The sequence below is a fragment of the Podarcis pityusensis genome (assembly GCF_964106645.2).
Source record: "Podarcis pityusensis genome assembly, chromosome: 3".
Classification (NCBI taxonomy): Eukaryota; Metazoa; Chordata; class Lepidosauria; order Squamata; family Lacertidae; genus Podarcis; species Podarcis pityusensis.
The window spans coordinates 90,291,467-90,363,555 of record NC_138026.1 but is presented as its reverse complement, the minus strand read 5'-3'; the positions used below and the strand labels follow the sequence as shown (position 1 = coordinate 90,363,555).

The 72,089-nt window shown below is 44.5% G+C and overlaps 1 protein-coding gene across 1 annotated transcript; it reads right to left on the bottom strand.

Annotated features, from left to right (window-relative positions):
• Nucleotides 1-30,094: 30,094 nt before the first annotated feature.
• On the bottom strand, nucleotides 30,095-47,463 carry LBH (LBH regulator of WNT signaling pathway). Its single transcript, XM_081000353.1, has 3 exons — nucleotides 47,196-47,463; nucleotides 43,226-43,325; nucleotides 30,095-31,207 (listed from the first exon to the last, which is right to left on the bottom strand). Exons 1-3 carry the CDS (start codon nucleotides 47,219-47,221, stop codon nucleotides 31,019-31,021), a joined length of 315 nt encoding a protein of 104 aa, XP_080856479.1. The 5' UTR covers nucleotides 47,222-47,463; the 3' UTR covers nucleotides 30,095-31,018.
• Nucleotides 47,464-72,089: the final 24,626 nt, after the last annotated feature.

Genomic DNA, 72,089 nt, shown 5'->3' with positions numbered 1-72,089 from the left:
TAAGGTTGCGGAAATGTGATTTTAGTGAGAAGATATGGATAACCTTTGCCCCTCAGTACCACCAAGTTTCAACCAAGAGGAACAAAACTTAAACTGCTAAACAACAGCTTCCCATCCTGTTAAGGGACACAGAGGGCTAGCAGGGACAAAGAGAAAATCAGGCAGCCCTAGCAGTTTCTGAGCTGCAGGACCCAGAAGGTGTCAGGCATGGAATCAAACTGTTTCCCACCATTGGATTGCTGGGCAAACCTACAGAAAGGGCTGCTATTTCCACATGGGATTCCCCACTGCTCTTACTGGCCCTGCTCCTGTGATGTTAACAACAACCTTACATGTAGAAAGTAATTATTGACAAAGAGATAGGAAAGGCTTCATCTGCTAAATAACTTAGGTCCATGGCCACTGGTCCCATCACCTCCTAGCAAATAGGAGAAGAAATGGAGGCAGTGAGAGATTTTACTTTCTTGGGCTCCATGATCACTGCAGATGGTGACGTCAGTCACGAAATTAAAAGACACCTGCTTCTTGGGAGAAAAGCAATGACAAACCTAGACAGCATCTTAAAAAGCAGAGACATCACCTTGCCGACAAAGGTCCGTATAGTTAAATCTATGGTTTTTCCAGTAGTGATATGTGGAAGTGAGAGCTGGGCCATAAAGAAGGCTGATTGCCAAAGAATGGATGCTTTTGAATTATGGTGCTGGAGGAGACTCTTGAGAGTCCCATGGACTGCAAGAAGATCAAACCTATCCATTCTGAAGGAAATCAGCCCTGAGTGCTCAATGGAAGGACAGCTCCTGAAGCTGAGGCTCCAATACTTTGGCCACCTCATGAGAAGAGAAGACTCCCTGGAGAAGACCCTGAGGTTCGGAAAGATTGAAGGCATAAGGAGAAGGTGATGACAGAGGACGAGATGGTTGGACAGTGTTCTCGAAGCTACCAACATGAGTTTGACCAAACTGTGGGAGGCAGTGGAAGACAGAAGTGCCTGGCATGCTCTGGTCCATGGAGTCACGAAGAGTCAGACATGACTAAATGACTAAACAACAATATCCGAAAGAGCTTCTCCTTCCCTACAGTGCTTCTCAGGTGTTAAGACTGACAAAGGGGGTCCTGTTGGTAGTTGCATCACCCTCAGAATCTGGGGAGTGGCAGCCTAGGAGAGGGCATTGTTTATGGAATTCCCTTCCCACAAAGTGCAACAGGCACCTTCATTGTTTATTTTCCATCATATGTTGGAGACGCATTTCTTTATCCTGACTTTTGATACCCAGTGTCCATGTGTGTTCGTTTACCCCTCTTATTCTAGTGAACATAATTTGTTTTAAACTGTTCCTAATGTTGTGTTTTTAAATCGCTGTGAGTCTCCCTGGGACTTTATTGAGGATGTCAGGTAAGAAACCACCACAATCCTCTGCCATCACTGTCTTCTGACTATTGGTAAAGGCACAAGAACAGAATGTAGCACAGTGACCGTATCATCTGAGCTGCAAATCAGGAAGTCCCTGGAGCAAATCTTGCTGTGGATTCACTAGGTGGCCTCAAGAAAGCTTTTGTCTCCCAGCCTCTACCCCACCCCCTCCCATCTGCAATATGGGGGCTAATAATAATTGGTTATTTTACAGGGTTGTTGTAAAGATTGCAGCAAGATTGCAACTGCTCAGTAAGAGCTGTTCAGCAGTGGAAGAGCCCCCCTCAGATAGTGGTGGACCCTCCTTCCTTGTAGGTTTTTAAGCAGAGGTTGGGTGGCCATCCGTCATGGATGCTTTAGCTGAAATGCCTACATTGCAGTGGGTTGTGCTAGAAAGATGACCATTGGGGTCCCTTCCAGCGCCATGATTCTGTGTTTTTCTGCTTCAACAATATTTAATTATTATCCCATCATTTTATGTAATTGTATTTTGTATAAATTATAAAAATATAAATAAAACCTGTTCTATTTACAAACAAAACATTTTAATACCTACCTTTCTATTGGTAGGATTGGGGGGGCATGGGCATAGCCAGGATTTTTGTTAGGGGTGGGCTTTTGTCAGGGGGGACAGAACCTCAGATTTGTATTGATTTTTACTTATTTGGGGGGGGCAGTTGCCTCCCTCCCCCCTTGGCCCTGGGGGCCACAGGAAGGAAACAATGTCAGAAGAGGCCACAGTCAGAAAAAGGTTGAGACTAGCTGACTCTTTGGGTTTCTTCCAGCTCTACAGTCCTAGGATTCTAAGATGTTGCATGTGACACTCTTTGAACACTTGGAAGCACTATACAAATGCTAGAATCCTGTGAGGTAGGTTGGCCTGAGAAATAGTGACTTGCCCAAAGGTTTCACAGTGAGTTTCAATGACTAGCCCCAAAATTTGAACCCTGGTATCCCAGGTCCTATGCCAGCACTCTAACCATTACACTACACTACACTGCGCTGGCTGTGTTGGAGCAGGTGCTTTTCAGTCAACTTCCTGGAAACCACAAACACTGCAGCTAGGCAGATGTACCTTTGCACCGGTGGTATATAGTGTTTATCTCTTTCTCTCACTCAGGGCAATTATGCTGGTAGCAGGAGAAGCAGAGCCAGCAATCATGACCTGCCCTACCCTGCCCTAGTCTCCGATGGAAAATATGAATGATATCTTTTAAAAAGCCTTGGGAGAAAGCCAAACCCAAAGTGTCTGCACCAAGTGCCCTGGGAACTTAATCCAACAAGTTCACTGAGGTTAGGCTGCCTGCAACACAGGCACTAATTGCCTGTCTTTTCCACTGCCATAGTCAGCTTGTAACCCCTTGAGAGCCTCATTTTTTTTCCATAGTCAAGAACAGAGCACAGTAACCTCAGTAGCCAAGACAGGGTCCAGCAGCCACCTTATAGGCATTGCAAAACCTTTATATGCAATGCCACACTGTTTGACAGCAGTTCCCCTGTCCTCGTATCCTTGATTAATTTTAACTAACTCATTGTCTTCATTGATAAGAATGCTTCTATATGAAAAATGTTTGCCAGATGTTTGAAAACATGCCTGGCATTTGGGTTGGGTGGGCTGGATCCTGACTAACTTGGTTGTACATAGTTTAACAACAACAACAACAACAACAACAACAATAATAATACATTATTATTTATAGCTTGCCCATCTTGCTAGGTTTCCCCAGCCACTCTGGGTGGCTCCCAACAGAATATTAAATAGAATAAAACTTCAAACATTAAAAACTTCCCTAAACAGGGCTGCCTTCAGGTGTCTTCTAAAAGTCAGGTAGTTGTTTATTTCCTTGACATCTGATGGGAGGGCTTTCCACAGGGCGGGTGCCACCACCGAGAAGGCCCGCTGTGCTGGACCTCAGTGTCTGAGCTGAACGATGGGGGTGAAGACGCTCCTTCAGGTATACTGAAATTAGTAGAATGTGTTAAATCATGGCTCAGTTGCCCCACTGATGTTAACAGGACTTAGCCTGGATCCAGCCCACTGAGTGGCTCATTCCCAGCTATGCTGCAGATTTGACACAGTGCAGAAAATGGGAAAGAAAAGGTCCCTTTTCACTTGTAGTTGAATGAGACCGGCCACGGACCCATCTCCAAGGAAATGTGTCATCCAGAGAAAGAGGACAAAAGAAATGGTATCACATAAAACTTGAACATGCTGGTTTATACGTACAGCTATAAATGTAGAACTAATTACAATTTATGCTGGAAATGTGAAGAGATTGAAGGGACATTTAAACACATGTGTTGGGGTTGCAAGAAAGCCAAAGGGTATTGGGAGATGATATACTCAGAACTAAGGGTCTCATTTCCCAAGAAACCAGAGATGTTCTTATTGAGTATAGCAGAGGGGGAAGTACACAAGAAAGTACTTAGTCTTTCCCTCTATGCAATAACAGTGGTTAGAATAATTTATGCCCAAAGGTAAAAGGACAAAAATAGTCGCTGGCAGAATAGACTGGCAGAATAAGCTAATAGAATACGCAGAGCTAGCAATGTTGACTGCAAAGATAAGAAATTAAGACGAGTCAGATATAAAAGAAGAGTATTTTGGTGAATATTTAATGAAATATAACAATTAGATAAGCTTCCAAGTGGGGTTAGATTTATGAGCAGCAGTTAAAATAAGTAGAAGAGGGGTGGTAATTAAGGAGATGCAGCTTAAGACCAGACAGAGGGATGTGTGTGGCAGTCAAACAGTGTAAAATAAACCATTACAATTGTATAAGTGATGTATTAAGAGATATAAAATGCATTTTTAAAATGTAAAACTAATTAACCTAAATAGAAATATGCTGCATCTCAGCATAGTGGGCAAGAATGTGTCCAGGTGACAGCTTAGTCTGCTGTCTAGGTGATCCCAGTTGGTGGGCAACTTCAAGGCCCCTGCTGCTCTCTCTTCTGATGGCTCTTTAGCTTCAACCACACTTGGCCTTCATCTGCACTATGCATTTAAAGCAGTACCGTGCCATTTTAAACAGTCATTGTTTCCCCCCAAAGAATCCTGGGAGCTGTAGGTTGTTAAGGGTGCTGAGACTTGTTATCCGCCTCACAGAGCTACAGTTTCCAGAGTTGCCTGGTAGGAGGGATTGTTTGTTAAACCACTGTGAGAATTGCAGCTCTGTGAGTATTTGGTTTTGGTTTTGGCTTGTTTTTTAAATTAAATTCTGCTTTATTGTAAGCTGCCTTGGAAGATTTTCCTCTCAAAAGTGGCATATAAGTATTAAATAAATAAACATGCAACTTGTATGGGGAAGGGCCAGAGCTCTGTGGGTAGAGCAAATGCTTTGCATGCAGAAGGTGCCAAGTTGAGGCCCTGGAATAATAATAATAATAATAATAATAATAATAATAATAATAATAATATTTATATCATATGCCGCCCATCTGATTGGGTTGTCCCAGCCACTCTGGGCAGCTTCCAACAAATTATAAAACTACAGCAAAACATCAAACATTAAAAACTACAGCAAAACATCAAACTTTAAAAACTTCCCTATACTGGCATTGTAGGATTGGGAGAGAATTGTCTGGAACCCTGGAGAGCCATTGTCATTCAATATAGACAGTACTGAGTTGGATGGACCAAAGGTCTGACTCTGTAGCATCCTATGTTCCTGACTTATATGCTCTTTTGCACCTTCAGCCGAGCACGCAGGCTTTGGAGCTGGGCTGGTGATGTAACCCTGCCCTTTTCGCAGATGATCATCTGAATATCCCTTTTTCTTGTGAGTGGTTTAATAGAGCCTTGCAACCAAGCACTAGCCTGACAGCTATGGGTGACAAGGAATTGCATGAGTGAGCTGGCAGAGAAGTTGCTGGAAACCACAGGAGGGGAGAGCGCTCTTGTGCTCAAATCCTGCTTGCAGGTTTCCCACAGGCATCTGGCCAGCTACTATGGTAGCAGGATGCTGGACTAGATGGGCCATTGGCCTGATCCAGCAGGCTCTTCTTATGTTCTTCCCTGAGCACAATATGAACCAAGTGCTACCATGTGTGTGTGTGTGTGTGTGATCATATAATGGACAGCAGCACTCCTCCGTGGAAGTCTTCAGGTATTCAGATGGCTGAAGCAAGTTGTCCAGCCCTCAGGATGTATGCTGGACCATTTGTTCAGCTAGGATGCATGCCATCAGAAGGCAATTAGAAAAGATTGTGGCAATGGAGGAAAATCCACTAGCATGAATTTATTCATGTATGTGTGCAGCCTCGGTGCGCATGAATTGTTTATAATGAAAGGCAAATGAGTCAGATGGTCCATTTGCCATGTGGAGGAAGCTGCCAAGAGCACCTTGTGCAGAACTCAAAAGAAAGGAAGAGGGACACTGTGAGCCAATTGGCACTGACTGGCTGGTGCTTTGGGACTGTGTTCATGAGAATTGCTAAGTGGAAGCTAGTTAGTGCTGGGACATTTTTGCCCAGATATGAGATGGCTGGCAGAAGAACTCATGACATGCCAATATTACAATGGAACTCAGGATAAAGGCAGCTTATGTGCTGAACTAGGTGTGCTGAACTTCTGCATTTGATGCCACATCTCAAAGCCCATGAAAGTCTGTCCTATACGTCTAACTCTGATTTACCTAGGAAGCAGCCTTATAACAAATCTGGCTATTTGTCCACTGAGCCCCAGTGGTGGTCTGTTGTGAAAGTCTGTGGCTCCTCAGAGGCTCTGGCTATAAGAAGAAGAAGAGTTTGGATTTGATATCCTGCTTTATTAGTACCCGAAGGAGTCTCAAAGCGGCTCACAATCTCCTTTCCCTTCCTCCCCCACAACAAACACTCTGTGAGGTGAGTGGGACTGAGAGACTTCAAAGAAGTGTGGCTGGCCCAAGCAGCTGCATGTGGAGGAGCGGAGACCCGAACCTGGTTCCCCAGATTACGAGACTACCGCTCTTAACCACTACACCACACTGGCTCTTTCCCACCACCTGCTCCCTGAGGCTTTTAGCTGGACTTGGAGGGAATTAAACCTGGGACCTTGTGTGTGCAAAACATGTGTTCTACCACAGAGCTATTGCTCCTTCCCCCAAAATGAAGATGCGAGAAGCTGCCTTGTACCAGGCCAGGCTACTTGTCCATCTGCCCCAGCATTGCTGCCTGACTGGCAGCAGCTCTCCAGGGTCTTATGCAGAGAAGGGGCCTTCCTATTACTGGCTCCCTGACTTTTCTTACCAGGAAATAACAGACTGAACTTGGATTCTTCCGCATGCCAAAGTGCTTTCCGTGCACCGGAACTGGACATTGCAAACTCTTCAATAGGAGAGTTTTAAAAATAGGGGAACATGGTGTGAACAATTTCACTCTCCAACACACACACATACACACACGGGGGACGTGCGTAAGGAGTCCTGTATTTTGGCACTATTTGCACTCCTCTCTTGAAGCACATAACAGAAGAACAGCCTTCTGGATCAGGCCAATGGCCAACCTAGTCCAACATCCTGTTCTCACAGTGGCTGGTGGGAAGCCTGCAAGGAGCACAACAGCACTCTGCTCATCTGTGATTCCCAGCAACTGGTATATAATGTGTCTGACAGCAACATAATGTCTCTGACAGTGGAGGTGCAACGTAGCCATGGTGGCTCATTGCCATTGATCATGAACTTTTTCAATCCTCATTTAAAGCCATGAAGTGATTTGAAAAGGGCACGAAAGTGCTCATAACATCAGATGTTGGGAAGGCGGGGGGGGGGGTAGGGAAGGGAGAAATACTCCCTGGTGTTATTATATACGTGTCATGTGCATCCTATTTGAGACAGTGCAGGCAAATAACACAGAGACAAAGAAGCAATTGGAACATAACATCCAAACGTGCCACCGAATGCACATGCCACTCCCTCTGCAGTGCAGAGTTTTAAGCGAGGCTTTCAGTCAGATGCACTTCTCAGTCTGAGGGAGGACAAGCTGCTTGCCTCAGAAACAGGGACTCATTCCCTCCCCAAGCAACTGCAAAGAGCACAGATATGAACGTGAGGAAGAGTGAAGGGTGTCAGTGGACTGGCAAACCCACCTGCTACACACACACACACACACACACACACATCAAAAGCATTCTCAGTATTTTTTTAAACAGCTAAACAAAATTGGTTCCCTGTCAGAAATAGAAAAATTATGCTAGAAATAGGCATCCCATTGAATTCACCATGACTTGCTTCTGGTAAACATGCACAAGACTGGACTGCATAGCTACATATTTTGGGTAGTAAACCAGTCTTTTTTTGGAATGCAAACTGCAATATTTACCAAAATCCAGATAATACCTTTCCCCCTTTCTTCTCAATGATCGTCTTTGTAAGTAATGAAGTCGCTAGGGAACAATAAACAAGCTGTGCTTTGGATGATGCTTTATTTACTATATACTAGAGCTAGAGTGGAGGAGAACAGCTCATACTTTACTCTGACCTGCACACATGGAGAGAGAGAGGCCGGTTAAAATTCCAGGCACAAAAACCTCACTCGCAGGCGGCATTAGTCATGAGGGTTGCTCACTCCACACTTGCGTGAAGGATTCTTCCTTGTGCGTCCATCAGCACAGAATCCTACAGCTCTCCTTTCGTGGCCACATGCTAATTTCTCTTGCCTCTTCAAAGGAAACACTCCCCCCCCTCGCATTCCAACCCACATTCCGCATGACCTCAACTCATTCTTCGTACTTCCCACCTATGACACTGATACCATCTTCGTGCTCTGCAGCCAAGACAGAGCCACCCAACGTGACTTCCAGCAACATGGGTAACATTGGAGCAAAGCTGCCTCTAGCTATTACAACCCAGCCCCCTCACCCCCTGGCATAAAAAAAACAAACCCCTGACACAAAACTCAGAAGTATGTGATGCTCAGCTCAGGGCCTGCGTGGAATTCCGTCTGGACTGAAAGTAAAATACAATCAGTGGAAGGAATGTTAATTTACTACAAGGCAGAACTCAGAAATGTCACACACTTACAAAAGATTCCTACTCCCCCACCCCCACCCCTTTATTTGGCGTGGCAACTAGTATCAGCCTGTGATGCTAAAGCATTAATTATTATTTATTGTTTCAGGAGCAACTGCAAGCTTTCTTTTTTTCCTCTTTTCTTTTCCTGGTCTTAGTATTCATTTGGAAAGAATGTAAATGTTCCAAGTATGTCACACGCAGAACCTCAGCCAAATCTTATGCATGTTCTTGGTTGGCTCCAGAGGTTGGTGCTGATAGGCACCTGCCAAGATCCACACCCCAGCAGGGGGCACAGAGCCCCTTGGCCTCCTCCTCTTGCTTACTATAGCTGCCTCGCCAAACTACCCTCCCCAAGCAACTGAGCAGTCAGAGGAGTTCCAACCCGGGCGCACCTTGATCTCTCCTGGGTTGTGGCCCAGCTTAGGCACACACAAGAGGGGAGTGAGCAACAGGAGAGTGGTGACAATCGCTAGTAGGTGGACCCACCTCCCATGCCTCTCCCCGATCAAAGAACAACCCCATCCACACACAAAAACACCTGCAGTCAACACAGCAAGCTATGAGCCACAAAACCAGTAAAGCGTGGTGTGGGCAAGTCTGATGATGTCTGATGATTTTTGTGGTTGAATTTGCTGGTTTGATGGCTGGAGGGGATGGTCAGATCTGGAGGAGGAATGGGAGGAGCTCAGGTGGTTGGGGCTGGGGGACCCTGGGAAGGGTCCTAGCAGGATGGGGGAGGTGAAATTCTTGGGATTCTTGGTGGCCCAAGAAGTGTCTGAGCCCTGTCTAGAGGGTGGACAGCTGGATTCAGGGCAGGGTCCAAGCAGGCTGACTGAGGAGTGTTCCACCTCTGGGACATCAGATACCCCTGACCAGATGCCTCCTGTTGGGGAGCTACCTTAGGTGCCGCCTCCTATCAGTGAGGAACTCTCCTGTTCTGGGGAAGTGACTGAGAGGAAATTGAGGACACAGAGATGTCAGCACTGGCACAGAAAAATCTCATAGGCCCCACCCACTCGAAGGAGTGCCCGTTGGCTTGCCCAGTCCCGCACTAGAGCTGTGCCCACCTTGCCTTTCAAAAGGAACGTGCAAGGGGCATATCACTTGTTCAACCAATGTCTTAGCTTGACCTTAACCATTCCTCTGTGCCTCTTTTGTGCATGCTGCATATTTTAGCCTGTATCTTGCCTATGCACTGATCAGAATTATACATTAAAGCCTTTGGCAGAATGAGAACTGAGTTCTTCAACCAGCAATGAGGGTCAGCACACCTGCTTTCTCATGGTTTAGGACAGGCTGCTGGACTGTTAGCAATTTCTGAATCTTCTTGTTTTAATGCTTTTGCTTTTCTTTGCTTAGTTTGTGCTGTTATTATGTGGATTTTTTTGCATTTTTTTGTCCTTTGTGTATCACCCTGGAAACCTTCAGGTTAGAGGGCAGGATGAAAAAGATCTTCAGTAACCAGAGGCCCTCCAGAAGCTTTAAATCACATCTCCCAGCAGCCATGCTTGGGCTGGGGCTGATGGGATATATAGTCTAAAACATCTGGAGAGTGCCAGCTGGGCAAAGTCTGGTCTAATGAATAAATAAAAAGTGACTTGTTATGGACCAACCTGGTTTACAGTAAAAAAAAAAAAAAAATCAATGTCGTTTAAGCAGAAAATAAAATGTTGCATCTTGGTAAGAAAGATGCAGAGGAACTTTGTTTTCCCATGCCTTGCTTGGATCTAATTTCCCCTTCCTTCCTTCCATTTGTTCATCTCTCCTGCTCCTGCTAAATTGCCCCGTGGGAACTTCAGTTTCCAGACCAGACTATGGAAACTTCCAAAGCACAAACAACGTGGGGCAAAGTCTCCTGGGCTTCTTCGCATGCACCAGCCGCATTTTCCAGTCAGCCCATGCTGAGTTTCTAGCTGCCACAGGCTGGCTGTACAGCATATCCGCGCTGGTTGTTGCAGGAACTTATGTAAAGATGGGGGGGGGGGTTGCCCCTCCAGCAGACATCATACACACACACCACAACTACCAAAATCAACACAATCACTTCTGCAAATGTCCCCACAAAACACTTCATCACATTTTTTCCTATCTATTCAAAGAGCCTCTGCTGTACATTACCAAATGCAACAATTCACTGATAAATGTATCTATGTACTGGCACACTGGGAAATCTTCAGAAATTCATATAAAATCACTCCAGTGTCAGATTTACGCCATTCCAATGTTGTTCTGTTCAAGAAGGAAATGGCTACTGAGAGGAGAGCTTGGGGCATGAGTGAGGGCAGCCATCCCTCTGCCTGAGTGATAATCTCTGGCATCCTGATACCTGGGTGCCAGACAGGTAGCTATTCCAGAAACAATAACAGACCCAGATGAAGACAAAAGGGTGTGACCTTGCCAAGCTATGGTTTTCCCAGTAGGGATGTATGGAAGTGAGAGCTGGACCATAAAGAAGGCTGATGGCTAAAGAATTGATGCTTTTGAATTATGGTGCTGGAGGAGACTCTTGAGAGTCCCATGGACTGCAAAAACCTATCCATTCTTAAGGAAATCAGTCCTGAGTGCTCACTGGAAGGACAGATCCTGAAGCTGAGGCTCCAATACTTTGGCCACCTCATGAGAAGAGAAGACTCCCTGGAAAAGGCCCTGATGTTGGGAAAGATGGAGGGCACAAGGAGAAGGGGACGACAGAGGATGAGATGGTTGGACAGTGTTCTCAAAGCTACGAACATGAGTTTGACCAAGCTGTGGGAGGCAGGGGAAGACAGGAGTGCCTGGCATGCTCTGGTCCATGGGGTCACGAAGAGTCAGACACGACTAAATGACTAAAGAACAACAAACTTGGCTGGGAAACAGGGAAATGTAAATATTTCTTTTGTATCACTTGATGGGTATATGGTGGAGGTCAAGGGAAGGGTGGGGGCAAGCCCTGATGCTCAGGTTACTGCACCTTCCCAATGTATGATGTACTTATGATGTTAAGTGTGATGTAGTTTTAGGGGTGCTACTAGTAACTTTTGGAAACTGATAAAAGTAAGAACCTTCCTTTGTTCAGGGCGTCTTCCTACTTCTCCCATGTGGTGGGTGGAAGTCTTGTTGCAAGACCAGGCCTACTGGCTGCTGTTTTGCTCCTCTATTCCTGGCTGGGGTCTTTGTTTGGTAATCCAAGTGAGCCCAAGGATTTTCCTATAACATGGTGGCAAATGTCAAACATTGGGACAGGCTGGCTTTGGGCATGTCGTCGCAAGCATTCAAAAAGCTGCTCCTGCCGTGGTGTGCCAAGTGCCAAACTGGCACTAAATCTGGTGCTGCTTGTTAGCAGCGTTTGTGGCAGCAATTTTATCTAGCATATCTATCATATATATATATATATATATATATATATATATATATATTGCTTTAAACTTCGATATACAATCACCAGGCAGTTTCACAAAACTTAAAACAAGAGTGGGAGGGAGGCGAGGACCACAACTTTGTTGCAACATGTTCCATAGGCTAGGCATACATTTTGCCTCATCAGCCAAATACAGTGGTACCTCAGGTTAAGAACTTAATTTGTTCCAGAAGTCCGTTGTTAACCTGAACCTGTTCTTAACCTGAGGTACCACTTTAGCTAATGGGGCCTCCCGCTGCCACACGGTTTCTGTTCTCATCCTGAAGCAAAGTTCTTAACCCAAGGTACTATTTCTGGGTTAGCGGAGTCTGTAACCTGAAGCGTCTGTAACCTGAAGCATCTCTAACCCAAGGTACCGCTGTAACAGGGGAGGATATTTTTACCTGGGAGAACATCATGAGGGTATGGTGTTCTTTAAAAACCCCCACAACTGCTCTAATATGTGCCCCAACACAGTGCAGGGCCTGTGGGGGTGAAGAATAATGGTGCCTGCCCATCACTGTGACTCTGAGAGCCCCATCGCTACTCCTACGAGAACAAGAAAAGGCAAAAATTTAGGCTGAGAGTAGCTTTCCAAAAAATATAACAAATCATTCCCTGACACCCCACCCCCACCCCCACCCCACCCACACATATACATTTTTGGCTGAGCCCTAGTTAAAGGCACAGGTGCAGAGCCAGCTGAAAGAAAGTCACACTCCCAGCACAGACAGCAGCACATTGTTTACTGACCACTGTCCTTTGTCTGCTTTGCAAAAAATAGCCTGGGATAATTATTGGGGGGGGGGGTTGGTGGTGTGGGCCCCCTCCCCCAGTATGTAATCAGGAAGAAGGACAGCAGTGGTAGTTCCAACAAAAGAAGAATGAAGAGCCCAGATGTAAATGAATATAATCTCCTGGAGGTAGCAGGGAGCGAGTGGAACCTGTGAAGCTGGTAATTAAGTTAGTCACCCTGTCGCAAATTACAGCTGTAGGCCTGCCATGACTCCAAAGAAACTTCCATCCACCTTTCCCCGCCCTCCCCCCCTCCAGCACCTGCCTATTTATGAAAGGCCTATGAGAAAACAACAACCCATTAAAAGAATTATGCAACTGGAGCCGCCCGTAACCCTTTCTCTCCCAGAGTTTTCCATCTCTTTCCGCCTAGCAGCTCTGTCAGGTAATTGGGCTCTCAAGGCAATAGGTGCAACACACACACACACACACACACAGCTCTTTTCTTAGCAGACGTCTGGCCTTCTTTTAAAAAGAGAGCACAGTCACGTGGATGATCTCGGGGAAGAGTAAGGCATCAGAGCAACCGTGGCTACAGAGACCAGAAATAGCACGGTCTCTCCAGAACATGGGGACTGCTTAAATAATCTAATAGCTGCCCTATAGCCATCAGGAGGAAAAGAGGGGTGCAGCCTAACCCTGTGTATGTTTACGCTGAGGTAAAGTCCCACAGTGTTCAATGGCAGTGGAAGCCCCCCCCCCCATTAGGGCAAATGGGGGCACTGCCTCACCAACCTCAGTCTCATGAGACAGGCTGTGATATAAACCAAATCAAAACTATGTTTTGTCAGAACAGGTAGTCAATGCAGCACCTTCCAAATGTTGGATACACTACAAGTCCCTTCGTCGGTGACCATCAGTCATGCTGGCTGGGGCTGATGGGAGTTGTGGTCCAATAACATCCAACAGACACCATATCGCCTACCCCAAGTTAGGTTTCATGGCCAAACGGAGATTTGAACCCAAGTTTCCAGCATCCAATCCCATAATTATCTCCATCACTACCTTCATGGGGGCTTCTAGACCAGGCTTAATTGAAGGCTTAATATTTCAAACAGCTGGCTTCTGCAGGTTTCTTGGGGGGGGGGAGTGAATTGTCTGCAGAAAGGATAAATTTGGATTAAACTGGGGGTGGGGTGGAGAATACGAGCTGCCATTTGAGGCTAAGAATTCTGTGCGAATGCTGCAAAAATAAAACCTTGAACACATGAACAGCACTGATCCCACAACAAACATCGATCAGGAAGCGCCCTTATTTTGAAATAAGCAAGCTTCCCTTTAATTAAGGCTTATACTTTGAGATGAAGCTGATAAGTCACAGTTCCTGATCTTGGAAGCAACTCATGTATTTCCTTTCAAAACAAAACAAAGAGGGAGAAAAATCAAATTAAAAACAGCAGCAAGGTCTGCCTTCTGGACCTCCCGTACACACACACACACCACTTTGCTTTTTGTCGGCAGGCTGTGTGCTGTCCCTCCGGTGCGCTGCGCACCTCCCACTCCCCCCCCCCCAACGCGCTGATCAAAATCCTCCTGCACGGATGCGGCACAGCTATTCCCCCTTCAGCCAGTTAATGCCCCCCTTGCAATCCATTATATCTGAACGTGACCTCCTGTGGGATGGCTGGGACACATCATTACCAAGTGGCTCCATCACGGCTATCAACTGGTGGCCCAAGGGACCAAATCTGGCTCTGAAAGCAATTCAATCTGGCTCCTGGCATCTGTACCAAAGTTTAATCAAGGAATTTTTATTTTTTAAAGTTTGCCCTAAAGGAAATGAACTCCTTTTCAAAAGTTGTCCATGTGAAAGTGAGTAAGAAACCCCATCCTTTATCTTAAACATGGAATGTTTCAGCCATGGCTGTGTGTGCTTGTTCCATAAATACAAAGCAAAATTCCTGCTTTATGGAAGAGACTGACCGCCCATAAAGGAGTCAGGTTGGGGGGCAGAATAAATTCCTGCTCCTCCCAGGCCACTGTCGGGAGAATAGGATGTATCCCCACCCCACACAAACCAAAGAAACCTGCCCACATCTGAAATAGAGGAGACAAGAAAAGGATGCACTCTGTAGGACTTCCCTTGCACTTGAGCCAGAAGCTGCAGTTAGTGCAGAATGCTGCAGTACAATTGCTGACAGGAGTGAGGCCTTGTCACCATGTAACACCTGTGCTCAGAGACCTGCACTGGTCGCTGATTTGCTACCAAGCCAGGCCTTAACAACTTGGGACTAGATTACCTACAATACAGTATCGCTTTACCTCATATATGCTGATTCAACTGCTTCAGTCTGCAGAACTAGCACTGTTACAGGTGCTACATAATGTGTACATCAATTGTAAAAAAATGATCTTTTAGTGTGGCAGGACCCACACTTTGGAACTCCCTGCCTATTGACATTCACTGTACTCTTTTCGGCACCTGCTAAAAACAATTTTGTTTAGGTTTGCAACTTATTGTCGAATTTAAGGGTTTTTTTTAAAGTTTTAAATAGCTATTTTTGTTTGTTTGTTTGAAAAGTGGGTTCATTTCAAAACAACCTGCTTAATAAGCCTTCAGCCTGATTGGTTGGCAGAGAGATTAGACGATATCAGCCATTTCTTGAGCATTCATCCCAATTTCTTTGTGGGGAAGTTAGATAATGTTGCATCAAAGCAACTGGTGTCTCCTGCTTTCCAGGGCATTTTTTCATCGCTTTCCGTATTGCAAGAAATCCTATCTTTTGGAGAAGCACATTTGTTCCACAAGAGCTTCAAATCACCTTTAATTGCACAGCCTGAATTTGCTGGGATGTGTGGTTTTTGTGTTACTTTTTGTCCAGCATTACTATTTGTTTATTGCATTTATATCCCACCTTTTCCTCCAAGGAGCGCACATGGTTCTCCCCCTCCTTGTTCACTCCCCTCAACAACCCTGTGAGGTAGGTTGAGCTGAGAGGTAGCAACTGGCCCAAGGCCACCCATTCGCCTTCATGCCTGGATGGGGACTGGAACCCTGGTTTCTTGGATACATGCTGAGAGCATTCACGTGGACAAAATGAACACCTGGCACTTTACTAAGGTTATAAGAAGGTGCTTGGCATCAAGGAGGACATCCACTGGTCTATTGTCAGCCTGGATAACTCAGTTGGTTAGAGTGTGGTACTGATAATGGCAACGTTGCAGGTTCTATCCCCGTGCAGGACAAATTTCAAGGGGTTGGACCAGATAATCCTCAGGGTCGCTTCCAACTCTACAACTCTATGATTGTTCTCAATTTTTACACATCACTTGGGAAGACAGGCAAACTGGTTTTGTTTCTCAAGAGCACTTTAATCCACTTTAATTGTGTAAATTTACAGTATATGCTTGAATCCTTCCTGCAAAACACTGAAGCCTAGAAGCAGCCTGCCTTCAATATTCACAAAACAGCATTGATGACAATAACACAAACATCCTGGTATTGGTAAGATGATTAAGACTTGTAGTGGGATGGGAATTATTCCACTTCCAACCACAGGAAGGAGAACTGAGCTAACGTAATTATTACTGTTCATAGTCTCCATGTTTCATTTCCCCTTGAGCTCACTGTTTACATTTCTTCTCTCAACCACATGAATATACCTGCACCAGAAGATGACGCTTCATGCATCTGATGAGGTGGACTCCTTGCCCATGAAAAACAACAACATAATCATTGTATTCCCTGTTTAAGAATTGTTAGATCTCACACAGCTGATGGCTTCAGTAGACTTGAGCAAACTGAACCTGTTTATGAACCACCACATCTTGGGTTCTCAAGAAGTTGGAGCCTTTGGAATACCCATTCAAGGCACAGAATGCACAAATCAATCCCCCCACAGAAGTCCACTTGGTTGACTTATGTCCGTGAACAATGGCCATGCAAATTGCCCCTTAATTAGTGGCATTTCCAGCTTGTAAAATGGCAAAGCCCTCCAGATCCCTTAATGGGTATATCATGAGATATTGCCAAAGTGTTTTCACATAATTTGGAAAATGACTTCCTGATTACAGCTGTTTAAGTAAATGGCAGGCAAACAAACAGCCCATTGGCATTTGAAGTCACTTGCAGGAAATTGCTTCCTTACAGCCCCTCTTCATTTCTGTCATCTCCTCTGGGCCTCTTTCAGGCTATGTCCATTGTCCACATTGCCAATGTGCTCCCACCGCTAGGGTTTGAAGCCAAATACGCATGATGTTAGGGACGCAGGTGGTGCTGTGGTCTAAACCACAGAGCCTAGGGCTTGCTGATCAGATGATCAGCGGTTCGAATCCCCGCGACGGGGAGAGCTCCCATTGTTTGGTCCCTGCTCCTGCCCACCTAGCAGTTCAAAAGCGTATCAAGTGCAAGTAGATAAATAGGTACCGCTCTAGCAGGAAGGTAAACGGCATTTCTGTGTGCTGCTCTGGTTTGCCAGAAGCGTCTTAGTCATGCTGATCACATGACCCGGAAGCTGTCTGTGGACAAACGCCGGCTCCCTCAGCCTATAGAGCAAGATAAGTGCCACAGCCCCAGAGTCGTCTGCAACTGGACCGAACGGTCAGGGTTACCTTTACCTTTACGCATGATATTAGCCATGTCTCAAGGAATAGATAGTTAATTGGGGCTATGCTCTGCCTTGACAGTTGGAGACATCAATGCTTCTGAATACCAATTGCTGAAAACCACAGCAGGGAGCCTGCTCTTTTGCTCAGGTCCTGCTTGTGAGTTTACTACATGCATCTGGTTGATCCCTGTGAGAACAGGATGCTGGGCTAGAATGGGCCGCTGCCTTGATCCAGCAGGCTCTTCTTATGTTCTTATGTTATCCTGTAGCACCACGAGAAATACTCCTGTTGGATGTGCTTCCCTTTGAAGCAACTTCCATCCTATTTGAAAGCAGAAGCTGGGGTTAAGCCGAGGTGTGTACACGACAGATGTACATGCGCAGATGACAGAGAATTGGTGTTTGGCGTGGGGGCAGGGAAACAAATCAGGTAATGGGAAGACATCCACTTCCCCTCTCTGTTCTGTATAACAGCATAAGAATATGACGTGAAATGCAGGGAGGGGGAAATGACCTCGCTGCTTTTCAAGCTACTGAAGTGTACATAGCCCTGACTTTAGGCCTTGCAACACACATCAGACTTCTTGCTACAAACATTCATAGCACCATATTGACTGCAACATTGATAAACATTGTGGCTCCAGGCTTGCTGCAATCACCTATACTGTATATCAGTCTTCGCTAGGGCTTTTTTCCCCAGCACCTCTTTTTCTAGAAAAATTGCAGATTTCTAGCCCTTTAGTTTTGTAGTTAAGATAGCTCAGCTGATTAGAGTGTGGTGCTGATAATGCCAAAGTTGCAGGTTTGATCCCCATATGTGACTGCTGCACATTCCTGCCTTGCAGGGGAGGGGTTGGACTAGATGATCCTCAGGTTCCCTACCAACTCTACAATTCTATGATTCTAAGTTACTTTACCGAAAATTTCAATACCCTTGTTCACTCCCTTGCCTCTAGGGGGCAGCACACATTTCAAAATCTTTATTTTACACCGGGATGTTGCATAATGTCATGAAATGATAAAAGAAGGAAATGTTGCAGGTAGTCTATGAAAGGAAAATATACATATTTCTAAGTAGTGTGTGTGCATAATGGGAGGGCACAATCTGCACAAATTAAGCACAAATTAAGTCCTATATATTTACAATTAGAGTTAAGCATATGCTTAAGGCACTCCCATTGAAACCATTGAGGAAGTTACCTTATTTCAGGCTGCAATTCTATACACATTTATCCGGGAGTAAGTTCCATTGAATTACATGGGACTTGCTTCTGAGTCACCATGCACAGGCTTGTCTATTTTTTTTTATTTTTTTTTTACTGACCTGAACTCTCTGTAAATCCACTGAAGATGCCAAACAGGAATTAACACACAACAATGAGACTAGAGGTGCATGTAAGTGTTTTGAAAATATAAAATTAGAGTTTAAAAAATGTATGATTCAATTGTATAATTCTTTAAACCAGGGATGGACTATACCTCTGAATACCAGTTCCTAGAAAAGACAGTTAGGCAAAGGTCTGTTGCATGCAAGTCCTACATTTGGACGTCCCAAAGGCAGCTAATTGGTCCCTGGGCTAAATGTGCTATTGGCCTGACCCAACAAGCTCTTCTCATGGTTAGGGATGGACATAAGGTAGATCTCTAGGTGACTGGCAGTAGGTTGACAAGGATTTCTGACCCCAAGTTGTTTAATAATACAGTGGAACCTCAGTTTTCGAACGTAATCTATTCCAGAAGACTGTTCAACAATTCCAAAACGTTCAAAAACTGAGGATCAATGGGCGGCTGGCAAAATCCATTGAAAAAATGGAGAAACACACCTTGGAAGCCGTTTGACTTCCGAGGTGCATTCGAAAATGGAAGCAATTACTTCCGGGTTTTCGGCGTTCGGGTTCCGAATTGTCCACTGTAGCAGCAACAAAATGACATCAATGTCCTAAATGATAGGATGTTAAAGAAACATTAACATTAACGAAAGCTTGGAATGAACAGGAGTGGATTTTTGTGTGTGGAAGGACTGTGAACACTGTTCAGTTCTGGTGTTCAAAACAAATTCCTGGGCTCAGGATTATTTAAGTTGAAGTTTGTGTGTCTCTTTTGCCCCCTGGCTCCTGTTGGTGAATCTCAGGATTCCAGCAAAAACAAAAGTAGCAGCCACAAACATGGCGGCTGCCTGCCCACCCCTGATTTCACTAGCACAAGCTGGAACGGCTTCAAGAACTTGGTTTTCTGAGGGCCTGCGTCAGTAGGTTTCACATTCTCTGCTGATTTAAATGAAGGATGAATAGCCATGAAACAATGGTGGGAAGAGTTTGATTTTAACAGTTTTGTACCCAAAGGAATTGGGGTAGATGCAATGTTTCAAACTCTTTGGGCAAATGATCCCCGTTTGAGATTCCCTCTTCTCTTTGAACCAGTTAAAGGCATCCACGTATATATTCTGTACTTTGTTTTCTGGGAGAAATGCCAGTAGGTCTTTGTAGTAAGGACTCAATTTATCACAGCATGCTCCAAGATCAGTATGTTTGATGGAAAGCTCATTTCCACTGAACAATCAAGGCAGTTGGGTCTTCCCAGCAAACCGAAAGTCACGTGGCGAGAAAATGCCTATAATAAAACAATCGAGGAACTGAGCTCATCCAAACAGGGCTGCATTTTTACAATGGGAGTCATTTTATATGTAATATACAATATATAATTAAGATGTTCCAAATGATGACTCAGAAGTTCCAGTAATCTCTTTCATGTTGATGTTTGTGTGAAATGTAATTTTCATCATTTTTTCCTATGACTTTGGACTTTAGAAACAATAATTAGAGGAGTCAGCATGTTATCAGAGTTTGTCAGTAACCTTTCCCCTTACAAGGCACCCACTGTTCTTGGTCACAGGCAAAAAATCTAGGAAGCTTGACTCCTTCAGTTTGCCTCTGAAATCATATGAAAAATTATGCAGAGGCTACTGTGTCACAAACTCGAATGCAGGGGATATTGACTTTACCTTAGAAATGTTAGCTAAAATGTGAGATTTCCTCTTGTCTCTTGATGGAAGTTGATAAACTTATGCATGGCATTGAGAAAGTAGTTCGAGAAAAGTTCCTTTTTTGTATATCATTTTTTTTTGTTTGTTTTACAATTTAAGATACTCGTTTTACATCCTTAAGATTTCAGTGACTTCCCTTCTTCTCTTTCCATGGTTCATTTCACATATCATAAATCCCTGCATATTTTACAAAAACTATACCATTCGGTATTCCACTATTGCATCCATCAAAACTTATTTACACTGTTGAATTTATCTTAATGTTGCCAGTGTTTTCAGCTGTACACAATTATTTCCCATATATTCAATAAACATTTTCCAATCTTCTTTAAACGTATGTTCCTTTTGTTCTCTTATTCTATATGTTAGATCCGCAAGCTGTGCATATTCTGTCAACTTAAGATGCCATTCTTCTTAGTTGGGACTTCGCTCGTTTTCCATTTTGGGGCTAACAAAACATGGGCCGCAGTATTAGCATACATAAATAGCCTTTTTTGACACCTGGGAATTTCAGTCTGAATTATCCCCAATAGAAAAGACTCTGTGTTTTTTTGGTGGGGGAAGTCCTTTTAAACATTTTTTTCAATTCATTATGGATCATTTCCCAATACTCTTTTACCTTTTTTGCAAGATGAAAGACCGTTCCCACCACCTCTTTGCATCTCCAGCACTTATCTGATTCAGTCTTATACATCTTAGCAAGCCTAAAGTAAAGCTAAAGGGACCCCTGACCATTAGGTCCAGTCGTGGCCGACTCTGGGGTTGTGGCGCTCATCTCACTCTACAGGCCGAGGGAGCTGGCATTTGTCCAGCTTCTGGGTCATGTGACCAGCATGACTAAGCCACTTCTTGCGAACCAGAGCAGCACACGGAAATGCTGTTTACCTTCCCGCTGGAGTGGTACCTATTTATCTACTTGCACTTTGACGTGCTTTCGAACTGCTAGGTTGGCAGGAGCAGGGACCGAGCAACGGGAGCTCACCCCGTCGCGGAACCGCCAACCTTCTGATCGGCAAGCCCTAGGCTCTGTGGTATAACCCACAGCACCTCCCACGTCCCCTTAGCTAGCCTACTCAGAGTTAAATACCATCTGTGAATCATTTGCAGGTACAGTAGTTCTCCCTCAAAGAATAATATGCTGTAAACCTCAAGTCAAGTTTTTCCCAGAGGTTAAAATCTATATTGTGTCCTCACGCTATTGCCCAAATTAGAGAAAAGTTCTCCTCCTTCTCTCTTAACACTAGAACTTGTAGGAAACCAATGAAGCAGAATGTTAGACGATTCAGGACGGATAAAGGAAAGTACCCGTACTACTGCATGCAGTTCAAAGATAAACTATGGAATTCGCTCCCACAGGAGGCAGTGATGGCCAGTAACTTGAATGGCTTTAAAAGAGGATTAGACAAATTCATGGAGGAGAGGGCCATCTCATTCTCTTCCCCCAACTTGGTGGCTGTGGCACTGATGGGGAGAATAGGGACATTCCGGGATCAAATGAGAAGCCAGAGTGGCTTTTGTAATTGCGGGACTGTCCCTGAAAAATAGAGATACTTGTCTTACAACACTATGACCAAAACTGCTGCTCATTGGTCTGCGATTAAGCTCTGTGATTAAGACTAGGGAGTACCAAGGCTAATTTGTTTGGAAGGATTAACAAACAGCCATGAAAATAAATCCACTAAATATACACTGGCAGGCAGAGGGAGGGGAAGAGACATAGTCTATCTGCTATGATTCTGTCAAAAGAAAAGGGGAGGCTGCAATATCTGGCAGCTTGGCTCTTTGATAGATGGAAAGGATACTTGGCTTTTGCACAGCATGTTTAGTAACCTGTGTTAACTACCCTCCAGAACGTGAAAGAACCCACATGCAATTTTTTACCCCAAGATTCAAAATTTGACTCCTATCATGTCCATCTGAATGGCTCTTCATGCCTTCATGCCACAGCTTAGTGTATCTTGACAACCCTTTGAAACACTGGTTGAACATGAGTTCAGACTTCTGTTGCAATCTTGATTCTTTTATAATTAGATTTTGTTGCAGCTTAGTTTCGAGGTTTTTATTGCTGGAAATCTAAAAGGCTCTGTGCTTTCAAAAGCTACCTGACAGACAGAACATAACAGCCTAGGGTTTGCATCCACTTACTTATATTCACCCACTGAAATCAATGGAAATATATTGTGAATGCTATTAATTGCGACGAGTCCACACTAAGCTGAACTAACATTGAATACAGCTCTTAATTTTTTCCTAGCATGTCGATGCCATTGGGTGGACACTTATGTATCACCAAAAAGGAAGAGAAAATAAATTGCTGTTAAAAAAAAATTGGCAAAAGATATCACAGATTTGCCCAGAATTTGCATTTATAGATGCACATTTTAAAATAATGACTAGAATTTAAACAGAAATCCAGTATATCTCACCACAGTGGAGAAAACGGTGACCTGTGAGCCTACTGCCTAGGTATCAGGTAAATCAACAGCCCCTGCACTTCCTTTTTAGTGTTCTCCATCTTTAACTGAACTTGAACTTGTTGAGTCCTGTCTCTCATCAGCTATTAAAGTCACGGAGCCTCTTGGTCTGTAAACCAGTTTGCAATGGCAATGCATGCAGCTTCATTGTGGTGCTGATTTTGATATGGAAAGTATACATGGTGCCTTAATGGAAAAGGCCAGTGTTATAAGAATTTTAAGGTCTTATATATAAAAAATAAATGTTCATAAATGTACCAAGCAAGCACACACATAAATGTATAAACCACATGTCTGAAACCCCACAGAAAAAAGTCCTGAAACCATTTTTTCTCTCCCAAATGACCTCAAATATTTCTCTGCGAGGTCAAAGGAAATGGGGCACTTCCCCATTGTCTCTTTGCTCACAAATCCTGTCTCAAGGGCACATTTAAGATACGAATAGGGTGAGCATGTGACCTGTGACCTGGATTCAGGAATTGAATAGTTATCATAACAAAAGTGTGGCCAGGATGCCCAGATAATCCAATCAGGTAACCTGGCAGACAGGATAAAAACAACGCACTCAGATTTCTGTTGTAGTCCACCCCTTCTGTGATGTACGTATGATGTATGGAGGGGCGGTCTTGGGCTCCAGAGTGGGCAGTTCAAAAGTCTGTATAAAGGGCTTGCACACCTTTGTCCTGGGTCCCTCCTGCCTCCAGCATGTGGTTGTGAGCATCCTGTTGCAACAGCTAATAAAGATCAAGCTTACTAGCTGCTTTGCTTCTCAATATTCTCTGGTTGGCCTCCGTTATTTTCTCCTACTGATAGAGAACCTACAAAAGGTTTCTATATGGGCTCATGGGTACCCCATAAGGGAAAAGGAGCAGTTTTTTCTTATAACAGCCAGTGCTTTTTTTCGGAGGGGGGACGACGCATACCCCTAAACATTTTGTGAATCTTTGTACTTTTGTCCACTTACTGTATTTATTTTCCCCGATTTGAACTATAAAATGGTGATTTTCTTGGGTCAAAATGACAGTACCCCTAAACTTTTTTTTTTGTTTGTTTAAAGAAATAATGCACTGGAAAAGGCGGTGCATGTAATAGCAAAACCAGGTGGGTTTGTCCAGGATTTTTTTCTGCCAGGGCTCCTGCCCTTTCAGTAGCCAAATGCCTAGCAAAAAATCAGTTGGCAAACTTTCTCAAAGCATAGAGAGGTGTACCAATACTTGTTGAGCTTCTACTTGACATGGTAAAGGATGCAGAAGAGCAGAAGAGCCCTGCAAGATTTAAAAGAAATAAACAGAGAAGCTGACAAGTCTTGACAAGTGGTAATGTTTATTTTGGATTAGTTATTACGTAAGTAACAATGAATCCAGAATAAGAGAGCACACATCACCCACAGGTACTTAAAGTGATTCATGAACGCAGTTGCAGCCAGGTCTTTGTAAGTTCTGGGGGCAATTTCAGTACAGTAGACAAAATGGCTCGATGCAAATCCTTATTCGTTTTAAACAAAAACAAAGTAACCACTCGTGCTGATTCATCTTTAATCTTTGCCCCCCAAATGCTTGGCACGCTACACTGTGCAAACGAAATGTTCTTTGCAGGACAAAATCTGCAACCAACCACATGAAGAGTGTCATGAAGCAATTCAATTTTATTGGTGAGCATGGATGACTAACGGCAAAAACAAAAATAAAAAATCCAGGATGCTTTCAGATACATTCATAACATAAGGTGATGAAAAGATATCTGCATCAAATGGAATAAGACATACTAGTTGCTCTTTCAATTGTTCTCCCTCACACACATCTATCTTTGTTGTTGTTTAGTTGTTTAGTCGTGTCCGACTCTTCATGACCCCATGGACCAGAGCATGCCAGGCACTCCTGTCTTCCACTGCCTCCCACAGTTTGGTCAAACTCATGCTGGTAGCTTCGAGAACACTATCCAACCATCTCATCCTCTGTCATCTCCTTCTCCTTGTGCCCTCCATCTTTCCCAACATCAGGGTCTTTTCCAGGGAGTCTTCTCTTCTCATGTGGTGGCCAAAGTATTGGAGCCTCAGCTTCACGATCTGTCCTTCCAGTGAGCACTCAGGGCTGATTTCCTTAAGAATGGATAGGTTTGATCTTCTTGCATCTATCTTCACTCCAACTTATTTTCAACAATAAAACAATTCACTACTGCACTGATGTGTACTACAGTCCATTTCAGTTTCAGATGCCTTACCAGGGTTTAGGGATTGGTAAATCTGTTAATTTCAGTTTCCCTGAGCTCCTAACTTTTCCAGTCTTAAATTCAGTTCCCGACATTTCCACCTCAGTCGATTTTATTTTTAAGTCCTCATGAAAATTCATTTGCATTTTAGTGAGATTTTTGTATGCCACTTTTGAAAAGCAATTTCCCTCAACATAATGCATTTTTGTATGCAATTTTCATCAATATATGTATTTTTATACACAGTTTAGTTTGAGATGTTTAGAATTAAGCTAAACTAAACTTGAATTAAACGATATTCAATTTTAATCCATAGTTCAGCCCGGACACTGAGATCCAGCGCCGAGGGCCTTCTGGCGGTTCCCTCATTGCGAGAAGTGAGGTTACAGGGAACCAGACAGAGGGCCTTCTCGGTAGTGGCGCCCACCTTGTGGAACACCCTCCCTTCAGATGTGAAGGAAATAAGCAGCTATCCTATCTTTAAAAGACATCTGAAGGCAGCCCTGTTCAGGGAAGTTTTTAATATTTAACGCTGTAGTGTTTTTAACACTTGATTGGGAGCTGCCCAGAGCGGCTGGGGAAACTCAGCCAGATGGGCGGGGTATAAATAATAAATTGTTGTTGTTGTTGTTATTATTATTATTATTATATTATTATTATTATTAAAAGATATGCCTCAGTAGAAGGATTGGTATGTGATGTTCACACCCTTGCACTCTCTCTCTCTCTCTCTCTGTGTGTGTAGTGAAACACCGCAAGGGACAGACTTACATGGGAGAACAATGGGGCCTGCACAGTGCCTATTCACAGCATGCAATGCCACGCCAGCAGGACCTATTAAAGCACACAAGCTGCATGAGGAAGTACAGCAGAATAAAACCGAGGCTTGTGATATTTTCAGGCTTGGCTTATGACATCCTTTTCTTCATGCACACTTTACTTCCTTGCTTGTGTTTATCAGATGAAGTTGATGGCTTCTGGCTGCTTTCGTGGTAACCTTGCAGTCAGGGGCCTCTTCGAGAGACTGAACATTCAGCACAAGCTTTATTTGTGGCTTCCCCCCACCGCACTCTTTTTCCTTTGCTCTTTCTCCCCCGTCCCCTTGCGTCTCAGAAGAAGAAAGAGCACATGAACCGGGTGCTCTCCTTCATTTTTATCCCCCCCCCCCCCCGCATTTGAAAAACAAGAGACAAATTAATTGTGTTTTCAGCTGCAGTATACACTGAAAGAAACGCGTCTAAGTGGGCTCCTTTCCCAAAGCACATTTGCATGTGGGGATGTAAACACCACCTGCAGGCCACCCTGCTAACTAGTTGAATAGTGGCTTTCTCATATTATTCACTAATATGAATAGTGGCTCATGTTTGCTCACATGGAGAGGCCTCCTCAGTGGACATAAAATATGTCCTCAAGAAAATGCCACATACCTGCAAATGGTCACCAAGTTCTCATTTTCGGTCTCTTCTGTTGTTGTTTCCTTCTGTATTACAACCATGGAGGATGATGTTATAAATGCCTGTGGTCATCATGGTGCTTACATATTACCTGCCAGAGTCACACCTCCTCCTCCTTGTTTTAGCTAGCACTGAAAGCCAGTGTGGTGTAGTGGTTAGAGTGTTGGACTAGGACCTGGGAGACCAGGGTTCAAGTCCCCAGTCAGCCATGAAGCACACTGGACAACCTTGGACCCAGTCACTCACTCTCAGCCCAACTCTAGCTCACAGAGTTGCTGTGTGAATAAAATGGGGAGGATGAAAGCCATGTTTGCTACCTTGAGCTCCTTAGAAGGTAGGTGGGATATAGTGCAGTAAATGACACAGTGAAGGCACCTGCCTCCTATCAGTGGTCAGGGCATTCCAAAGTGTAGGTAATGTCACAGTAAAGGATTCATTTCCCTCAAGAACAAATTGAGTATTGTGAGATCTGTAAAAGCGCTGGTTCTACGGATCTAAGAAGTCACATGGGCACATGTGGAGTGCAAACATGTGGAATGTTTTGTTTTTAATAGGTTATTGCTTTGAAATGGCTGCTTTAATGCTTCATGTTCCCCTTTTATAGTTACTTGGGTGTTCTTGATTTTATCTGTTTTTATGAGAATGTCCAGATATTTTGCAATCAAATGGGTTGGTTCCCCTCCAGTGATGCCTGCCCTGTCATAGTTGCTTGACCGGTAGAAGTTCAAGAGGTACAGGCCAGTCCAAGACACACCTGAGGCAAAGGACATGGTGGTGCTCATACAGAAGCCACGTGGACTGCTAGCTGAACGTTGCCTCAACACTAGCAATGGTATAGCGTCTTCCACCAGCACTTGAGGGAAGCGGGATAGTTGAGGCAGCGCAAGGCAATCTATATGACACAAATCGTTCTATCCTCCACTAGAGAAGGAACTCTTCCCCCAATGTGGCCATTGCTTCATTCAGCCTAATGGTAGGGCTGGCTTTGCTTCCCAGTACACATATGTACAGTGACAGGATGCTAGACCAGATGGGCCTTGGGCTTGGTCCAACAGGACTCTTCTAACATGGTTTTCCTTAGCAGCAACCCTTAATACTTCTATCCTCCTGTAGCTGCCAGTCAGTGTAGAACAAACCAACGTAGATGGACCAACAGTATAAGGCAGCTGTCATGGAGGCACACAAAGCAGATGTTCAAAACATGTTTTCTTTTTGATAAGCAGCCTAAGGCCACATTCACACCATACATTTAAAGCTTTATGATACCAGTCATGGCTTCCCCAAATAATTCTGGGAGCTGTAGGATGTCAAGGGTGCCAAAAGTTAGTTGGAGACCCATATTCCCCTCCCATGGCGATTTAACAATCAATCCCTCTTCACAGGGAACTTTGGGAATTGTAACTGAGAGGAATAAGGGCCTCTTAACAGCTCTCAGTAGCTTAATACCAGTTCCCAGAATTCTTTGGGGGAGCCATGACAGTTTCAAGTGGCATCACAGCACTATAAATGCAGGATGTGAATGAGGCCTAAGTTTAGTGGCTTATCTTAGACTTAGACTCAAGCTACAATTTTATGCACATGTGCTCAAGTGTAAATCTGTCTCAAATCAGGGTGACTTGTTTTAGGAAGCTGCCTTATACTGTCCCATCCAGCTTAGGAATATCTACACGCTGGGTGGCAACAGCTTTCTGGGGAGATTCCTAGCCCTACCTAGAGATACCAGGAATTGAACATGGGACCTATGGCATGAGAAACAGATGCAGTAACACCGAGCTGCAATCCTTTTAAGCACAGATGTGTTGTATCTTTCCAAATGCTGGTCATTAGATGGGAAAGATTTGTACTAGAAGAATGCAGTTTATTCTTGGGGAGCGCTAGCAGATGCCTCACCCCATTTTCTGATGTATTTAGCTAACAGAATCCTCCACCCCACAATTCAGAAAACATGGGAGGTTTTTCTGCTTTCTCTTCTTTAATTCATTTGAATAACCCAAACTGATCAAGTGTTTTCCTGCTGTAGATTTGCAATACAGTACCATCCTCTTTAATGCTTGCACTCCAAGAGCAGCACACTTGGGTTTGGATAGGGATTCACGTACACATTTCAAACTGCTAGAGGTCACCCACCCCCACCCTTCTTGGATTGTGGGAAAGGAAACAAAATAAGAGAGCAAATATGAATGCAAGAGGTTTGGAAAGCATTTTCAAACTTTATTTACAACTGTCACAGTGACAAAAGTAGTCTGAAAAAAATGCAAGCTTTTTTTCCCTGAGGCTCAAAAAAGAACTTTACAGAAATATAGAATGTAATATACAACAGGAGAAATTCAACTGGAGTGCTTTGTTCTTCAGACACATTCAAAAATGACAGAAATACAAGCAACAATTAAAAAAAGAGAGGCGCAAAAAGGATATGCTAATATTTAAAGACAAACAGCATTTCCACTCTGATCTTTTAAGCATTAAGGATTTTTGCTTGCCTTGAGTGGTTTACATTTGACAGCTTCAAAACTTGGGACCAAAATCTGCAAACAAAACAAGATATAACTTTTTGGAGATAAAACTAGGGAGTTCAGGCTGGTGTGCAGGTATCACAGCTCATTCTACTGAACAGCAAGACGAGAACAGATGTCCAGCATACAAGACCGAAAAACATCTGGATCCATTGGTTTTAAAGCAACCTTGGACTAGGAAATGATGCAAGACAGGTTTCAGCGATGACAAAACTGTTAACCAAGATAGGTAGTACATGTGTGACAAGTTCTTGGCTGCCAAAAGAATACAGAGGAACACCAAATACATCCCTATATTATGCTTAAAATAATAATAACAATAATAATAATAATAATAAAAAACACTCAGGCAACCTCACGCCCACATGTAACAATGACTCACAGCTGTTAGAAAGTTATTGCCATTATGTTGAAAACACAAGCAAGACAAAGACTGGGGGTGGGAGGGATTAATCCTGCTGATTTTAAACAAGCAAATTCCCTAACTCCTTACCAGCGTTTTTACTACTCATGAGGTATCTAATACAAATATATACACAAAGTCCCAACAGATTTAAGAAAGAAGGTACAGAGGCGATAAACAAGGGACATGCAAGACTAGGGGTTGTTCTGAATATCTTGTTAAGGCCATGATGCGCATTTATTACATCTTTTTAGTGTCTCCAGAATTAAACATGGAAACGATTGGCTTTTCATTTCTCAAGAGTGGTCCTTTTATACTGTGAAGTCTCAGGAAGGACTTCCATCAAGTGGTCAAGACTTCTGCTTTCTTAGAAAGCAGCAAGTTTAGCTTATCCTGCAATTTGTTCTCCACATCCTAAGAGGACAGATAGGACAAAAACAGCACAGCGGCAGCTGTTGCTAGGAATTTAGATCTTGGGAACAAGCTTCTGCCCATCAATAAAATCTCAGATATGTTCAAAAAGCATATTATCTTCTCCAGAATACTGAGAGACCATAATACTTTTTTGTTGTTGTTTCTTTGAAGAGAAGACCTGCTTTCCTTCAATTATTACTTCTGTTAAAACTAACTTCAGATCATCTCCAAAGCTCTGTTAGGGTTCACTGCATCTGTTGGACAAAGATTATGCGCTGTCACAAAGTGAGCTCTTCATCCAGCTTATGAAAATAGTTAAACTACACACATCCCTCAATGCCACTAGAAAAGCTGGTATCTCATACCCAACTAGATGTACTTCTGGATGGGAGACTTAACAGCAGCTTTGGTGCCCGGAAAATAATTTTATGGCAAAAATCTATTGAAGTTTTTTAAAAAAGAAAGAAAGAAAGAAAGGAAAATCAAACTCAACCTGTTTTTTACCATGTGCAGGATAAACAAAGCTATTGCAGAAAAGTGGCAAAGGGACCATTTTGTAAAGTCATCAGCACTGTGCCAATGAAAAGATTCACTGCTGTAAGATTTAAATGTACGTCAGTCAATATCTTTATCATGGTTACAAGACCCATTTGGGTTAGAATTTAAATGCATATTTTAAGAGGGGGAAGGGGGGGGGGAGGCGAAGATGGCTTTCGTCTGCAACAGGCTGGGCTAGCACGTGCCAAACACCAACATTCCCAACAGGGTGTGCGACTTAAGAAAGAAAAGATACTGAACGGGATAACGTTATTTATCCGTTGCTCCTCGATGATGTTCAGCAGGGAAGACCTGCCATACTCTACTGTCATCGGAGCATTTCAGTGGCATGTTATCATACCTCTCAATCCACAACACACACACATACACACCAAAAAACCAAAAACCAAAGCACTATAAGAAGGCAAAGTTTTGAGAGATGAATACTAGCCTCATGCTTTTATAGCCAGAGGCAGCTGCATTTTACACATCTGCAGTCATTTCTTCCACCCCACACACTTCAGAAAAAAAGCGTGTTTCCTGCCCGTCTGATCCTCCACCAAAGCGCCCTGCAATTTCACGGCTACCCCCAGATAACCTTAACAAAATTCAACAGAGATCTTGAGAAGAGCAGCCGTCCCCCTTCCATTACGGCACAACTGCCTTCCTTGCTTTCATTTGGAGATTGTCATGTCAAGCGCTTCAGTTCTCAATAGAGAATATGAAAAAACTAAGATCTTTTTGCAGGTGCAAAATTTGAATGTCTTTTGTAGAAAAAAAGACTTTTCAAAACAGTTGTGGTTCTCTTCCCCCCTCAAGATGACGTGGCATCTTAAGTCGTACAGAAGACTCTATTGCTCCTTGCTCTCTTTCTTTGCTTCGTCACAGTTTTCTTCCTCTTGTTCCTGGACCAGGAACTCCTCAGGCGGCCATCTTAGCTCTCCGCTCTCCACATCCCCTTCTGTTGGTTCGACTACAATGGAAGGGAGACGGTCCTTCAGCTTGCAATAACGATCGTAGTCTGAAGGGTCAGGGAAAATCTGAAAACAAAAAGATTTACAATAGTCACCACTTCTGTAGTATTGTGAGGTATGCTTGACATTCTCATCTCTTTTTATCATAACTGTGAGGTAGGCAGTGCCTTGGGTCCAGGGTTTCAAGTGTGAGCATCATGGCTGAACAAGATTTTGAACCTAGGTCTGCCACATCAAAAACCAACCATCTGATCAGTAAACCACACAAATGATCTCAGGCAAGCCGATCTGTCCTGCAAGTGTTGTTTGGGTGAAACCTGGCTTCAAGCTATTGGCTAGCTCGTAAGGTGACCAGCTGCAATGCATCTTCAGGCGTTTCAGTGAATAGAATCATCTTTAAACTTCTTCCCACATTGAACAGTTGAGATGGGGAGACTGCCGATGCATACAAATCCGTACCCAATCTGATCTTAATTAAATTGAAATCCAACGTGTGTCCTACACAGAACTTGTCTGAAATATTCCAATACTTACAAGATGAACATTATGACTGAATGGACACCACTGAAAAACATTTGTGTTCTTGGTAATATGGAATAGTATCAAAGTTCTGATGGTCCCATGGAAACATGCGTGCTCATGACTTTTGACTACAGCTCCCCAGTGATGATTTGCATGTGTGAACGCACCCTAAATTATGGTTTGTTTTTTGAACATTTTCTAATTTTTAAAGGCTTTGTTTAATAATTTGTTGCTCATATGGAATGGTTAATATTGCATTCATATACAAAACTAAGCTATCCCGAACTGGGCTGATGCAATTTAGAGGCTGCCTCTGATCAAACTGTATTAGAATAGCCCCAGAACAGGTTTTCTGGTGAAGGACAAGCTTGCATGGGGTGGCCCTTCTCTTGAACTCACCTAGCAAAAGCAGCTCTACATTGGGCCCTAAACAGATACACAAGCTAGTGGTACTTTTCAATACAACTTTTTGGTTCCTGAAATTTGTTCCGATTGTGCAAATAAAACATCACAGATACAATTCTACAATATATGTTGTTTGTGTGTGAAAACAGGCAAGATCCCAGGAATCCCAGGCATGCACTTCCAGATGGGGGATGATATCAAGTTTCATCCTGGCCCCCAGGCATCTTCACTTCATCACAAGTGACCGACAGCCAGGTGCAAAATGCGCCTGCCAAATTTTGAATGCTGACCCTAAAGCTTCCAGAAGAATCTTAAGAACACCTAACGACCAAGTAGTGTGAAAAGTTCACCACTCAACTCTGGTACTTGTCACAAGCTCAAGAATACAGAGTATTCCCATCTGCTCTTGCCGCCTGCATGTGTGCTTGCACAAAAGACTGGCCCACACAGCTCCCTCATGCATTATTTCAGCAGGTAGTAGGGATAGTCTGAAGTCTCTAACATCTACAAGTAGGAATACAAGCTAGGAATAAGTTTTCCTTCTAAGCAGTTTGTGCCACCCTCCTTTCCAATGTGTTGCATTCTTGCCCGTGGCCAGTCCCATGATGAACACCAGTCTTTCCAGCTGTGCTACACGGAAGCTGATCCAACTTTCCTCTGCTCCAATTAGTATTTCCCAGATGTCGAGGAAATCTGCCTCATTCCGCAACACAACAGAACCGTACCCGTTTCTTTTCCTTCAGAACAAACCTGTTCTGCTCTGCCCCATCGCAGGGCTTTCTATTTTTCATATCTATGCTATGGCAACTCAAAATACAGGACCTCACTCAGTTCTTTCCCCTTGGATCCTGCTGCCTGTTATCACCAGAGTCTGCAAGGGAACAGTCAAGGTACAAGGAAAGTGGACGGTGGACTTCCTAAGCTGAACGACCTGCTTGCTGCTCCCAGAGCCAGCCAAAACTTCCCTGTCTGCAATTTGGAGGAGGTATTTGGCCTGGGTATCATCAGGCTGATGGGGGATGCAGGCCAACAACAAGATTCCTACCTGCGGCCTAAGACAAAGGAGGCTCCATCAACAGAGCCCCCCTTTTCTTCATCGCACAAGGAAGCTGGCCAATTACAAAACTTCAGGACTCCTGGGGAGAAAGCAGCGGAATCTGGGCTGCAAAGTGAAGAGTGCCAGCCTGCAGTCAAAGTCCTAGGAAGATAAAAAGCTGCCTTGCCTAGTCAGACAAGAGCTTAGTATCGGTAGCAGCTCTCCTACTCCTACCTGGAGATGGTGGGGATTCACTTGATGGGCACCTTAAAGACAAAGTTGTTTGCCTCCATCAGTGAGCCAGGCGCCACAGCTGATGCAGCTCCATGTGGGCTTTCCCAGTGCTCCATCAAGCTGTGCTTTGTGGAATCAGTCAAGTTTTTGCAGCCTATTGACACAGTGCTTGTGAGTATGCAGCCAGCAATGTGCTTCCAAACTACTTGCCAGCACATAACACTTTGTCTGAGGGATTTTCTGTGGCTGCCAATCCAGGCCACGTTCAAGGTTTTGCTACTAGACCAGGACCAGGTTACTTGAGAGCCCACCTTATCCCTTGTGTACCCAGTAGGTCCTCGCATTCTACAGGAAATTCACCTTCAAGTCCCCAAATTATCAGAAGCTCCCTCGACAGAAACTCCAGGCAGTGTCTTTGGCAAGGATGCCCTCCTGGTGGTGCTTAAGACTGGTGCCCACTACCTGCATTTTGCAGAATTAATTGGAGGCACTTTTGTTTTGACAAGCTTTTCTGCATAGATAAAAAAAGGTTTCTCCTGGTGTTCATTTTCCGTGGTTTTTAAGCCTATAGTCAGCTGTTTCTGGTGATATTTTCAAGAATTAGTCTTAGCCATTTCCATGGTGTGTTTGTAAATCACCTTGACAGACTTGTGAAAGGAGATTCATAAATAAATATCAATAAAATTGTGCAGCTGCACAGCAGGGACAGGGAATCTGTGGCCTTTCAGATGTGGTCGGGCGCCAGCCAACATGGACAGTGGTCAGGAGTGATGGGAATCATAGTCCAGCAACACCAGGGGGTCCCCACCCCCACTTTAGAAAATCTTCCCCCATACACAAGACAGTATGTGTCTTGTGGGTCATGCAGGACTTGCAATATTAACTGACTGCAGTCTTAAAATTCAGCAAAGAGCTTTGGCACTGATTTAGGGCATCCATGGGGGGAAACAAAAGTATTCCAAGCTGATGCTTATAGTTAACAGCAGTGCAGGAAACACCAGAGCAATAAGCATTCACTGTCATGTTAGGTACATTAGGTCAAGCCAGAATAGCTGTTTTGGAAATAAACTGTCTGCTTCCGCCCACCCCCTTGAAAACTAAGGAATAAATGATTTCCTTAAATAAACATCCCTTAAACGTGTTGTGCTTACTGTGCTTTTCCTCCCTCCTTTTTAAATAGAATGAACTATCTTATCTCCAAGCAGCTGCAATAGAGGAGGTCGGGATTTTTCCACTAACTCATGCTTTTTTAAAAATAATCAAGGCAGCATAAAAATGAGTTGTTGCAATTACACTCAAGGATTAGGGATGGCCCAATGGAAAATAAGTGAAGTCACATTTCCCAGCACATGACAGACAAGGAAACGAGACAAGGTTGTCTGTGGGAACAAAGGAACAAGAGAGAGGCTTTGCAGGAAGACACTTTTATCCACATCCACGAGATGCTATCTGCTCTCTCCTCTTTACACAAGAGGTAGATTTCCATCCCTAGGGACTCAGGCACACTTACAGCTGTCCCAATACACAACAGCCTCTTGGGCTATCAAGGAAACCAATCAGAGAATAAATGCAAGCCAGTGACTGAATAGCAGCCTGGCAAGGAAGACTTTCCCATGATATCAGTAGAGAAATAATGTGTTCGGATCCTTTGGAATGCCAGAGGTGAAAGAGTATATCAGGGCGGGATGGAAAGAGACATGTTCCTGCTACTGAGCACAGCCTTGCATATAAGTGCTAGCCTGGTAGCCACAGGCACCCATAAATTGCATGCAGGTGTGTGCATGGAATTCTGTGCAGGCGAGTGAGCATGCGGAAGGAGGAGGAGAAAGAGGAGGCCTTCGTCCCTCCACTGCACCCAGCATAGAAACCAAGCAGGCTTCGAAAAGAGGGGAACCCCCCTCCCACTTGGTGCCCAGCATAGAAACGCAACTTTTGATTCTCCTCTTGTCAGGCCAGTAAAAATGCTGCAGCATGTTAACTTCTCTGGGCTTATTTACAAGGCTAGCTGAGCAGATCCTTGAACTCAAAGCCTGCATTCATGCTATCCATTTCAGGTTTGCATCACAGCTATTTACATAGCATGTGGGACTTGGTGTGCAAATATTTATTTGGTGTAGAAGCCAGACTATCTATGTTCAGACTATATTCTTTACAGGCCAAACTGCATTTAGAGTTAACCGGGAATAGGATTACGAGCCTAAGCAGTTTCTTTGATGGCCACAGCTTTCCACACAGCTTGGGGTCTCCAGCTGTTTTTGGACTACAACTCCCATCATCCCTATCTAGCAAGACCAGTTGTTAAAGACGGGAACTGTAGTCCAAGACCAGCTGGAGATCCAAGTTTGGGAAACACTGAAGTAAGCCACAGAGGACAGATCCACCAGTGTCTGTTGGCTGCGAAAGCTAAATGGAATCTTGTTCAGAAGAAGCAACACTAGAAATACTGACGAGATGGGCAGCACCTTTGTGGCGCCCCAACTATGAGGTTCCAGCAACCCCTGGCTTGCCACTTCTGGAAACTGCATGGGGCAGCAGGAGGACCTTTGATCTCATCTAGCAAGGAAATCCTTAAGCCATGAAAGGCATTTGCTTGCAAACGAACAGCCAGCTGCTACAAACTAGGAGCCAGATAAAGCAAAAGAAGATTCCTTTCCTGAACTGCATTTCAGGTAGTTTTTCATTTTCTTCGACACAACACAGAAACAAGTCATTTCGGTACCAGATGCCCACCTGGGACTTTTACTGTGCTCTTGTGACAGTTGCCAAAAACAGCTCCCACATATGGAAGCTAGGATCATATAGGGTTGCCCTGGTCAAGCACATCGTACTTCCATGTCTGCTCAGTCACCCTTCTCACTTATGTATTTATTTCATCTATATCCTACCGTCTTTTCCCAGAAGCTCAAGGTGGCATAAAGGTGTTCTCATTTAATCCCTGCTATAACTGTGTGAGGTAGGTAAGCAGTGACTGGCCCCAAGTGAGCAGCTTGGCTGAGTGGGGATTTGAACCCTGGTCTCCCAAGCCCCATTGGGTGGTGTAACCATTACACCACCCAAAACTATCTACACATTAGTAAAGCACCAATAAGGACAGAGGAAATGTTTGTTGGGTATCTTATTGCTGCAGTGATAAACAAATGGAGCCCAGTATGTAGAAAACCATTTTGCATCTCAAAAACAGTAGCAGGATGCCTTTTGAAAAGTTTATTTAGAAGATTTCAACCAAGCATTAGGAATATATGACCTTAAGAGCTATTCAACAGTGGAATGGGCTACCCCAGAAGGTGGCAAACTCTCATTCGCTGGAAGTTTTTAAACAGAGATTAGGTGGCCATTTGTCAGGGATTCTTTGCCTGTGAATCCTGCATTGCAAGGGTCTGGACTAGATGGCCCCTGAGGGTCCCTGACAGCTTCACAGTTCTCTGATTCAGTTATTTATATCCTGCTTTTCAGCTACAAGAGCACTCCAAGCAGTTAGCTACCTAGCCAAAGTCTGAAAAGATCTTCATTGATGGAACAACAGTTTGCTTTGGCCTAAAACTCAACTCAGGCAAACACAAAACTACTTTATTTTCTTGCCCAATGCCTCAAAATCAAACTGAAATTGAAGCTCTAAACTTGAAGATCATCTGCTTCTTCTGTGCCAGGTGACACCCTCCTCTCCCCCAGCCCCACCCCCCTGCTGCTTCCTCTAGAGTTGACTGAACTTGGCACCAAGAGTGGAAAATGTTTTAACAACCACAAAAAGGCTTGCTGTACGCGAGCTTGCTCAAGTACAAACCAAAAGAGCTCATCTGCAGTGCAAAACTGCACTGCAAGGAAACAAGCTATGCTAATAAGGAATCCAAAACAACCGGAAAGAATTTAAAAGGCATCTAACGAACTGCACCACCGACTTCATTGTCCGTGTAACCAGCAAGTCCTACAGCAGGGCGGCATAGAAGTGCCTTTTGCCCCGCCATGACAGGGGTAGGGAACCTGTGACCGCCCAGAGCAGGCATAGGCAAATTCCAGCCCTCCAGATGTTTGGGACTACAATTCCCACCATCCCTAGCTAACAGGACCAGAGATCAGGGATGATGGGAATTGTAGTCCCAAACATCTGGAGGGCAGGAGTTTGCCTATGCCTGGTCCAGAGGCTGTCGGACCACAACTCCCATCAACCCCAGCCAGCATGGCCAGCTGTCAAGGATGATGAGAGTTGTAGTCCAACCAGGTTCGGAGGCCCACAGGATTCCCATTCCTAAATGCTGGCAGTACAGCTGGGGTCCCAACATCAGGCCTATGATCCACCAAGCCAAATGCAGCAGCCCATCAGAACTTGGGAAAAAAGCTTGAGATTTTGCCACTTGGCTGAGATGGCAAGCACATGGTAGTTATCAAGCACTTGGCAGGTGAAAGGTTTGGGCATGGTGGATCCCTAGTTGTGCAAGCCAGCCTCACACACCATTTAGAAACAGCCACAAGGCCAACCCAAGGAATGTACTGCTCCCAAACAAATGCACCATGCAGTCCAACCAGGGTGTCCATCCCAGGGCTACTTCCACATTTAAGGAATGCTCTTGCTCCTTGCACAGCACACAGGAGAGGAATCACTCCAACATGCTCTGCAAAACAGGAAATTATTTTGGGGCACAACTGCTGCTTACCACTTGGGTCGCTTGTGCCATCAGCTGGTCTTGAATGCTCATTCCCTGCGGAGTCAGTGGATTTAGTTAACCAGCTGTTCAAGGCAATCTGAGCAGAACACTTGCCTCCAAAGTTAGTCATATTGTTTGCCGGGCACAGCTGACACAACTTGAAATTTGTTTCAATGGCCCTTAGTTCAAATTCCATTCCAGCAGGATTTTTTTTTTTTTTAAAGTTTGAAGTCAAGGCATTGTTTTGACAGCAGGCTAGTAAAATGATTAATTTAGTTCTTAACCAGCCTCAGTTTCAAACAGTTATTAGCTCTGCAGTCAAATGACATTAACAGAGTGAACATGCAAAGTGGTGATTAAGCATTTCCAAGGAGTAAGAAAGCACAATGCAGTCAAAGGGGAAGGCGGACTCAGAAGACCAAACTAGGCTGCTCAACGTTCAACAGGCTGAAAACAAACCAAGCCTTCGTCTGGACATCAGTCCATTTAGTGGATGACATAGTTAGAAGACTTGCGGTTTTATTATTCTTGCAGGAATTAGGGGACATCTGAAATCACTCCAAAAAATAGACGTTCCCTTTTGCCACTCTCTCAGATGCATTCTGAGGCATGATCAAAGCTCCAAGGGAGTGCAAATACCCTACCAACTATCCACCCTCGTAAACAAAGAAGGCAGAAGGTCAGTACACTTCCTGGAACCCCACATTTACTTGCTACTTATTTTGCAGAAGGGCTGGGGATTCTTTTAAATAGACAATAGACCTACTCATGTTTTTGTCCCAAACATTGGGGTTTCTTGTCAAACAACCGTGGGCAATGTGTGGCTGTTGGCAGGAGACTTGAGGGGTAAAAGCATAGCCCTGCTCCACATAAGCACCATTATGCCCTATGTGCAGGTAATGTGCAAAAATGGTTAATGAAGTGGTCAACTGTGCAGCTAGATTGACACCTTTACTCCTTTTCCCTGGTAGACCCTGTTAATCCAGACTGCCATTAGGCGGCCACTGCACATTTGCATGTTCCCCAGTTTAAAAACCACCCCTGAATTTAGAAAGACAGCATGTTTGGAAGAAAGCTGTGCCAAACCATTCTCCCCAACACCATGACAGAAAAAGAGGCAGGATATAAATGGGAGAAAATTACTACAAGCACTAATTGCCACAAGCCATTTCAATGGAATTGGCCAGAGATGCTGCGTATGTTTTTTTTTTTTTAAAAAAAAAGGTACAAGTACGACAATATTTGGGCCCTTCAAGTTTGTGGGCACACAAGATATGGATTTCAGCAAGTCTGGATTAATAGGAAGCTTAAGAGTAAATGATCAATGTTGGTGCTTCCATAAATAAACCGAGATAGCAAAAACAGGAAGGACACTGCACATCTCTTACAGAAACAAAAGAAAAACCTGCATTCCTGCATTTGGAAACAGGAATTATTGCTTTACTGCAAAGGGAAGCCAATGGGATGCCTTGCAGGTGTGTCATTGGCCCCCAACTCCCATCAGCCTCAGCCAATGGTCCGATAGGAGGGAGGGTCACAGGGTTCACCATCCCATCTGTTACCCAAAAGAGAAAGAATCTCCACTTCTATTTGGGTGAGTGGGAGAACATGTGACTTTCTAGTTTACTAAATAGAGAAACCAGCATGAACCTTACAGCAATCTTTAGAATTGCAGTGAAAATGTCCCAAAAAGTTTTAAGCAGAGTTTCTGAGTTGAAAAAATGCAAAAACAAAAACAAACAAAAAAAAACCACACCAAAAACAGCCCAGGAAAAGCCAAAGTCTTTAAAAATGGAAAAGGAAAAGTGCAGATTTGTCAATGTCTGTATGTGGGACATTGTGAGAAGTCATAGTTAGCAATGCAGAGACTGCACAAAGTCAAGTGTGAAAACTGAAGGCACAGATGTCCAAATGGGAGATTTAGCTACTTCTTGGGGGTACTGCAGCACGCAAGCTGGGAATGGGGTTGAGTATATTCCCCCACAGAACATCAGCGGCCAGGTGAAGCCTGCATAGACCACTGTGGTCCTATTCTGATCCAGTTCATCATAGCCACTGGCAACCAAACAGCACTTGAGAACTTAAGCACTGTACATGTTGGCACTGGAAAGGTGCCACCAATTACAGAGGTTTGAGCCATCTGGATATGCCCCAAGGTACATATTGACCCTCCAAATAGATTATCAAAGACTGAGGACCTAACACAGCTGCCAGGAAAAGATGAGAGCAGGTTCTCGTTTCGTCCACATGCAAACTTTGGCCATAACCCTCAAAAAAAATCAGCCGTCCACAACCTCGTGCCTTTCAGGTGGTTGTTGGGACTACAACTCCCACCTGCCCCAGCTGGAATGGTTGTCCAGCCACCACCTGGAGGGCACCAACTTGGAGAAGGCCAGTCAAAGCCATTTAATCTTAAGTAGCTTAGTAGGGGATTTTCACTTTTGACTTCTTGGTGAGCGGACAAGGTAGGCTGGAGAAAATGCAGGCCTACCATTTTCCAGGGGGCAGCTTATCATAGTGACTTTATTCATTCATACATAAGTTTTAGGCTCTACCCTTCATCCCCCGGTTATCATAAATTAAAAGGCAGAAAAAGTAAAGATAGTTCTATGGATATTTAAAACTGAAATCAAATTAGAGCCAGGTGAAAGAATGAGGGAGGCAAGCAAAGAGGGAATTAGGACCTCCCTTCACCCCTCAGAACAATATATCAGCTGCCCTGGAAATTCATTCCTAATGAATTCTTTGAAGTATTTTATTTCAAATTTACTTCCAAGTAAACAATTCAGGAAAGGGGTAGAGCAACTGCTTTGAGTGCCCTGGTGTTTTCCGGCAGGGCTGGGAAGGACCTCTTGTCTGAAACCCTAGAGAGCAACTGCAGGTCCGTGTAGACAAAACCAAACTAGGTCTGATTCTGACTCTGCAAAAGGCAGCTTCCTACGCTACTTTTAAGCTGCCCTGAGAGTATTTGTGTCTTTAAAAGCGGGCTATACAGAAATAAAATGCAAGGACAAAAACATGCCTGTTTAAAAACAGAATTTAGAAGTGCCTGGGCAAAGAAAAAGTTTTATGACTAGTGCCAAAAAGGCCCGGGTTGGTGCCAGGTGAGCCTCCCTGGACAGGGCATTCCTAAGATTTCTGTTAGCAACTGTTAGCCTACATGTCCACTGTGGCAATCTCTACTCCGAGTGCTGCTAGTTCAAATGTAATGGTAACTCCAAAGCCCCAGGACAACAGGTGCTTCATCCGACAGCTACTTCCTGTTTTGCTTTTGGGTTTGCAGCTGTCATTCCAGGGAATGATGACATCTGCAATTGCCCTGTGCAATGTAAATATTTGTTTCTTGGTTGTAACCTTTTTTTGCTTTTCCTTTTTACAATCAGTGGGACAATGCTCCCCTCTCCCACAAAAAAAACCAGCATGATGTTGGGAGGATTATAATTCAAGCACTCAAAGCCTGTCTAGTTTCTTCATTAGAATCCCAACATATGAAATAATAGCAACAAACCTACAGGAGACTGAAATGCTGCAAAGTAAGCGGGGAACCTTTGGCCCTCCAGCTGTTGCTGAACGCCCATCATCACTGATCACTGGCCATGCTTGCTGGGGCTGATGGGAGTTGTAGTTTGTCCACATCTGGAGAGCCAAGATTCTCAATGCCTGCTGCGATGCTGCCGCTTGGCTCCTCTTACAATGAAGAAAAATTGCCCTTGACCTAAGGAGGATGCTGAGTCATCATTCCTAGCAAGCATCACATGGCAACCCATATCCAGTGCCACTTTTAAGCTCATCTGTATCATCAGTGAGTTCACATCTGGCTTCTCCTTCATGTCCAGCTGACGGGTGAGCTTGGAAAGAATCCAAGTTTGCCCTTATGCAAAACCAAATGGATGCTAAAATAAGTAAATGCAAGCAATGTTCCAATGTGGCTTTTCTTACACTCACTACTGCCAGCAGCCCATGTTTTTGTTTGTTTGTTTGTTTGTTTGCAAAGCTGTAGGCAGTTAAGTAGGATAAGCACAGACAGTGGTTTAGGCACCCTGAAAGAATCCAAAGGGTCTAGCCATAGCATGTGTGTAACCAAAGCAAGCATTTGTAACATCTGTTGTGACTTCCAATTATCATTTTAGTTGGTGGGTTTTGCAAACACACCATAAATGAGATCTCTGTGATATTGTGTGACTCATCACCATTGCTCCTCAGCCTCATTGTGAACAGTTTGCCTTCTGGCACTGGCAAGTTTAAAATCTAGCTTGATGCATCAAAAACAAAGCAAGTAGAGTGTCTGTACTGTGACAAGACCTTCCCAGATTTCTCTTACAAAATTAAGGTAAACCTTGCTGTGTTTCATGTCGTGGCCTTGCAACACATACGTGTTAACATCAGATGCTGCCTAAGTAGTGTGTTCAAGTGTGAGCTGCCAGAAGAGTGGATCATTTAGATCAGGAACCCCAAAACTCGGCCCTCCAGCTGTTTTGGGAATACAACTCCCATCATCCCTAGCTAACAGGACCAGTGGTCAGGGATGATGGGAATTGTAGTCCCAAAACAGCTGGAAGGACGAGTTTGCCTATGCCTGGACTAGGTCTTCCCACTTAGGAGCAGGTGGCGCTGTGGTCTAAACCACTGAGCCTCTTGGGCTTGCTAATCAGAAGGTTGGTTGGTTCGAATCCACACTACGGGGTGAACTCCTATCGCTCTGTCTCAGTTCCTGCCAACCTAGCAGTTTGAAAGCACACCAGTGCAAGTAGATAAATAGGTACCGCTGCGGCAGGATGGTAAACAGCATTTCTGTGTGCTCTGGCTCCCACCATGGTGTTCCATTGTGCCAGAAGCGGCTTGGGGATGCCTGATTTAGATGAAAACTTGAGACAACTAACTTAACATAGATAATAGGACATGAATTGTGTGAAAAGGTGCCACAGTGCAGTGGAGAGCTGAGCACTGTGCTTAAACTCCATTCATTTCAATGCAATCTAAGCATTCTGTAACCTGTGCTGGATTAAGATCTTAGGTGTAGTGACTTTATTCCAGGCTGCCCAAAGTGTTACTTGAGCCTCAAACGTTTTACTTCCACCCCAGCCAAGTGTTCCACATCCCTAGCTTGAAAATAAGTCAATGAGGTTTTACTCCTAAGTAAGCATGCAGAGAATCAGGCTGGTAGGTCAGCCTGTTGAAAAGGCATCACCATCTACTCCCAACAGATTCTGCTGGTTAACAGTATTCTATGAAGCAGAGGAAACATACCTGGTATGACAGGCCATCCTTGCGGGGACTTAAGCCAATCTCGTCCATAGATGGAGCGCTCATCACCTCAGTCATGTCAGCTGATCTCAGATAATCAGAGCTGGAAACAGAGGCAGAGAGAGAGAAAGAGCTTCAGCTGTTGAGAGTTCCATGAAATGAACACAATCACTGGACCAAGTGGAATTATTACTAAGGTTTCATGTTGTTGAAGAAACATTCAGATGTTGATCAACATGGTAAAGCCTTTCAACCTTTCCAGTTTAGGAAAGGGCCTTGGTTATTTATTTATTTATTTATTCAGAATGGAACACTCCTAGTTGCTTTGGGCCTCTCGACTCCTTTGATTTCAAAGTTTAACCCCTCACTCAAAGGAAAATCTTGTACAAGTTTTAGCCAAGTTTAGAACAACAGCTGGAATCAGCAGTCAAGTCTTTACAGACCTGGGGTCTTTTATCCAGACAACACTGAACAAGTCCTGTTCTTTCCCACTCTGTTATTCTCCTTACATAGACCTTTAAAAAATTAATGTTACTGTTAGGGAAGCAACCAGCCATAAGGATGGAGCACACGATTCAGTTGTGGGTCCTAACCCACCTGGCTTAAGGCCAAACCCCTCCTAGAAACAAGTCAATCTGAGACTTTCTAATGCCTACCCCAACCCTGTGTTGAAAGCCTATCAATTCCATAACCTCCTCAAAACAATGGTAAAAAACCTTGTCAAATGGAGCACTTATGCAGCTCCAAAGGCTTTAATTCTGATTAATTCTGTAACTTTGGTTTCAGGAACTGCCACGCCGGGGGTTAAAGATGCACTCATATTTTCCTGTATAATGAATTCTGAAAGCAAAAGTAGATTTGCATACACATCCAGTAACTTCTGCATTTTGGTGTGTGCTTAACCATTTTCAATTTCCAGGCACAGCAATTTATAAAGCTTGCTTGCATCCATTCATGTTGCCACTGAAATGAAAATATGTTCAGCGGTGCTGCCATAAAAAACAACTCTGTTGCAGTTTGGAAGCTGCTCTGAATCAGCTTCAGACGTACCCCAGATAATAAAATGCAAAGGCACTATAAAATAGCAACAGAAATGCTTGCCCACAAGTCACCAGTGCTCAATCTTTGGTGGACACAGAAGGGAGTGCTCTTCACTGTGCATAATTTATACCCTTGCCAAGCGGCAACAGCTCTTCTTATAGATTCATACAGAATACCAAGTTTAAGCTTTGACACATATGCATAATACAAAATGCAAACAGCTCATGCTAGGATATCAGTTGTGCAGATAACAGATATGTGTACTTATTAGTGACATCAATGCATACAGCACTCAAATATATTACAATAATAATAAAGACAGGTCTCTGCTCCAAGGAGCATGCAGTCTTACAAGGCCACAGAGAGAAGTCATTGCAAGAGCCTCCCTGACGTGAATCAACTTATTTGCTGCTGCTGCATCTTATCTCTATGAGTAAGTGAGAGCTACATCAAGATCAGCTCAACTCTATCTCCAGGACTAGACAAACAGGGAGGAAACTAATCTGTTCATTTACCCACCTTGCTGTGGCCCTCCTGCCCTCTATATTGGGGTCTATGAACTATCTCTTTACAGTGCTTCTAGAAAAAGGAAGTGAAACTGGACTTTGCTCTGTAAAATGCTTTAAGTAAGAGACAACCAGCTGCTTAGGAATTCCCTGCTAGAGTTATTCGAAGGTTACTAAAGCCAAGGAGTGGGTTGTAGCCTGCCGAACTCTATAGAAAACTTGAATATAAAAATAACAGCAACCAGCTGAGGTCAAGTAAACAGCTACCTCCTTTTTTCAATTTCAAGCTGGGGAGAAGAGAAAAGCTGAGGCTTAGCAGGAAATTAGCTTGCTGGGTAGCTGCATGCTGGTCAGCAGTTTGCTTGCCCCACCGGCTAACAGCTGGATGGTGTACAACCCAAACTGTGCTATCTGGCAAGTATAACTGACTATTAAGCATCAGAAGCACCCCACCAAGCAAGAGCATGGTTTCCAGACAAAAATACACTAGGAAGGCAAAGCACACTACTTGCCAAACATCTCCACACAGCTTGCAGGTCTAGAGAGCGGAGTTTGCTTTAGTGCCATTCTCCCCTCATTTGCTCTTCAGAAAGCTGTGCAACCTTTGCAAAAAAACCAACAACTCACTTGCTTCATCCCTGCCAGTTCTATTAAAACCACTCAGGAATTTACCACAGGTAGAGCATCCCTTGTGCCAAGGGATATTCATACTGCTTTTGGTATTCATCATGAGAGGCATCCAGTGTTTTCATATTTGTGTGTGGTGTATGTGTTTGCGAGGCCACAGAATCCGATTCTGAATTGCCATCTAGTTTTCAAGCCCATCTCTGTGCCAGAAAAGCACAATTCCCTGAAGGCTGCCTCACAGATGCCTGACCAGCCTTTCTCTGAAAGCAGCCCAAGGAAGATGGTTACACAACTTCTCTGGGCAGCTCACGCCTTTCCTAGCAGTTACAAGGCTGTAGAGAATACAGCGGAAAGACGCAAATACGTAAGGGTAGATTCAGGCGGGCTAAAATGCACCACCTCAAGGCATCATTTGAATGCAACCCCATCATCACAGCCTCAAGCAAAAATTCCAGGAGTTCTTCAGAGCCACAGTTCTGCCCTGGAACCATTTTCCAAGCTCAGGCCCCTAAGGCAATGAATAACAATTTACAGAGAGCTTCTGGACATATGTAGAGTGACCTTCCAGCACTACTAAACACAGCCAGCTCAACACATCTGGGATTAAGGGTCAAGGCTTCCGATTTGACTACCGTCCTTACACCACCTTTAGATATTAGCCCCTGGCAAAATCTGTTTCCCCGTAATCCTGCACCCATTCGGAGGGGTGTGTGGGTTACTTGCCAAGCCAAGAGCGGCTGCTGCGGCGACTACCCCCCGCCCCTGGTCAGCAGCCGGCTGCTCGGATCACTACTGCCTTTGTTGCAGGCTTGCAGAGAGGCAGCTGCCCAGCAGCAAACTTCCTCACGCGATTAAGTTTCCCCTCCGGGTTGCAGGACTGCGCCCCTCCACTCTCTCGGGTGATATTTTGTTTGGGGCCGGGGGGGGGTGTTGTCTTTGCAGATCGAACATCAAATCTGACAAGCGACTTTTCAAACACAGACAGTCGCTATTTAGCCGTCATTACTGAGCCCCCGCCCCCCAAATGCCCCTCTAAAATCCGTTGCTCGGGGTGCAGGGTCTGCAAAGCCCTGGCTGCAGAGCAAGCGCTCTAAGCGAGCGAGCAGCGCCCATTCAAGATGCTCAAGCGAAGAGCAGCAGCGGCGGCTGCCGCCTCGCCGTGCAAACTGCCGCCGCCGCCTCCTGTTGCAGCAACCCCAGCTCCGCCGAGCCGCTTCGCCCGGCGGGGTGAAATGGAGGACAAACGCCGAATGAATAACCGCTTAACCGGCGCCCTCTCTCTCCCCCCCCCCGCCCTCAGCAGCAGAGCGTGCACCGACTGCTAAAGAGGCTTCGCATTCAAAACGGCGTAGCTGCACCGCCGAGCAACAGCAGGCTGCAATCCCCCGCGCGTTTACTCGGGCGAAAGCTCCGTGCAACTTGGCGGGACTTGCTTCCGTGTAAAGCGTGCACATAGTCGGGCTGCAGGGGGCTTTGCTTTTTTGAATGCGGGGCGGGCGGGTGGGTGGCAGAATTAAGACCCAGGCTGCCTTTTTCCAAGTCTCCACGTTTCTGGCCAGGATCTTGATCTAAGCTTCCCCGAAGCCTCTTCCACCGAGCGTCTCCTTTTGTTCCTCGCCGATCCCCTGCGCAACCTTGAACTTGCTTCTCTCCTCAAGTTCCCAAGTCTGACTAGTTGAGTTTCTCGACCCTTCCTGGAAAAAGTTTATCCCCCCCTCCCCAGCCTGCAACCCGGATCTCGTAATCTACATTTGCGACCCACGAGTACAGTAGCAAAGACAAGCAACCGAGGTACTCACCAGTGAATGGGGAAAAATACAGACATGAAGTCTTAACAAAGAGGCTGACCCAACGTCCTTTGTATCTGAGCACAGGGGGGCAGAGCCGGAAAGGAGGAACGGGCTGGCCTCGCTAAGGAAGAGCGGCCACCACCAGACGATTTGCACCGAGGGGAAAGCGCCCGCTTGGACAAGGAAGGGGGTAGGAAAATGAGCGGCGCTGGTAACCCGCGCGCACAAGAGGAAACTACGCTCGACTTTCTCTGCAAGGTTGACTCGCGCAAAGAAAGTGGGCAGCTCCTTTTATAGACGAGGGAGGCGTGCCTCGGCCCGCAAGGCCCGCCCACCCGCTCCGATGATGTCACCAAAATCATGAATGGTTTCTTGCGCTCAGCCTGTAGCAAAGCCGCGTCTGGGAAGAAAGGAGCGGGATGCCGAGCTCTCCTATTGGCTGGCTCCTATGGCATCATCTTCGGCACGAGCGCGCCTTGCTGCTGATGTCTGTTGTTACCTAACCCACATCGCAGTCAATCAAGCCAAGTTTGGGTATATGTAAAACCACTCATTTAGCTTTTCTTCCTGGGTTGCATGGCTGTGGGCACGCGCTTGCCACCCCCCCCCCACCGCCTCCCTTAAAAAATAAAATAATAGCTCCGGTGAGAAATGAAGCGTTTCCGAAGAGGTCAGAGAATCTGCCAACGCAAGAGTTCTTAAGTAGGATGCAGTTGCTAAGAAAATAACCGAGAGGTTCATTTAAGGTAGCTTTTCATTCATAACAATGGGGGCGACAAACGCGGTGTGTCTGTCTTCACTGCGCTTGGAAGGGCAGTCGCTTCGCCAGCACAGAAGTGAAATCTAGCTATGCGTTCTAGCTACACCTACTGTCCGGTTATAATTATTTTCAACAATGACAATAGGCGAAGGATTTGAACAGCAACCAGCTGGAAATACGCAAGTGATATTACCCTTTCGCCTCGAACTGTGTAGTAAGGAGTGGGAGTGAAAAGATGGCTGCTATTTTTGGTTTTCCTACTCTGCCTAAGATTGATTTTTAAAATAATCCATGGGAACGTGAAAGGAGGCAGTGGCTTTGCAGGATCATAAATTTACTGGGCTGAACTGCTTTCTCCTCTGCCTTGCCCCCCCCCCCCAAGAATGGGATTTATTTTTAATATGCTTACAATATGTGGGAGTAAGGAATAGTTTTTGACGTTGTTCCTCAGTTTTCCCACGAGATTGAATCTCTGAGGAACCCACAAAGCTATCAGTTTGATCATTAGTCTGTCTAGCTCAGCTGTGGCTGATGGGAGCTGGGCTCCATCAACCCCATAGAGGGCAGCAGGTTCCTTATACCTACACGGACTGGCAGTGACTCTCCAAGGTTTAAGAGAAGAATTCTTCCCAGCTCCAGCAAGAGACGCTGGGGATTGAATCTGGAAACATGCACCCTAAATCTACCTCTGAGCTACTGCCTTTCTCCCCCAGCTCACAGATACGAAAGTTTGAGGTCAAATCCTTTATTTTCCACCAGTAAGTAAACAGCACCTGCTTCCTGGTACCCAGAACAGCCACACAGCTGTGTTGTTGTGAAGATATCCCAGCTGAATGTAGGAATGAGCTGCCTTAGCACATCATTTCATTGTGGGTCGCCATAGAACAGAAGATCACAGCAAGGCCAAGGTGCCTATGGTTTACATATGTGTTGTGAGAAGCCCTTGAAGGCTGTGTGCTGTTGTTTGGCTCTGAAGCTTTTCTGCAGTGCCACAGGAAGGAACTGCAGCACAGAAGCCCTTATGTAAGCTTGTGGTTAGCTCTAGAATGTCTGTTTGCAAATGAAGAGGCACCATGAAGCCAAAATAAACCATCAGTCCCAACAGCCCTTGCCTCTGTGTCTTCTTGGCCCCACCAGGAAAAATGCAGCAATTGGCATAAAGGAGAGCTGTGGAAAGGGGTGACTCTTGGCATTTGCCTTCAGGCCTGCAACATTCATGTTTACTGTTCTACTTGGTGATGAGTCCTCTGACATGCCTCTGAATTCCTTGCTGCTTGCCCTCCTATCATCACCTGGCTGCAGCTGTGCCAGTTTGATTTTTTTTCTACTCACCCACCTACCTCTGGGACTGTGGCCGCAGCTTCTGCAATTTCTACTGCATATAGCGACACTGCAATGGATTCCCTTTGCTGCCTGCCATGTATGCTCCAGCAGTTAACATGGGGCAGGTAGATCATTCAGCAGCATGTTAGTGCTCCCTGGGCAGTTATAGGAATTGTGGAAATGGCTAGCAGCACACCTGGAAAAAAAGCAATGAGGTCTCCAGGTGCACAGAAATGTGTGTTTTGAGCCCCATGCACTCCTTTACTTCTTGCATCCAATGGATTTCTCCCTCCCCCCTCCTTCCCTCTTTCTAGATTTAGTTAGCAGTAGTCTACAGGTGATCAAAGAAGAATAAGCCTTTTAAAAATCTGCATTTGGAAGCCCCTGTTTGTCTAGCTTGCAGCTGATCAAAGCTGTAGGCCATGCTGGTGAAAAGATATGTTTATTTAAGTAAAATAGATGTCCAGCTCTATAATCCCAAGAAGCTCTCAAAGCAACTTATGGACAAGATCCTCCAGAAAAAAATTCTTCTAACTTCCTTTGCATGATAGAAATTCAGTTGTGGAAGTTTTTTCCTGCCATGAAGACACAGCGATAGAGAGCTCCGCCTGTTGAATTGCATGTGCATCATGGAGCTGTTTAAGGTGTGGGATTCCTGGAGTTTCTTTGAATGTTCAAATCAAATGTTTGAAAAGCCATTCAAAGCTTTTTGGGGGGAAATGTTTCAAAAAACCCTGAGCAATTTTGGAGCAAGCAGGAGGGCACCTATTCGTACCTCAGTCCCTTCTTGTTGGCATGAACCCAATCACCATTGTACAAGCGGGAAGGAAGCAGGACCTTGTGAAAAACTGATAACAGCATGTAAAATATGATTGATGTCATATACCCTGAGTGGCAGATTAATATTTAAATGGCAGAAAACACTGAGACAGGTGGACAGACAATGCACAACCATATATCAGAAAGACCGTTTAAAAAAACAGAAGTAAAAGGTAAAGGGACCCCTGACCATTAGGTCCAGTCGTGACCAACTCTGGGGTTGCAGCGCTCATCTTGCTTTATTGGCCAAGGGAGCCGGTGTACAGCTTCCAGGTCATGTGGCCAGCATGACTAAGCCGCTTCTGGCGAACCAGAGCAGTGCACGGAAACGCCATTTACCTTCCCTCCTATCATCACCTGGCTGCAGCTTCCCATTTACCTATTGATCTACTTGCACTTTGACGTGCTTTCGAACTGCTAGGTGGCAGGAGCAGGGACCAAACAATGGGAGCTCACCCCGTCGCGGGGATTTGAACCGCCGACCTTCTCATCGGCAAGTCCTAGGCTCTGTGGTTTAACCCACAGCGCCACCCGCATCCCAAAAACAGAAGCTGGCCAATAAAGGTGTCTCCCCCCCTTTTTTTTGCATCAAAAAGTGGCTTCTATGCAACATTATCTATGTAGAAAGGCTCCCTGGAGCACATTCAAAACAGTGCAAGCATGTAGAAAGCAGCACAGATGTGGTCTAAGAAATTCCTTAATGCTGGAGTCTATGGCCTTTCTCAGGATCTCTACACTGATGTTTGCAGTGGAAGTTACAGCACTTCTATCCAGTGTAGTTTTGGTTCTTTTGTGTGTAATGCATCTGTTTGCCTGCTCACCTGCTCCTTCCAGTGTTCCCATGTTAGAAGTACAGCCATGAAAATTCAGCCTCTTTCCTTAGGTTATTCTGGGGCAGTTATGCTATCCTTAGGGTTGCACGTGCATGATTTGGTGTCAGCCTTCCACCTAGGCTCTCTCCACATTTGGAAAATGTATTTGGGAGAATTAGACAATTATTCCCATTGCCTTTGCTTGTAAACAAAGCAAGCATGCAAAAGGCTGATTTGCCATAATCGGGGTTCTTTTTAGCAAACTGGGTTCTCCTAGCATTCTGTCCAGCTGCACAGATTATGAACACAAAACACCCACTGAACAAACTACCACACTCACCTTTTCAGCCAGTAAGAATGGGCATGGAAGAGCTTTCTTAAGCAATGGCCACAGTTTCAGATTTGCTTTTACTGGAAATACGAGGCACTAGTCAGAATTGAGAGCCCATGTGGAACAGTGCTGGGAGCACCTGATGACACCTGGGGATAGCCAATGTCCAATTATCTCTTGGCCATGTCCCTTTGATTACCAGCAGTTGAAAATGTTGGGGGGTGGGGTGGGGAAGGATACACAAGCATACATATATGTGTGTGAATGTGCATGCAATATGGAATTGAATTCAATGAACAGAGAAAATACAACGGAGGGGATACTGCTTCGAAATCCAGAAATCTAAAGTCCATGACTCTAATTACACCCTATCACCCTTTCATATAAATATTGTTGTGATGTAAATGGGAAATTCTCTTTATTCTGGATGTATGTATGTTGGACAGTCGGAATTTGTGGCATCCAGCAGCTCTCTTTCTGCACACACTAATAAAAATTCTGAGTACACTTAATTTTAATGGTTAACAATGAGACCTTTCAGCTCAGAGACATCAGATGTCTTAAAATAATTAAGTAATGAATAAGCCTTATGATACCCTCTTTTTACCACAAAGGATAATTTTGTGTGTGCAGTGGTGCCCTGAAGGGCATCAGTGCAGTTTATAGCAACAGAGGTGTGTTGTTTTTTTTTAAAAAAAATTGTTTCCTTGGCTAAATCAAACAACCACAAGCTTCAGCTTTCCAAGCATGGATGTCCCCTAAGATCAGGCACTTCGATAAATCAAGGTGAGTGAAATATTGAGTGCATAACTAGCAATTAAATTTATATTCCACCTTCCCTAAAAATTCTCAGTGAAAATAGCTGCAAAACAGTTTGGATTTCTCTAAAACATGGAGAAATATGAACATAAAAAAGTGAAGACACCTGCTTTTGTTTTACTATTGGTGCAAGCTTGTATCTCTGCCTCTAGCATATGTAGACTTAGATTTTGGCTAATCTTAAGAGGGAGAGAAAAAGAGCAAATATATTACATTGGGCAAGCAATCCAAACTTTCAACCTGCACTTCTGGAAGTGGCTTGGAATAAGGCAGAGGTTTCCTTATGCACTTCTGGAAGTAGCTTGGAATAAGGCAGAGGTGTCCTTCTGCTCAAGAGGCTCTGCCACTGCCAGAGGTTGCCAGTGTAAACCCCTGAAATGTGGCAAAGCGGAGATCCTAAGCCAATCCAGCTACTGGCAAGTTGGCTGATGTGAAACTGGTGCAGCAAACTTACAGACTTTTCCTCCCCTATACTTCCTCCTTAGGTGGTCTGAGGGGTGAGGCTCTGCACGCAGCAGTTCTCCAGCACTCTCTTAAAAGTTACTGCTGCCCGGCAGGGATTAGGATTGCCTTTAAAGTGGGCCAGTCCTAAGCAATTTATGAGTCAAACCATCACCTTGAATTGCTCCTGATGAAGATTTTATAAAATGAGCTTGGAGACTCCTCTGCACACTGCTCTTCCTAAGGTTGCAAACCTACAAGGATTTGCATGGGAATAAATTGCATTCAGGGCTGGCCCTACCATTAGGCAGACAGTGAGGCAGTTGCCTCAGGTGGCAGAGGTCAATGGTCAGGGAACAACAGCAATATGTCAGAGGACAGAGTGCCACATGGCCTACACTGTGCCTACTAAGAGAGCCTGCTAGGCTCATGTGTGGTGGCAGAGGCTGTTCTGTCACCAGAGCCAAAATAAGATTCTGTTGCCAATCTTGTCAACTTCTGTATATTTGGAGAAGTGGCACCATCTTGTCCTTTGTCTCAGGCAGCAAAATTTCTTTGATAGCTCTAGTCACACTGAGGCTTACTTTTGAGTCGATACGTATGGGACCGCAGTACAGTGGTACCTCGGGTTACAGATGCTTCAGGTTACAGATGCTTCAAGTTACAGACTTCACTAACCCAGAAATAGTACCTCAGGTTAAGAACTTTACCTCAGGTCAGGATGAGAACAGAAATCGTGAGGCGGTGGCGCAGCGGCAGCGGGAGGCCACATTATCTAAAGTGATACGAACAGTTTCAGTTCAGTTAAGAACGGACCTCCAGAATGAATTAAGTTCTTAACCTGAGGTACCACTGTATAAAAGAGACAGTTGTGACTCCCCTAGAGATCCTGGTTTCTCCTAACGAGCCTTTACCAATCACAGATTCAACTCTTGATTGGTCATCCCTGTTCCTCTAGGCCAGGCATAGGCAAACTCAGCCCTCCAGCTGTTTTGGGACTACAGCTCCCATCATCCCTAGCTAACAGGACCAGTGGTGAGGGATAGTGGGACTTGTAGTCTCAAAACACCTGGAGGGCCAAGTTTGCCTTTGCCTGCTCTATGCATATCAACCAAAGGAGATCTATATAAAGAAGAATCCCCACCCCTAAGTCAGGAATGGGGCACCTTGGTCCCTATGTAAGTAGGCTCTCATCATCCGTCATGGATTCTTTAGCTGAAATTCCTGCATGACAGGCGGTTAGACTAGATTACTCTTGGGACCCCTTCCAACTTATCTCTGTCCATTGGCTGGAGCTGACAAGAACTGGAGTCCAACAACAGCTGGAAGGCAGCAGGGTCCTCACCCATGCCCTAAGTTGTTATTTAGACTACCAGTTGCCATGCTGTTATGCTGCCTCTTTTTACTTGACTCACTGCACTGCCTGTCAAAAGTCAACTGGTCACAGCTCCACCTCACCCTCAAATGTTAGATAACAGTAGCTAATAACCCTTCAAGACGGTCCATTGCCATAGGCTGAAGCCACAGATAATATTTTAGTTTTCACAAAGTACATATTATTTAGCCTTCGTTTCGATAAAGAAAACATATGCCTATAAAGCACAATTTACAACATCCATATTTGTCTTATTCAGGTTTTAAAAGTTGCCCTCACCAAAAAGCAGAAAACAAATAAAAAACGAAACAAAATTGACATTTTATGTCCCACCAAAACCTGACACTTTGTGCATGAAAACTGTTCTGTATTCAGCAGCGCTAGAATTCTGCGTTTTTCTCTTTATCAGCCTGGGCCGTTTCCTTTGAGTCTGGGATCTGATTGGGATCCTTTGTTCTTGATTTTTCAAGTACTACACTGAATGAAGGCTGCTGAGTGATTAATCTGACTGACTGAGACCAGAGAGAGTGCAAGGCTGGAACAGCTATTTCAAGTTAACTCCCACACTGTAGGGAACAGTTTTGCTCCCTAATAGCAGAATATTTGTTAAAAGTAGAGTTTTGTAAGACAGGGAGGGGCATTCCCACGAGTTGTGGAACCTGCGAAACTATTTATGACACAAATGGAAATCTCTCTGATCTAAGACAAATACTCTTATTTATGATGCCACAGAGTCAGGGCTGACTCATCTATAAATCATCTGTTTTTCTAAAACCCAGAGTGCACTGTACACTTGGTGAATGGGTCACCTGCTTCCATGGCCACATATCCCATTTATTATTTTGCTATGTTTCACCTAAACATACTAGGAAAGTTGGCAAAGGATGACCTACTATAGTTTGTGCTAATAACCCAGCCAGATGGGCGACATATAAATAATAAATTATTATTATTATTATTATTATTATTATTATTATTATTATATGTTTCTATGCACCAGGGCAATGCAGACTGCTCAGCAATAGTACTAAAATGCCTGGCCATGTGCAGAATAGTTGAACAACTCAGCCACCAAACAAATTCAAATTTACACATATATTTCCCCCTTATGAAAGGGTGGACAACCTTTTCAGCTTATTAGAAAGACAGCAAGAGCAGATAAGAATTTCATATTTAAATTGGATGGTTAAAAAGTTAGAAAGAAATTCACTCTTATACAATGCTAGTAAAAAGTGGCCACCATTATGATAGGATTGATGAAAAGGGGGTCTTATCCTCTAGGGACCCTGGGATCTGTGCACTGGTCTGTATGTGATCCCTTTGAGTTGAGCCATTCAAGACTACAACAGGGAGGAGAAGAAGAAGAAGAAGAGGAGGAGGAGGAGTTTGGATTTGATATCCCGCTTTATCACTACCCGAAGGAGTCTCAAAGCGGCCAACATTCTCCTTTCCCTTCCTCCCCCACAACAAACATTCTGTGAGGTGAGTGGGGCTGAGAGACTTCAGAGAAGTGTGACTGACCCAAGGTCACCCAGCAGCTGCATGTGGAGGAGCGGAGACGTGAACCCGGTTCACCAGATTACGAGTCTATCGCTCTTAACCACTACACCACGCTGGCTCTGGAGAAGGAAGAGGCAGGATTGTCTCTCTAGGGTTCAGCATGGCATCACCTCCCAGGCAGCCCATTAGTTCCTCCTGACCTGGGTTTCAAAAGTCCCAGGTCAGGCAACAACAGCAGCAAGAATACTCATTGCAAAGTATTGGAAGACACAAGAACTTCCCACACTGGAGGAATGGCAGATGAAACTGATGGACTATATGGAACTGGCGGAAATGACTGGTAGAATCCGTGACCAGGGAGAAGAGTCGGTGGAGGAAGATTGGAAGAAATTCAAAGATTATCTACAGAAACACTGTAAAATTAAAGAATGTTAGAGTGATGTTGGATTGAAAATAAGTGGTTTCCAGCTGTACAGGATCTAGAGTTATAGATAGACTAAGATTAAGGATTAGGATTAAAGAAGTTTAAGGAAATGGAAATTTGGCTTTTAAGAGGCAAATTTTCATGTTATATTATATTAAGATTAAAGATTGGGATTAAAAAAGAGGGAAAGAAATTGCTGGACAAACAATTTGAACTGGAATACAAAAGAGGGAGGTATGGGGAGGTCCAGAAAATAAGTAAATTTAAAGATGGAAATGAAAAGGTGATATTGTTTTTAACTGTTCTCTTTTTCTTGTATTTTTTTTTTGTTCTTTTCTTTTTCTTTCTTTTTTGGATTATGTATTGTGCATTTTTGAATTGTGTATTTTTCGTTTATGTTTTTCTGTTTAATCTTTTATTGAAACCTTAATAAATATCATTAAAAAAAAAAAAAAGTCCCAGGTCAGGGAAAGGTCTATGTCTGGGTAAAAGCCAATCTTTGGTCTTGTCTATGTAGGTCTCATATTGCTGCTTTGGTATCTCTGCCTGTTGATCCCTTGCATCCCTTCTTGTAAGCAAAGTGCTATATCGTACGTTGTAACCTTGACATACACACCTTGACAGGAGAGGATAGTGAGTTGTGATCACCAATGGGTGACCTAAGCACCAACATGGGTCCAGTTAAGGGAATGGAAGAGCCATTTTGTCATGCTTTCACCAATGGCTCTTTTCAGATGGCACAGTGGGAATGATAAAACCTGCACTTTGGAGCATGGTGAAGCAATTGCACAACTGTTTTGCTTCATGTGCAAATGCATTTTGTATCTGCCCTACCAACATCATATAAGAATACCATATAAATCCCCCTCTCTCTATATTTTGCTATTGGTCTCTATCCCACACAAATAGGTTCCAACACTTGCTTAAGTATAATTTTCTGGGTTACAATTTGGGAATAGTAACACTCATTTACAGGTAGCCATCCCAAAACATTCCAAGAAAAATGCCGGGAAAAGCTTCCAGTTGATGAGAGCCCATTCTCATTGCTTTTTCAGTGTGCGGCATTTAGGATAGTTTTGCAATGGAATTCCAAAAGACAAAAACCCCACTTCTGTAGACACAATTTACATCTCAGCACAAGCCAAGGTGACTGGAAGTCTATTTTCACATATCAACAGAGTAATGTGGTTGTGTGAATATGCCTTTGAACCTTTTGTAAGAATGAAAGTGCAGATAGCTAAAGCATTTTAACTCCCTGGATTTATTGTATTGGAATCTTTTTCAAAGGCAATTCATAACTTTCAGATATAAAATAATACAAGTAGCTACTCATTTTGCTGGCAGCGCATCACAGCATTTAAATTATCTAGAGTTTCATTCTTACAGAAGACTCACAGCAGGCGTTTCCTGATTCTTGTGCTGCTATATTTTTCGCCATACATTGACCGCACATTGCTGCAAGCAAGAAAGACGTATAAAACGACTCTGGAAAGGGCTCAGCAGGACCCATGTCTTTAAGAAAGCGGGAACCAGAAAGCACGTTGCGCTTGCCACATGCAGACCATGAAATGCATCATTTTTGGGGCGAGTAATCATGTTCCAGGCCATAACGTACAGAGCTACTTGCCAAGTGTAATGCCACCTTTGTGCTGTGAGACTCTCAGCACTCTCAGCTTTCTACTCCTGCTTCCAGCAACATGGCTAGGGTGCTCTATATCAGGGTAGGCAACCTAAGGGCCGTGGGCCGGATGCGGCCCAATCGCCTTCTCAATCCGGCCCACGGACGGTCCGGAAATCAGCGTGGTTTTACATGAGTAGAATGTGTCCTTTTATTTAAAATGCATCTCTGGGCTATTTGTGGGGCCTGCCTGGTGTTTTTACATGAATAGAATGTGCGCTGTTATTTAAAATGCATCTCTGGGCTATTTGTGGGGCATAGGAATTCATTCATCCCCCCCCCCCAAAAAAAATATAGTCCTGCCCACCACATGGTCTGAGGGACGGTGGACCAGCCCACAGCTGAAAAAGGTTGCTGACACCTGCTTTACAGCAGGGTTTCCCAAACTTGGGACTACAGTTCCCATCATCCCTAACAGTTGGTCCTGCTAGCTAAGGATGATGGGATTTGTAGTAAAAAAAAAAAAACAGCTGGTGACTCAAGTTTGGGAAACCCTGCTCTATAGCAATAAGAGGCTCACTTGGCAGGTGAAGGACTCTTTTGGTTGCTTCCAGTGGCAAGTACAACCTATGCCTTAGTAATTTTACATGAACTCTTCCCATGTAAGAAGAGTCCTGCTGGATGAGACCAAAGGCCCACCTGATCCATTATCTTGTTCTCACAGTAGCTTATGGAAAGCAGCAAACAGGACATGAGTGCTACACTACTCTCCCCCAGTTGTGATTCTTAGCAAGTGGAATTCAGGAGCATCAATAGCTGTCATGCTCAATAGCCATATGCAGCCTCATTCTTCAGGAATGTATCTACCCCGCTTTTGAAGCCATCCAAGCTGATGGCCATCAGTACATCTTTTGGTAACAAATCCCCCAAATTTAACTATGTACTTGGTAACTGTAATCTTCCATACAGGTACATAGGAGCAAAGTGGTATTTGGACCAATGGACTTTACCCCTGTGAAGGAAGCAGTCAACATTCTTATAGCGCAGAAAGTGATTTTAAGGAACGTTCCTGAGTAATAAAAATGTACAGTGTGAAGCACCTCTCTGCACATGGGGCTTAACACCTCATGCTAACCATGCAGGGAATAATCTTGCCTTCCTCATCCCGGTGTCTTCCAGATGATTGGGGACTGATGGGTGTTGTAGTCTAAAACATCAGGAGGGTGTCAGGTAGGGCAAGTCAGGCACAATCCCTTGGAAATAACAGAAGTATGTCCTTATTCTCCCAATAGTAGGTGGCAGAGCCATCGCTTGGAAACAGCACTGATGCAGGGATTGCCGTGTGAAGACAAAGAGCAATGCTGATGCAGGAAGTGGCACAACTTCTGGCATCACAACTGAAATAGAGGTGGCTGATGGAAGAAAGGGAACCCAACACTATAGACGCAGATATGCTTTAAGAGGGACTGGAAGACATAGGTTTTTGAGTAACCTCTTAGTGCAGACTACTTTCCCCCCACCCTCCTGCTTCATTTCTTTTGAATTCCCAGACCAGTATACACCATTGAATCCCATTGTGAGGTAAATGCTGAATGGGAAAGAATAGTAGAGCCTTGCCCAGTATATCCTGCCTTTTGAGACTTTATGAGCCATAAATGTTTGTTACTTGGTTGCAACATGCAGGAAATTTGCTCCCCAGCTGCTGGGGTACAATGGCCCCTACCAGTCATATTTCTTGGTTTATTTGGATGGTTTAAGTTCTGCCCTTTGCAAAAGCTGCACGGCAGCTTACAAGAAAGCAAACAGCTAATGGCACACAAAGCCCATAAAAACAACACAATCCTTTAAAAACACATCGCAGCAAATCGCGGAATAGCAATTTTGTAGTAGTGACGGCACATGCATGTGCATGTATGTTATCTCACTCACATGTATACAAACATCTTCTCTCCCACACAGAGTCTTAGATTGCTGGTGATGCCTTCCTTCTGCATCTGGTAGCCCTGAAGTGAAACTTGTGGGACTCACAATACATTTAAAGCACATCCCCTCAAGAATGCTGGGAACTGTAGTGTAACCCTACACAGAGCTCAAGTTAACAGAACCCTTAACAAACTCCGGTTCCCAGGATACTTTGGGGTGTGCTTTTTTACATGTATGGTGTGTTTGCAGCTGGAGAACAAGATGTTTCTGGTCCCTAAGAGGTTCTTTAATTTGTTGTTGCTGCTGCTGCTAGCTGCAGCTTCATTGAACTGCCTGAGATGGGGGTCACACAAAGGCAGCTCACGCCCTTATTTACCCCAGTATGAAAGACATGGACCTAGTCTGCTCTCCTACAGCTCAGCAAGGCCGATTGTACCTGAACCACTCCCTAGCAACTTTATCCAGCCCACTGTGCATTGCCTTACCAAATGCTCTCCTAGTTACAGAGTGTATCAGTTTATTTAATTCGCTGGGGGAGGGGGGGAGGGGTCTCATGGTGTCATACTTTCCAGTTACTTTCCGCAGAACCTCTTTAAACCGATCACATTTCACAGATGGTGCTTGAATTTCACTGCCGCCTGTGGAAAAGAAATGGCCAATCAAGGCTTCCCTCTCCTTCGTGGAGTCAGTGGAAGCGAAGAGGTACAAGTGGAACAGAGTGAACTTAGGATGAAAGATGTCACAGTGACTGGGAAATGCACCTCACAAGCTGCGTATGAGAAAGGCTTGCTACTTTTCTTCTGGGTTGACATCTCTGCGAAGGTGAAGTGGTGCTGGGGACAGCTGGACTTGCTGAATTTCTGCCTGCCGTGCAGCTGTGTTAAAGACCTGGCGATTATGCTGGGAAAGAGACACCATTTCAGTAAGGAAAGGGGGATCACAGAAGGCTGATATTATTAGAGGCAAAAGCAGGACAGTACCTGGAGATAATTCTCCAGGGCTCATGCCAGCTAAGCTCAGCAAGTGAAGTTCTTCCTAGCACAGAGATGCAATGAAAGAAAGGACCTTTTATATCCGACATTGCACCTAATTAAAAGGTACAGCAGCCTTGCTAGAGGGGCTTGGGAGGAGGAAACCCTAGGCATGTCCTAAGTTAAAGCATATTTCCATAGCTTTTGTCAAAAGTTGACAGGTGCCCCGTTACCACTTTCAAGAACTATATTTTCCAAATGCATGGAGTGGTCAGCAGTAGAATAGCCAAGCATTTCCTGATTCCATGGAAGAGCCTATGTGCAGACAGTAGAAAGGGTGTGGTCCTGTTCACACACTCCACTGACTGTAAAAGGGAAGGCTAGAAAGTGCTATTCTGCTCCCCACTCCAGATACAGTGGTACCTCTGGTTAAGTACTTAATTCGTTCCGGAGGTCCGTTCTTAACCTGAAACTGTTCTTAACCTGAAACTGTTCTTAACCTGAAGCACAACTTTAGCTAATGGGGCCTCCTGCTGCTGCCATGCCGCCGGATCATGATTTCTGTTCTCATCCTGAAGCAAAGTTCTTAACCTGAGGTACTATTTCTGGGTTAGCGGAGTCTGTAACCTGAAGCGTATGTAACCCAAGGTACCACTGTATTCCGTGGCTCTCCATCCACTGGCTCTGCTGAGAGAAGAGCGCCTTTTGGCTCCTCCTCTCTTTGAACTAATTCCATTACAGTCCATTCCATTACAGTCTGTAACCTCGGGTTGCAGACGCTTCAGTTTACAGACTCTGCTGACCCAGAAATAGTACCTCGGATTAAGAACTTTGCTTCAAGATGAGAACGTTAGCTAAAGTGGTACCTCAGGTTAAGTACAGTTTCAGGTTAAGAACGGACCTCCAGAATGAATTAAGTTCTTAACCCGAGGTACCACTGTATAAGAAATTTGCAATGCAAAAAATTGATGGTTAGTAATGATTTCCCCCCTCCTCCTTCTCCATCCCGCTTTCCTTTTGTGCCACGTCTTTTAGATTGTAAGCCTGAGGACAGGGGTGTCGTCTTCCTCTTCTCCTTCCTGTTCTAAGAACTTTTTCGGCTAAAAAATACTTCTAATTAATGCATAAGAATAAAGGTGAGAGCAGAGCTAGAGAAAGCAAGTGGTGCCACAACGACTAAGATCTAGAAGCTGGGAAGTCCTGGGTTGAGATCTCACCTTATCCACAAACTCATGACGTAGCCACAGAAGGAAACTATTCTTATTCCAGTTGCATTGTGGAGATGATATTTATTTAATATGACAAGGCTGTTAAAGCACATCCTCTCTCATTAAAGAATCATGGGAACTGTGGTTTGTTAATGGTGCTAGGAATTGTAACTCCGTGGGGGGGGGGCTATACTACAGTTCCCAGGATACTGGGGGGAATGTGCCTTAAATGTATGGTGTGTACACAGCTTTACTCCCAATTAAGTGCATAAAGATAAAGGTAAAGGTACCCCTGCCCGTACGGGCCAGTCGTGTCCGACTCTAGGGTTGTGCGCCCATCTCACTTAAGAGGCCGGGGGCCACCGCTGCCCGCAGACACTTCCGGGTCACGTGGCCAGCGTGACGAAGCTGCTCTGGCGAGCCAGCACCAGTGCAGCACACGGAAACTGTTGGGAAACTGCCAGGGAGACAAAGTCCATCATGGCCCCCAAGCCGCCTCTGGACGTCCATCGATCTCCCGTAGATACAGTATCAGCAATTAGCGACACAAGCTCCAGAAATAGCCTGCCACATTCCAGAACTGGTGCACGCTCTATCAGCAGATAATGCACAGCGAAAGATGCACGCAGGAGAGTATTATTTACAAGTTTATTCAGCGTTGGTCAGAACAAAAAAAAAAACATGACTGCCAGCTTCAGTGTCTCTGACACAGAGAGAGAAACAAAAGCATAGACACAACATAAACTTCCTGTGAACAGGAAATACGCAGACTCTGTGACTCACAAAGCCTGCTCCCTTTTAAGGTGGAACGGAAATATCCTAACATCCTCCCCCTTTCCATGTAACCTGTAGTACCTGTGGTTCAACCCAATTGCAACCTTTGTACGTAAACCTTAAGTTGTTCTCTGTTAACAACCTTAGACAACAGATCAGCAGGAATTTCATTTCTTGCCATGTAGGACACCTGAATGAGTCCTTTCTGAATACACTCTCTTGCACGATGTAGCTTAATCTGCAAGTACTTGGTTCTTTGCTTGCAACTCTCTGAGTTCAGCAAAGCCAAACAGGATCTATTGTCTTGATACACTTGTATAGGACATTTCACAGAAACTCTGATGTCCTTAAACAGTTGCACCAACCATTCACAATCCATGAGCGAAAATGACAGAGCATTGAGTTCTGCTTCACAGGAACTTAGGCTCACTGTCGTCTGCTTCTTGCACAGCCAGTCAAACAGACAGTGGTTGTACATGTAGCATACTCCAGAAGTGCTTGTACCATCCGTGGTGTCACTTCCAAAACTTGCATCTGCAAAGATTTCAAGACCTCCAGTCTTCTGACTGGTGAATCTCAGCCTGTAGTGCATAGTCCCTTTCAAATAGCGGGCTATGCGCTTCAGAGCTTTCCAATCCTGAACAGTAGGATTGTTGGCATGTCTGCTAAGCAGGTTAGTGCATACAGCAATGTCAGGTCTTGAGCATCTAGCAATGAAATTCAGCTTGCCTAGAATGCATCTGTACAGCGTAGCGTCAGGAAACGCTTCAGCAGTACTATCTACCTGGTAACCTGTCACCATCGGTGTGTCTGCTGGGTTTGCATCAACCAAATTCAACCTGGTTAATACATCAGCAATTTTCTGTGTTTGGTGTACCAGAAAATTACCTGCTTGGTCCCTCTCCACCTGCAGAGAAAGATAGTTGGATACCTCACCAAGATCCTTCATGTCAAAGTGCTCCTTCAGTTGAGCTAGGGTGCTTTGGTACAAAGCCTGATTCTTCCAAAACATCAGAAGATCATCAACAAAACATAAACAATACAGTTTGTTTTGCCCCTCCTCCTTGACAAACACACATGGATCAGCTTTGCCCTGGTGAAAACCTAGAGAAAGCAATGTCTCAGTGAGCTTTGTGTTCCAACACCTGGCACTCTGCTTGAGACCATATAAGGATTTCCAAAGTTTACAGACCATTCCCTTCTGTATCTGCATTCCATCAGGTGGAAGCATATACAGCTCCTCCCCCAAAATCCCGTACAAAAAAGCTGTATTAATGTCATGATGGGAAACATGCAGTTTCTCCTCTGCAGCTATCTTGAGCATCAGCCGAATGCTCTCATACTTGACGGTGGGCGAGTAGGTCTCGTGGTAATCCTGTCCTGGTACCTGTGAAAAACCTCTGGCAACCAATCTGGCTTTGTGTCTGACAACCTTGCCATTCTGGTCTGTCTTGGCCTTGAAGACCCATTTGCTGCCAACCAGTCTCATTCCTGGGACAACCGGTACCAGTTCCCAAGTTTGGTTCCTGTTCAAGGAATCAACTTCAGCCTTCATGGCATTAAGCCAAGGCTCACCATCTTTAGAGGTAAACTCTTGAACCTCTTTGAAGCTTGAAGGTTCCCATACCTTCTCTGAGCTACTAAGAACAGCAGTTGCCGTCTTAGCAAACTCATCAGCAAATCTCTTTGGAGGTCTGCCTTTGGTCGCCCTTTCAGATCTGCGTACTAGACGCAAGTCTTCTGGACTCATCTCCTCCTTCTTAGGAGAAAAGTGACCAATGGTGAACAGTGGTTGTTCCAGTTCATTGTCAGACGCATCAGATGGTCTGACTGAGGCCTTTGCGCTCTTGTAGTCTGCTGTGCCATCACTGTCGCTGACACCAGCAGCAGCGCCGCCCACTGAACTGGAATCCGAACTCTGATCATCATCATCATCATCGTCCTCAGCTTCCTCTTCTGCCTCAACATTATCTGCTTTCTTGACATCACCTTCATCCTCCTCTGGGTAACTCTGGAAAATTCCCACATTTTCCCCCCACTTAGGATTGTGGACTTAGAGTCAGTCATCCATACCCTGTATGCACCTTTTTCGTACCCCATGAACAAACCATGTGCCCCGTGAATGCATCCTGCATGAAGAACTTCGTTAGTTTGTGCAACACAACAAGAATCAACATTAGACACAACAGCACCATTGTCACCATAAGTTATACAGAACAATCCATCTATAAACTTTGCATGCAAAATGTCCTCTTTGCCTTTCCTGATGACACAAACGCTCCTCTTGAAGGAAATCTCAAAGCCACGCCCAGTCAGCTGTGGGACACTGAGCAAATTGTCTGCAGCACCTGGAACATAAAGTACATCTTTGATGGTTGTGTGCAGACTTGCCAGTCTCACAGTCCCTTCTCCTGCGATTCGGAACGTCTTTCCGTCAGCCAGGTGGATCTCACCATCTTGAGGTTTGAAGGAGATAAAGAGATGCCGGTCTTTTGCCAAATGGCGGGTGCATTCAGAATCTACACTAAATCTGGCCTTGGCCTTTGGAGCAGCTTTTGCAGCAAGCAAAACCTTGTTTTCCACCGGCGTGGGCTTTTGCTGCTTGCCCCCCTGCTCCTAGCCATCAGACTTGCCTTTAGCCTTTGGTGAAGCTGTGCCAGCAAACAAAGCCTTATTTTCCACTGGCGTGGGCTCTTCACCCCCCTTCTGCTTCGGGCCATCTGCAGGCATCGGTCTCTGTTTACCTCTGGCCTTCCGGCCTCTGCAAAGGCGATGACCTTGGTTCTCACAAGAAACAGAGCTCTCAGCTGCCGACTCCTTGGCTCCCCTGGAGGCTGGAATGCTGCCTGGGATGACATCACAGTCAGCTCCCCCTGCAGCTTGCAACCGGTGCCCTCGGCATCCCTGCATTCACTCTCATTCTGGGAAACAACCAGGACCTCCGATGCAGTCAAACTCTGGGCTGGGATGACTGGCAGATGGGCTATTCCACATCTGACGTGCAGTCGTGGGCATTCCACATCTGACGTGCAGTCGTGTTGCCAGCTAGCGTCTTAATTTCCTCCAGAGAGACGGACAAGACTATTATGTCTATGGCCTTTGAATCTTGGGCCCTCCATCTATCTGTCAGAGGAACTGGAGGGGCTTCAGACACAGTATGCCACACTCCAAACTGACACAGCAAACTTTCACACCATTTTGCCCAGGTCTCATAATTGTGCCGATTTAACTTTGGGCACTCAGCAGCTTCAGAAGCTTGTAAAAACTCCATTCCAGCTCTTCACTTGAGCCGTGAGCCTTATTCACTTCAGAGGCTCCTTATCTTGGCAGCTCATGAATCTTGAGGCCTGCTTGGCTCGACTCCCAGACCAATTAGTCGGCCGGAATTCAAAGAGACTTTACCGCGGCAAGTTTCCCACATACCTCACAGCAGTCTGTTGCAGTCTTACTCTCCTGTAAGTGCCGTGAATCTGGGCCCGAATCCTGTTGTTGGGATACTGCCAGGGAGACAAAGTCTATCATGGCCCCCAAGCCGCCTCCGGACGTCCATCGATCTCCCGTAGATACAGTATCAGCAATTAGCGACACAAGCTCCAGAAATAGCCTGCCACATTCCAGAACTGGTTCACGCTCTATCAGCAGATAATGCACAGCGAAAGAGGCACGCAGGAGAGTATTATTTACAAGTTTATTCAGCGTTGGTCAGAACAAAAAAAAACATGACTGCCAGCTTCAGTGTCTCTGACACAGAGAGAGAAACGAAAGCATAGACACAACATAAACTTCCTGTGAACAGGAAATACACAGACTCTGTGACTCACAAAGCCTGCTCCCTTTTAAGGTGGAACGGAAATATCCTAACAGAAACGCCGTTTACCTTCCCACTATAAAGCGTTCCCTATTTATCTACTTGCACTTAGGGGTGCTTTCGAACTGCTAGGTGGGCAGGAGCTGGGACCGAAAGACGGGAGCTCACCCCGCCGCAGGGATTCGAACCGCCGACCATGCGATCGGCAAGCCCTAGGTGCTGAGGTTTTACCCACAGCGCCACCCGCGTCCCTAATTAAGTGCATATAGGACTGTATATGTGGGACAAGAAGCTACAGTGAGAACTGGATATGGAACAACTGATTGGTTCAAAATTGGGAAAGGAGTACGGCAAGGCTGTATATTGTCTCCCTGCTTATTTAACTTATATGCAGAATTCATCATGCGAAAGGCTGGGCTGGATGAATCCCTAGCCGGAATTAAGATTGCCGGAAGAAATATCAACAACCTCAGATATGCCGATGACACAACCTTGATGGCAGAAAGTGAGGAGGAATTAAAGAACCTCTTAATGAGGGTGAAAGAGGAGAGCGCAAAATATGGTCTAAAGCTCAACATCAAAAAAACGAAGATCGTGGCCACTGGGCCCATCACCTCCTGGCAAATAGAAGGGGAAGAAATGGAGGCAGTGAGAGATTTTACTTTCTTGGGCTCCATGATCACTGCAGATGGTGACAGCAGTCACGAAATTAAAAGACGCCTGCTCCTTGGGAGAAAGGCGATGGCAAACCTAGACAGCATCTTAAAAAGCAGAGACATCACCTTGCCAACAAAGGTCCGTATGGTTAAAGCCATGGTTTTCCCAGTAGTGATGTATGGAAGTGAGAGCTGGACCATAAAGAAGGCTGATCGCCGAAGAATTGATGCTTTTGAATTATGGTGCTGGAGGAGACTCTTGAGAGTCCCATGGACTGCAAGAAGATCAAACGCATCCATTCTTAAGGAAATTAGCCCTGAGTGTTCACTGGAAGGACAGATCGTGAAGCTGAGGCTCCAATACTTTGGCCACCTCATGAGAAGAGAAGACTCCCTAGAAAAGACCCTGATGTTGGCAAAGATGGAGGGCACAAGGAGAAGGGGACGACAGAGGACGAGATGGTTGGACAGTGTTCTCGAAGCTACAAACATGAGTCTGACCAAACTGCGGGAGACAGTGGAAGACAGAAGTGCCTGGCGTGCTCTGGTCCATGGGGTCACGAAGAGTCGGACACGACTAAACAACTAAACAATAACAAGGACTGTATATAGGACTCCTGAGTATATGAGGAATAGGGGACACATAAAACCCACATACTGCAGTGGGTTTAATCGAGCCTAACTCAACACAGGGCCAAACTGCAACTGTGCTTTCAATAGCAGCAGCTACCTTGTTTGGATTATCTATAACGTGCATGAGTCAAAGCACTTTCCACAGGAAGAGAAAGGTTCATGCTTAGGATCAGGTTCTGAACATGCAGGCCAAGGAACATGCAGCAAAACAAACAGAGAGCACCTGCTCTCATGTTTTGATAAGTGAAATGAGTTTGACTTAGGTTTGTTACATGGAAAATAGTTTAGCAGATCACGGTGTTTCGCTGTGATTTTGCTCCAGCAGTCAGGTGAAATTTATTCCTTTAGCAAGGAGTTTGCATCACAGGGCATCTTTGAGGTTCACACTCACTCTTTTTTAACTCTTAAAAAAAAAAAAAAAAAAAGCACTGCGGCATTAGATGAGTAATAGAAAGTCAGTTGCTAGGAAAGGCAACATTTCAGCACTTCAGATGGCAGGGAGCACAATGCTTAGCCCTAGTATATAGCCTCTGCAGTGCCTGATTGACAGCTACAGAATCAGAGAGTACAATCCTCACTGCATTTTGCAATCCCTATCAGCAACACAGCTTGGACTGCATAGCTCAAGATATCTGATCCTGAGAATTCTAAGTGGAACATATTAAGACTTACAAGAGCAATGCTTTGAAGTATCTAACCATGGCTACCATCCTCATTAGAACAGAATTTCCTAAAGTGAGGTGCAGTTAGGGTTGCCATTTTATTGTTTTTTACAGTGGTACCTCAGGTTAAGTACTTAATTCATTCCAGAGGTCCGTTCTTAACCTGAAACTGTTCTTAACCTGAAGCACCACTTTAGCTAATGGGGCCTCCTGCTGCCGCCGTGCTGCCAGAGCACAATTTCTGTTCTCATCCTGAAGCAAAGTTCTTAACCTGAAGCATTATTTCTGGGTTAGTGGAGTCTGTAACCTGAAGCGTATGTAACCTGAAACGTATGTAACCCGAGGTACCACTGTATTTGGTAAGGCAAGTCTCTGGTCCTTTGCCTTTCATAGCAACCAATCCGGTCTTTTGGGATTGTGCATTTTTAGGAATTTTATTGTGTACATTTTTTAATTGTCATAGAATCCTAGAATCATAGAGTTGGAAGGAACCCCAAGGGTCTGTAGTCCAACCCCCTTCAATGCAGGAATCTCAACTCAAGCATCCATGACAGATGGCCATCTAACCTCACCTTAAAATCCTCCATTGAAGGAGAGGCCACCACCTTCCGAGGGAGTCTGTCCCACTGTCGAACAGCTCTTAGCATCATAAAGTTTTTCCTGATGTTTAGCTGGAATCTCCTTTATTGTAACTTGAAGCCATTGGTTCAAGACCTACCCTCCAAAGCAGGAGAAAGCAAGCTCTCGGTCTCCTCTTTTCCAGACTAAAGATACCTAACTCTCTCAACTTTTCCTCGTAAGGCTTGGCTTCTGTTCCTCATAAGATTTTCTTTTAATTGAATTTATTTGTTTGCATTTCATCTTGTTAGTTTGGTTTGTTAAGTGTGCTGAGAGTTGTTAGGAGACCCCTCCCAGAGCTACAATTTCCAGCACCCTTAACAAACTGCAGTGTGTGTGTGTGTGTGTGTGTGTGTGTGTGTAAGAGAGAGAGAGAGAGAGAGAGAGAGAGAATTCCTGATTTTTAATTGTTTTAATTGTGAAGAATAGCTATTATTGTAGGGTGGTGTTGGAAGACACCTTACTTAAAAAATAATGATGATGATGACAGGGACCAAAATGATAAATTTACAATATATACTGTAAATAAGCTCTCAAAAAAAATACTTTTTGACAAAAACACTCGTCCTGTTAGGGCTCATTCATGTGATCAGAAATTGGGCTACCCACTTCATTTTTTAAAATAGCTTCATGGCAGCAAGAAATTGGACAGGTAGCAGATACGGCTGTCACAGGTAGCGATGGGCAGCTATCCCTGGTGAATCAGGGTTTTTATTCATAAAGATGAGGTTGTCTTTCTTTCTCTGTTTTTTGTCGCTTCTCTGTGTGTCTTCTTACTCTAATTACTGGGTAATTACATAATGTTATGTTGCCTGACATACAGTAAAACCATAGGTTCATGACCTTATGAAACAGTTACCCAGCTGAGCTCATTTCAGACCTCTTTTCCACCGGCATTTTGCCGTTAAGCTACAGCCAGGTTTTAATTGTACTTTCTCCCCACCACCCAGTAAAACAAGCATTCCCAATAGAATAGCATTCCCAATAGTGCTCTTCCTTTTTTCAGCCTGGGGAACTTTGAGGCTTGTCTAGCATTGGTTTACCATCTATTCTCTATTAAAAATAGATTATATACCTCCCTTGATAGCGATCAGATGCTCTCCCAACTCTTAGGAAACTCTGTCTTAATTCCTCATTCTTCAACCTTAACTGTAATTGTAAGATAACACATGGGCAACCTCCAGCCCTTCACTGCTCCAAAAATGATTAACATCCCAGTCAGAAGAAATAATAATAATAATAATAATAATTTTTTTATTTAGACCCCCAGGGACTAAGTCAAAATGTTGTTTTTATACCTGAAACCTTTTATACCTGTTGTTTTTATACCCTGAATTATATGTAGTCTTTTTGGCACCAGGGGGAAACCTTTCTGTTTACGCATACCCTCTGAAAAAAACTGGTATCATTTGGGCCTCTCAGTTCTTAAATCAGTGTTTTTATCTCTGGGAGTACTTTATGGATGATGTATGCATGCATTTCTGTTGCTTATGATGTGATGGTTTTATGCCTTATTTTGTATGTGGATTGTTTTTATGATTGATAGTTGTGAGCTACCCAGAGAGTTTTGTGTTATGTGGTGAAATACAGATGCCGCAAACACACACACACACACACACACACACACACACAAATCCAGGGCAGCCTGTCCCGTTTCGCCACCTGAGGCAAAACAGAAGGTGCTGCCCCCCCACCAAGCCTCGCTTACTGAGTTGTGTGGCAGCGGCTTCAGGTGAGATCTGACAAGGTTTTGTAAACTAGATTCTGTTTAGCCTATGTTTATTTGGCCGTTGTTTAGCCCCAACGGTAGAAATGCTTGCATAGTTGTAACCATTATTGTGGCAAACCTTTCCTCTAAGAACTACCTTTTACTAAACATTAAATCTTTATTTGTTTATTTTAAAAATCTAACTAATTTTAAACCACTCCACATCAAAGTCAAGTTTTATGCTACCTGTTTGTCAGAATATTACCTGCCTTGGTGGTTTTCTAATCATTTTAGGCCAGCTTAAAATCTAAATCGATAAAAAATTATAATATGAATCTTTACACTGGCAGCATATCAAGCATAGCCCAGCCAGATGGGTGGGGTATAAATACACCACCACCACCACCACCATCATCATCATCATTTCCCATGTGAAGCAGAAGTTCCTTATCCATTCTCAAGTATGGAGAAATGCTAGTGGGAAGAGTCTTTTTCCATATTATACATGCAAATTGTCCCTTGATGATGATATCAAAGGATGAATATGCGCACATAGCTTCAAACCAAGTTAAAGGTTTGTGGCAGTCCAGGCTGAGAGCTTGTAGCACTGAAGCTTTTTGAAGATCACACTTAAACTCTAATGTCTGAAAGTAATTTTCTCTGCCCCCCCCCCACTTGTCAGAACTTTTACATTGGCAATAGTCTGCACAGATCCTTCTCCACTGCTCTGAGCTGTGTTAATATATGCTTGGCAGGGGGTTGGACTCGATGGCCCTTGGGGTCTCTTCCAACTCTATGATTCTATGATTCTATGAATCAGTTTCTTGCTCAGCTTTACTGCTGATCCCCTCTGTTGCGAAGGGACCTTCACATTCTTCTCTGTTTCTCAGCCATGATGGCCCACAAAGCATATTTTGGACTAAGTGAACCAAATATGGATGTCCTACCCCCCATTACATCTAGCTAGAGGGTCACACTCACGTTGACAAGCACATAGCTCCATGGGCTTTAAAGGAAAGATTCCTGATTTACTCCAAGAGCATACGTATATATATCCAAGATCCCTGGCAAAACCAAGTCAGCTATTGAATTAAAAGGTGGTTACACACACACGCACACACACACACACACACACGTTTCTTTTCAATATGTGCTTGTGGTGATGAGGGGATTCTAATTTGTGTTGAGAACTGGAGGAGGAATTGGTAGACATTTCAGATTAGCATGGAGTAATGTGAGACAAGAGGGAGTATTAAGTTTCCTGGGAAAGGAAGAGGGCATGATTCTTTCATATTAATATTTAGAGATTGACAACCCAATTTTTAGACCATTGAAGAGTAAGTGTTCAACCAACATCAGCTGCTTTAGTCTTCTGGGTTCACAGGGATGTAGACAAGATAAGGCTGAGTACCTCGGATTTAACGTCTATAAAGTCATTCTGTAGCCAGGCTAATCAAGGTGGATGCTAGGTCGCAGTCTCTTCCTGCCTGATGTAACCATAGAAATAACACAAAAAGAAAATTCTGCCTCCACTGTCTTCACTCTAGGGAGACCAGGTGTGTGTGTGTGTGTGTCAGTCCTTTTGGGCTTCACACCAGGCCTCCATCATAGCCCTGAATCCCAAGAATTCACTATTTATTATGCATCTCAGTCAGGTTACAGGTAGGTGACATATTACACTGATTCCACTTATGTGATTACAGCTTTACGCAGATTGCCA

Bases quoted from the DNA above. Each gene is read 5' to 3' on its own strand.
- LBH (XM_081000353.1), bottom strand. From the start codon at position 47,221: ATGTCTGTATTTTTCCCCATTCACTG. The intron at 43,326-47,195 runs GTGAGTACCTCG...CTCTGTTTCCAG, and splicing joins GTATTTTTCCCCATTCACTG to CTCTGATTATCTGAGATCAG. The intron at 31,208-43,225 runs GTATGTTTCCTC...TTTTGTTTTCAG, and splicing joins AGGATGGCCTGTCATACCAG to ATTTTCCCTGACCCTTCAGA.